This window comes from Cinclus cinclus, unplaced genomic scaffold, assembly GCF_963662255.1.
Source record: "Cinclus cinclus unplaced genomic scaffold, bCinCin1.1 SCAFFOLD_32, whole genome shotgun sequence".
Classification (NCBI taxonomy): Eukaryota; Metazoa; Chordata; class Aves; order Passeriformes; family Cinclidae; genus Cinclus; species Cinclus cinclus.
The window spans coordinates 3,816,892-3,870,803 of record NW_026912098.1 but is presented as its reverse complement, the minus strand read 5'-3'; the positions used below and the strand labels follow the sequence as shown (position 1 = coordinate 3,870,803).

The 53,912-nt window shown below is 50.4% G+C and overlaps 3 protein-coding genes across 3 annotated transcripts; 2 read left to right on the top strand and 1 right to left on the bottom strand.

Annotated features, from left to right (window-relative positions):
- The first annotated feature begins 11,189 nt into the window (after positions 1 to 11,189).
- LOC134057398 (olfactory receptor 14J1-like) lies at positions 11,190 to 12,122 on the top strand. The gene has a single exon (XM_062514386.1). It carries the CDS (start codon positions 11,190 to 11,192, stop codon positions 12,120 to 12,122), a length of 933 nt encoding a protein of 310 aa, XP_062370370.1.
- Positions 12,123 to 27,722: 15,600 nt separating this feature from the next.
- On the top strand, positions 27,723 to 34,774 carry LOC134057411 (olfactory receptor 14A16-like). The gene is made up of 3 exons (XM_062514398.1): positions 27,723 to 28,610; positions 34,418 to 34,457; positions 34,626 to 34,774. The coding sequence occupies exons 1-3, from the start codon at positions 27,723 to 27,725 to the stop codon at positions 34,772 to 34,774; spliced, it is 1,077 nt and encodes a 358-aa protein (XP_062370382.1).
- Positions 34,775 to 40,395: 5,621 nt separating this feature from the next.
- On the bottom strand, positions 40,396 to 41,343 carry LOC134057409 (olfactory receptor 14A16-like). The gene has a single exon (XM_062514397.1). It carries the CDS (start codon positions 41,326 to 41,328, stop codon positions 40,396 to 40,398), a length of 933 nt encoding a protein of 310 aa, XP_062370381.1. The 5' UTR covers positions 41,329 to 41,343.
- Positions 41,344 to 53,912: the final 12,569 nt, after the last annotated feature.

Here is a 53,912-nt window from a genome sequence, read left to right as displayed (position 1 = left end):
GAGGTGGAATCCAGATTTGGCATTGGCAGCTTGGTAAGGAGGGCAGTTCTTTTCCACTGGAAGGAAAGCACTGAGTCCCAGTGTGTGGTGGTAGATGGGAGACAGCCCTCAGGAGGCCAAGGCTAGCCTGAGCTGTCTGTCCTGGCAGATTTTGGCTGGGAACAACCCTTGTATATGAAGAACTTTTCATGGGGATTGCCAATTCCAGCCCCGGGCACCTGGAAAAGGGGATGGTTCTGTTCCACAGGAAGGAAAGCCCAGAGCCCCAGTGTTCCAGGGGCTGATGAGAGGCAGCCCATGACATGCCAGGATCAGCTGGACTGTGCAGGTGGCCCCCAGGAGGCCAAACCATCCCCACCCATTCCATGTCCATTCCTTTACAAATCCATTTCTCACAAATATCAATCACACAATGCTGCAATGACGTCTGCTCTAGAGAGAACAGTAATAAAACACACATTTTTAAATAGGAATGGAGATTTCTAAGAAGCTCTTTGACACATTTCTCCATAACTGGAGTTGAAAACCTTCCTAATCAATTGCACTAGACCAGAAGGAATTCAAGGCAGAACCGTGCTTTGATAGGAAACCTCTCAAGAATTCAGTCATAATCAAACTCCAAAGTCTCTGATACTGTTCATGGGTCCCACTGAGGGACACAACTGAGAAAGTGTCTTCAGGTTCCAGTCAGAGCAGGAAATTGGATGCAGAAATATCAAGTTGTGTGGGAAATGCAGGCATGGAGAGCTCTCAGGGCCTTGTTCATACAGGCTGAGAGATAGAGATGGATCCAAGGTTTGACCTAAGACCTTGGAGTAAGCTTGAAGTACTAGAGTGCTGAAAGTAAAATAGACATGAATCAAGAATATAAGTTTGCAATTTAAGCAGAAATATGTTTTAAGCAAACAGATATGTATTATGTAAGCAAAGCATTATGTTAAGTGAGATCTTAAAAGATTTTCAAGTTTAGCAGTAGAAGCTGTAATAAAGGTAGCTAGAAGTTTAAGGTGTATCAGTATAAGTGTGTGAAGTGTTATATGATTGGTTGAAAAATGATGCGTTGCAGCAGAGCCATGGGAAGCAAAGCAAATAATGACTGGTGTAAAAAGACACTAGCAAAGTTCCTAGAAGTATTGGATTGGCTAAAAGCTTACATAAGTCATTATAACTAAGAATGAAGCAGCTCCTGATATTATGGCATTGGAGCTAAGACTTTTTATGTCTCAGCCTTCTTTGAGACTGCTGCCACGAGGCAATAAACCATGTTTTGCAATGTCTCTCTCTTGCCCCATCATTTATAGTAATCATCTCCTGCTAGGGATTATTTGTCCATCAGATGTGCTGATTGAAATCAATAAGGATTTCAAGACACCAAATCTACCCCATTAAAATCAATAGGGATTTAGGGACACCAAATGTACCCAATTCAAGTCAATGGGATTTAGGGACACCAGGTCTATCCATTAAAGTCAATGGGGATTTTGCCAAAACTTGGTGCTAAAATGGGTAAATTTGGGTAAATTTGGGAGACATCTTGGTCTGAATTCTGTGAATTTCTGCTCCAGGTTGACAGTGCTGATGCTTTGGAAGTTGTGGATGAATTCCTGGAAGCCAGTCCCAAATGCCTGATGCCACACCTGTGGCTCATGCTGGAGCTGTTTCTCCAGGTAAGTGGGAAAATTTCCATTTTCAGCCTAAAGTGTGGGAATTGCTATCAGAAAATTGGGGTTTTTAGTAGCAAATATTTTGGGACATCAAATATGTCCTTTGAGGTAGTTGGGGATCGAACGACATCAGGTCTACCCCACTGAAATAAAAGACTGGCAGGATACCAGGTCTACCACGTTGAACGCAATAGGAATGTAGAGAGACCAGGTCTACCTATGAAAGTCAATAGGGATTTAGGGAAGCCAGGTCTACCCAGACAAAGCAATGAGGATTTGGGGATAGCAGTTTTAGGAGGCCCCAGGGTTTTTCTGTGATCCAGGTGTCCAAGGGGTACCCAGATGTATCCAGGTGATTTTTGGGGGGATCCAGGAGATTTTTGATGCCCCTAGGTGTCCCGATTCACCTTGATGGGCTGGGAAAAGATCAGAGCCACCACTGCATTGTGGCAGTTGATGTGGACAGAGATGACCCTTGGTGTTGGGGGCCTGTCAGAGGGCACCCTAACATTCCGGGGGTCCCCCCAAACTCCAGGTGAAGGCCTCTGGGGTGGGAGGGAGCCCCGAGTTACCTCGGGAGAGGATGCAGTGCAGGTACACTCAGGCGCTTTGGTCTGTGGGGTCGGTGAAGACGGCGTTCTGCACCAGCTCCATCTCTCGCAGGGGCAAAGGGGGCACCCCAAAATCTCAGGGGGGAAGCGAGGTCAGCCAAATTCATGTGCGTAAAACCCCTATAACCCACAAAGGAAGTTCTAGGTATGTATTTTATATAGTGCTGAGGTGCATGTGGGATAGCTGCTCCAAAAATGCGCACACCTTCAGTGACCTGTGCCTCTCTTTTTGTTCTCTACACATTAGGACTGCACAGTACACCTAATACACATTCAATTCATAACTCCACCTGTCCCTGCTTTGTATTAATATTAGCTCCACACCTCTGTGCAACTGCCCACTGCTCCTTGTTGGTCGCTCTGGTGGTCGTCTGGGGGTCCTTAGGATGAAGTAAACCCTTCTTTGTGTGTGTGTGTATTAGTCTTTGGGGTCTTTCCAGACCTTGGTACCAGTCTTTGCTGGCTCAGGGGTCTAAGGCTCTAAGGTCTAAGGTCTCACTTATCTGGAAGGCAACTCGATCTTCCACCTTGTTTGCACATTCTTGCTCCTCTGTCTTAACTTGTAGCCTTGCTCTCTTCTCCTGTTCCTGCAAAGACAGAGAATGTGAAGTGTTCATAGAATCTTGTTAGCCTCTTTCAAGTCAAAGCATCCTCCTGTATTTTTACCATGAAATGTTTATTTTAATTCCCCCTGTTTCAGTGTCACAATGGCTCCTTGGTTCTACGGAGCCCCACAGCTTCATCCTTGACCCTGGTTCCATAGGGGTCAAGAGTTTCACAAGCATCCCCTTGATTCCATGAGGTACCAGAGTGTCACAATGGTTTCTTTGGTTCCATGAGAATCCATAGCGTCTCCATGGTGTCCTTGGATCTGCTGCTGTCCTTGTCACAACTGACCCATGGTTCCATGAGGTTCTGCAGTGTCACCATGGTCGCTGTCAGAGGCTGGATGAGATCCATGTCCCGAGACACCTCGGGATGAGCTGCCCATGTTGTCCCAAAAAGGCGTTTAAAAGTCCGAGCCCTTAAACTGGCAATCGGGGTTTCGCTGCTCCCCCCGGTGGGGCAGGAGACTCAACAGCAGCAACAACTATCTTTACCTCCGCTTTCATTTCATTTAAGGTGTTAATAACTGTGCACCAGGTGGTAGGGAAGTCTTTAATTTCTCTATCATTGCTCATGATTGTCATGTCCTGCATGTGATCACCTAGAGCACGCCAAGCCTCTGCTTGAAACACAAGCGGCGGGCTAGCGAGAAACCCGTGTTCTCGTGCCCACTTCAATAATTTGGTGAGGGTCTTCTCCGCTACTGATTTCTCTCACTTAGCAAGTACACTAAGCAGTAGCTTCACCACAGCAGCACATTCACTTTCCATGCTTGTCTTTAATCAGGACCAGGAAGAGAGCGCTCGATTCTTCCTACCTCCTCTAGGGACGGTCCCTCGCTCCTCTTTCTGCTTTGCCTCACCACACGCCGTGGCACGATTAGCCAGTTCGCATCAACGCCTATGCATTGATAGCAAAAACCGCGTCCCACCACGCTGCGTCCCTGTTCGGTCGCCACTTGTTATGGAGGAATTCAGCGAGGGAAGAATGTAATTAATCAATCGGGACAGCGAGCTCTCCTCTATAGGGTCAGCCCAGGCACGGAGCCACTGCGTATGCCTGCGTACAGTGGTCATTTGCCCTCCGAGCACTGCTTCTTGGAGCTTGCCTGCTCACTTACCTCCCACAATGGGTCGAATCGAAGGTCCCTGTTCAGGGGCCACTTGTTACAAGGAGCAACCAGAGTCAGAACCGCAACACTCATAGAGTTATGGTGAATGCTCCACTTTATTATACAAGCCGTTGTCTTTTATAAAGTTCTGACATAAGTCCATGTGCTCACATGCCTAATACTCATATTTATTGGCTACAAATAACTGTTCATACCCTGCAACTACCCTACTAATTGGTTACAGCATTTTATGCTTATGTTCTACTTTCTTGCTCTTGTGATTAGCACATCCTGGCTTGCTTTCTCACTCTTGCCACCTGTTTATCTCTTAGTCCAAGGTCAGCATGCCTTTGCTAGCACTAAAACAGCCCAATTTACCCAACACTGCAAAGCAAACTCTCTGCGGCCTCACTGGCCCAAAACCTCTCCACACATGTCCACCCTGTTGTCCATCAGTGCCGCCAGGTCCTTTTCTGCCTGGCCCCTGTCCATCCACTCTGTCCCCAGCCTGGAGCACTGCAGGGGTTCTTGTGGTCAAAGCGCAGGACCCAGCACCTGGTCTTGTTAAACCTCACCTTGTTGGATTTGGGCACTGGATCCAGCCTGTCCAAGTCCCCCTGCAGTGCCTTCCTACCCTCCAGCACATCCACATTCACACCCAGCTTGGTGTCACCAAGATTCCATGAGGCCCTGGAGTGTCACATTGGTGTCGATGATTCCACGGAGCTTCCCAGTGTCAAAATGTGCCTTTGGTTCCATAGGACCCCTTGGTGTCACAAAGTCCCTTGGATCCTTGGGCCCTGCTGTGTCAAAATGGTGCTTTGCTCGCATGAGGCCTCACAGTGCAGCAATGCTCTATTTGGTTCCACAGTGTCACAATGGCCTCTAAGTCCCTGAGAGCACCACGGTGTCAAATATGTTTCCTTCATTCCATGAGTCCCTGAGGAGCAGCACTGGCCCCTTGGTTCCAGGGGGCCCTGCAGTGTCACAATGGCCCCATCATTACACGAGGCCCTGCTCTGTCACAATGCTCTGCATGGTTCCACAAGGCCCTGCAGTGTCAAAGTGACCTCTTGGCTCCATGAGGCCTCCGAGTGCCACCATGAATTCCTGGGTGCTGCAGTGTCACAATGGAGCCCTGCTTACACAAGATCCTGCAGTGTCACAAGGGACCCTTGGTTCCATGGGGCTCCACAGTGTCACAGTTGTTCCCTTAGTTCCAAGAGTCCTTGCCATGGAACAATGGCCCCTTGGTTCCATTGGGCCCCAGGCTCTCACAAGGCTCTCCTTGGTTCCACAGTGCCACAATGGCCCCTTGGTTCCACAAGGCCCTGCAGTGTCACAGTGACCTCTGTGGTTCCACGAGGACCCAGACTGTCACCATGGACTCCTTCCTTCCATTTATCCCCACAGTGTCACAATGGCCCCTTGGCTCTATGGTGCCATGTCGTACACAGTGTCACTCCGGTCCTCTCAGTTCCACCAGGCCCCGCAGTGTCACAGTGGCCCTTGCTTCCCCAGGGCCCTGCAGTGTCACAATCATCTCAGAATCACCCAGGCTGGAGAAGACCTTAGAGAGCATCAACTCCAACCTGTGACCCAACACCACCTTGTCACCCAGACCATGGCACTCAGTGCCACATCCAGCTTTCCTTAAACACTTCCAGGGATGGTGACTCACCCACCTCCATGGGCAGCCATTTCCAATGCCCTTCCAATCACCCTTTTTGTGAAGAACATTTCCTAATGTCCAGCCTAAATCTCCCTTTGTGCAGCTTTAAGATTACATCATCTGCTCCTGTCTCTGTTCCCTGGGAAAACAGCCTGACACCCACCTGGCTGTTCCCTCCTGTCATGTTGTAGAGAGTGATGAGGTCTCCCCTGAACCTCCTCTACTCCAGGATAAATGAACCCAGCTCCCTCAACTGCTCCTCACAGGACTTGTGTTCCAGACCCCTCATCACCCTTGTCACCCTTCTCTGGGCACACTCCAGCCCCTCCATGTCCATCCAAAATTGGGGGTCCTAAAAGTGGACACAGCACTTGAGGTTCTCTCCTTGTTTTCCCACTGTCACAATGCTCTCCTGGGTTCCATGGGGCTCTGCTGTGTCACAATGGCCCCTTGTTTCCATGGGGCACCCCAGTGTCACAAGGGTCTCCTTGGTTCCACAGTGGGACAATGCACCCTGGGTTCCATGAAGCCCTGCAGTGTCACAATGGACATTTGCAGGGCTGGAACCCCTCTGCTCTGCAGCCAGGCTGAGAGAGCTGGAGCTGTTCAGCCTGTGCACAAGAAGGCTCAGGGAGACATTAGAGCCCATTCCAGACCTAAAGGGGCTTTGAGAGAGTTGGAGAGGGACTCTGGACAAAGGCCTGGAGTGACAGGCCAAGGGGGAACGGCCATGAGGTGAAGGAGTGCAGGTTTAGATGGGATATTGGGAAGAAATCTTCCCAGTGAGGGTGGTGAGGCCCTGGCACAGGTTACCCAGAGAGGCTGCAGACTCCCCACTTCTGGAGGTGTCCAAGGCCAGGTTGGATGGATCAATCTGGTCCAGTGGAACCCCAGTGTCTCAGGTCAGATTAGAGGTGACCACCACAGATCAAGGCCAGGCAGAGAAGTATGTCCTGGCAGCTTTGGTCTCAGAGAAACCCTTGCAAACAGGGAATTTTGGAGGAGAAATGCCAATTTTTTCCCTGGTTGTACAAGAGGGACAGCTCTTTCCCATAGGAAGGCAAGCACTGAGCCCCAGTGCTTGAAGGCAGGTGAGAGCCAACCCTCAGGAAGTCAAGGCCAGCCAGGCTTGTTGGTTATGGCAACTTTTGTCTAGGAGCAATCCCTGGATATTGCAAATTTTTGAAGGGGAATCCTGTTTCAGTAATGGGTACCTGGAGGATAAGGACAGTTCTTTTCCATTTGAAGGAAAGGTCAGTGCCTCATTAGAGCAAGGGCACATGAAAAGTGACCCTTGACAAGCCAAGGGCAGTTGGACCAGTCAGGCCAATCCAATCAGACCTGTTACCTGTTCCCTTGGATCCATGGGGGCCCTGCAGTGTCACAGTGGTTGTGTCACACTGGTCCCTTGTTTCCATGAGGCCTTGTAGTGTCACAGGGTTCTCACTGATACTGCAGGATCCAAATGGCCCCTTGGTTCCATGAGGACTCACAGTGTCACAATGGTCTCCTTGGTTCCATGAGGTCATGAGGAGCCCCTTGATTCAACGAGGCCTCAAAGTGTCCTCATGGCTCCAGGATTCCATGAGGCCCCTCAATGTTAAATGGACCTTGGGTTCCACAGGCTCCTATACTGTTCCATGAATCCTTAGTTCCATGGGGCCCTGTAGTGTCACAATGGACTCCTTGGTTCCATGGTTCCACGAAGTGACACAATCACTTCTTAGCACGACAAGACCCCATAGTGTCACATTGGTTCCTTGCTTCCATGAGGCCTTGCAGTGTCACAATGGACTCCTTGGTTCCATGAGGCTGCCAAGTTTCACAGTGGCCCCTTGGTTCAGTGAGGCCTGTGATGCCTTAAGATTTTAGCCTTTATATTTTTCAGGTCCTCTACTGAATTTGGGCATTCCTCTGAACTCCACACAAAGTGTTAGTTAAAGGTCTTCACATTTTGGTCAGACTAAACATTTCCTCTGAAAATCAAGAACACACTAGAGCCTCAGACTCTGAAAAGTAAAAACAAAAAGGAATTGTGGGGGGGAACAAACTGGGGGAATAGAGCTTTGTAAAGACTAAAACCCCAATGTCATGAACTCTTGATTAAGGTGTCAGTTTACTTTTGAATATCAAGTGTTAATAAGCTCTTAATTAAAGTGTTAGCTTGCTATTGAATATTAAGTTGTAAAATGCTAAATCTTACCTTTTGTTGTCATTGTTAAGTGTTAATATCCCTTGGTAAGTTCAGACGTGTTCTGCTGATCCTGTATTTGTATCCCTTCCCATCACCTGCTCTGTACCTGTGCCCCATTCCATCCGGTATCAGTTCACTGCTCCCAAGAGACTGCGCGCCCAAGGCTATATGCAAATTAGAGACATCCAGCATCCTGCAGAACAAAAGACCCCCAAAGACAATGAGCTGGTGTAAAACTAAAGACTGAAAATAACATTCCTGAGCCAGCAAAACAGTAAAGAACATCAAATCGTCAAGCAGAGCTGGTTTCCACCTTGTCACATAACTTTAACAGCACCCATCCAGAATAACACCCCTAGACCACCATCCCACAGGTGTCTTCCTAGGGACTCTTGCGAGGACGGAAGCCCCAGCTCTGCCAAGAGACAGAGCTGTGCATTCGCCTCCTCAGCATTGTCCAGCAGGTGCAGCAGAGGTGTGTGTGACCCCTCAGGCTCCCCACCCAGAGCTGACCTTTAAAAAAGACCTTTAAAAAGGAGCTTGTCTCCTGGCCTTTTCTAACAGCTTCATTACTGAAGTTGTAATTGGAGGAATAACCTCTGATATTTCAATGTGTCAAAACTTATATCTGTCTGAAAAACTCATGACCATGTTTCATCTTAGTTGAAGACTCTGGGAGGCTTTGCACTACCCAACAGGCATCACCTATAGTGTCACAATAGACTCCATGGTTCCAGAAGGCCCTTCAATGTCAAAACAGACCATTGATGATTCCATGATATCCCACAGTGTCACAATGGCCACTTGGTTCCGTTGATCCCCACAGTGTCAATAGGGTCCCCTTGGTTCCAAAATGCCCTAAAATGGCACAACGGCCCTTTGGCTTCACAAAACCTCAAATTGTAAAAATGGCCTCCATGGATTCATGAGGCCCTGCTGTGTCACACTGGACCCTCAGCTCCCTGATGCTCCACAGTGTCACAATGCTCTCCTTGGTTCTGCAGTGTAAGAATGTCCCCTTGGTCCCTTGGAGCTCACACTGTCACTCTTGTGCCCTTGGTTCCATGAGGCCCTGCAGTGCCACAATGGTCCTTTAGTTCCACGTGGCCTCCAAGTGTCATCATGGTCTCCATGGTTCCACTGGGCTCTGCAGTGTCACAATGGCCTCCATGGTTCCATGAGGCCCTGAACTGTAACAAAGGTCTCCTTGGTTCCACGGTGTCAGAATGGCCCCTTTGTTCCATGGAGCTCCACACTGTCACTGTGCTCCCCTTGATTCCATCAGGCCCTGCTGTGCTAAAATGGCCCCTTGGTTGAACGGGGCCCTGCAGTGCCACAACAGCCCCTAGGATCCAGCGGGTCCCAAAGAGTCACAATAGTCTCTGTTGTTCCATGATGCTCCACAATGTCACAATGGAACTTTGTTTCCATGAAGCCCAAGCAGGCACAAGTGACCCCTTGGTTCCATGAGGCCTGGCACAACCAGAATGGCCCCTTTGTTTCATGGGGTTTGGCCCTTTGCATTCATGAAACACATCCAGGTTTGTGCAGCGTTGGAGACACCTTTCCCTTGTTTGTCCCCACCTGTCTTCAGTGTCACCAATATTCTGCTCTAACTGGAACCTAGGGACACTTTCTCAGTTGTGGCCCTCAGTGGGACCCATTACAACTTTAGAAAACTTTGAACTTTAAATCTCATTCTCAGTTCTTGAGAAGTTTTTTGAACACTCTTTCAGGGTGTAATGTCTGATGTAAACAACACCAAAGCCCTGAGAGGGTCATTAAAGTCCTTGTGCTGTGTCTGTTCTGCTGAGATGAGCCAGGCTCCTGGCACAGAAGGAGCCCATGGAAACCAAGAAGAGCTTCAAAATGACATTTCGGCTAAGGAGCAGCTCTTCTCCCAGCCCAGCAGGGCTGAGGGCACTGCCTGCAGCCACCCCAGGCACAGCACAGAGGCACAGAGAGCTTCTATCAGTCAGGGCTGGGAAGATGCTCCCAAGTGCCTGGGGCAGAATCACTCCCAGCCCTGGACACAGGAAGCCTCTGGCTGCAGGACAATGCAGCTGCAGCTCCTGCAGGGATCTCCTAAAGCTGGAAGATCCCACTGAAAACAAATCTGTAAGTGCAACTCAGAGTATGTCCGCTGTAGAGGAGAAGAAGCCAAGAGCTTCAGCTCACTTCCAGGATATTTTCAAGAAGATCTCTATAAAGATGGGGAATTTCCTGAGATTGTTTCCAAATTCCTTCTCCCGTGAAATGGAAAAGATAAAATATTATAAAATTATTAATTTTGTATCTGAGAGATCTGAATTGTAGCCCTGGGTGCTCTGTAAGTCAATGGTAGTTTCCTAAAGAGGTTTCAGCCACTCTGCCCTTGGACAGCACCAGCATCCCCTGTGCTGGACCCATCAGGCTCAGTCTGACCTGTCCTTTCTCCAAGCTGCAAACAGAACCTGCCCCCATCCAGTGCCCTGCAAACAGGCAGGGTTCTGTAGGGCCAAGGAGAGTGCACAGAGATTTCGGGTGTGTGAGTGCTGGCAGAGGGAAACAACTCCAGGAGGAAAATCTCCAGGAAGCAGAGAGAAGTTCAGGGAAGGAGAGAAAACAAAAACCAAAAATGTTGAGGCAGGGAAAGTTTAGACATCTCCAGAGGATCCCCCTCAGCAGTGCAGCCCCTCGGTCTGAAGAAGCCCCCTCCCTCCTGTCCCCCAGCCAAGCCTCTGCCCTCAGGGCTGGGGCTCCAAGGCGTGAAGCCCCTCCTGTGCAGGCAGAGCTGCAGCAGAGCCGTGGGGCAGCTCTGCAGCCCCGGGCCCAGTTCCCTCTCCTCTCATCACTTTGCCCCACAGAAGGTGCTCTGTTATCCCTACCAGCAGCAGAAATGCTGAGGGTTTCTGACACCTAAAAGAAGTCAGCAAGAAAAATGAACAATACCTTTTAAAAAAATGTAGAAAATGTTGACAGGTTTTACCATTCCCATTCCTACACAGCAGGAGTGAAGATGATGAGGGGTTCCTGTTCATAGGAAAGGATTTCCACAGAAAATATTGAACAGTAGGTCTGGTCCCTGTCCCTTCCCACCCGTGCAGAGTAGACCTGAATTGACATGAGGACCTGAGATGATGTCCTTCCCATCACTGCAGCTGTGGTCTCCATCAAACACACCTCCCACTCAGCCCTGAGGGAGCATTTCCTGAAAGACAAAGAGTATTCTATGTGAAAGCAGGAATGTCTCTGATTTTGGAAATGGCTTTGATTTTGTGTTATGCAAGTCCCACCTAACTTGTCTCTTACTTCTTGTCCTGTAAAAGATTTTCATGCCAAGAGGGGCCAAATGTCCAACAGCAGCTCCATCAGGCACTTCCTCCTGCTGGCATTGGCAGACACGCGGCAGCTGCAGCTCCTGCACTTCTGCCTCTTCCTGGGCATCTCCCTGGCTGCCCTCCTGGCCAACGGCCTCATCATCAGCGCCGTAGCCTGCGGCCACCACCTGCACACCCCCATGTTCTTCTTCCTGCTCAACCTGGCCCTCACTGACCTGGGCTCCATCTGCACCACTGTCCCCAAAGCCATGCACAATTCCCTCTGGCACACCAACAACATCTCCTACTCTGCATGTGCTGCTCAGCTCTTTTTCGTGGTATTCTTCATCTCAGCAGAGTTTTCCCTCCTGACCATCATGAGCTACGACCGCTACGTGTCCATCTGCAAACCCCTGCACTACGGGACCCTCCTGGGCAGCAGAGCTTGTGCCCACATGGCAGCAGCTGCCTGGGCCAGTGCCTTTCTCCATGCTCTGCTGCACACAGCCAATACATTTTCCCTGCCCCTGTGCCAGGGCAATGCCCTGGGCCAGTTCTTCTGTGAAATCCCCCAGATCCTCAAACTCTCCTGCTCACACTCCTACCTCAGGGAACTTGGGATCATTGTGCTAAGTGCATTTCTGTATTTTAGTTGGTTTTTGTTCATTCTTTTCTCCTATGTGCAGATCTTCAGGGCTGTGCTGAGGATCCCCTCTGAGCAGGGACGGAACAAAGCCTTTTCCACCTGCCTCCCTCACCTGGCCGTGGCCTCTCTTTTCCTCAGCACTGGGTTTTCTGCCTACTTGAAATCCCCTTCCATTTCCTCCCCAACCCTGGACCTGTCCCTGTCAGTTCTGTACTCAGTGGTGCCTCCAGCCCTGAACCCCTTCATCTACAGCTTGAGGAACCAGGAGCTCAAAGCTGCAGTGTGGAGATTGCTGGCACGAGGATTTCATAAACATTGAACGGGGGGCCAATTTTCACAAATCACTTGTAATAAAAGTAATTTTGAATACTTCTTGTTAGTTTGGTTGTGGAATTTTCTTCCTTTGTTTTTTTACATTGTCCACAAAGGAAATCTGTAGATTGTGCAGGTTATAATTTTGTTTCTCTCCACCTTCACAGTGGCCACAGAGTGTGTCAGTGAGTAGCTGTGCTCTAAGTGTCTCTAATGAACTAAAGGATCTCTCTAGCAGCAAAGTTTCCTCCATAGATGCCCATTTTGTTCCCTTCCCTGGAGCTGCAGCAGCAATGTCTGTGTGCAGAGCTGGGGGCAGATCAGTGCTGGCACAGCAGCTGTGCCCAGCAGCAGCAGCAGCAGCACTTGGTGTTGCCAGTGCTGCTCCCGTGCCACTGCCCCGCTGCCCTCCTGCCCCTGGTGTTGCTGCAGGGCCTGAGTGCTCTCGGGGCCGGGCACAGCCCTGGGGGTGGCAGTGCCAGGGCTGCAGCAGGGACAGGCCATGGGCACTGCTGGGGCAGCGCTGACACCTCAGGGCAGGGCCTGGGGGCTGGAGGCTCCTTGCCCAGGCTCTCTCCAGAACACCTGGCCAGGCCAACGCTGAGCACAGAAAAGCCCCGGGAGCAGCCCCAGGCTGGCCGTGGGCAGGCTGGGCCCAAACAGCATGGCTGGTGCTCTGCAAGGTCCCTGCAAGGGGAGAGCCTGGCAAGGAGCAGCAGAGCAGGGGCTGATCCATCCCCAGTGCGCTGGACACCCCAGGGCAGCGTCCCAGAGCGTCCTCGTGCACCTGCCAACAACATCCCCCCTCTGCAGCCCTGGCCTCTCCCCCAGCTCACACAGGTGCCCCATCCTTGCAGGCACACACACGGCAGCACTGCCTCAGGAGCCCCTGTTTGCATTGCACAGAGCAGGCGTCAGCACCGCCATGGTGCTGCTGTGGGCAGAGGGACCTGAGGGTGCACAAATGCCATCAGCCCCTGGGGCCAGCAAGGGCTGCGGGACCAGAGGGAAACCACTCAGGTTTGTCGTGGCCTCTGAAGTCAGACAGAAAGTTTGTTCCCATGAACTGTGACTTTCCTGTCCCACTGCAGACGTTGCTGCTCAGAGCCAGGGCTGCCTGGCAGCCACCCCCAAACTGCCCTGAGCATTTCCTTTGCTTCATCTTTGCTTTCTTTACTCTTTCCTGATCCAGATTTCTTCCTGTTGCGCTTCCCTGTAACCTCCCCTGCAAACCACCCATCCCTTTCCTCTCTGTCCCCACTCCCCATTTCACTTCCTGAGCTGGCACCATGGGAACGTCCCTTGGGGTGCAGGATCATCCTCCAAGTGGTCCAGGAATGGTCTGCAGGGTCTTGCAGTGCCTGGTGCCGCTCCCTTGCCAGAGGCACCACAGACCAGGGGGGCACATCTGGGCTGGTGTGTCTGGCTGTGGGGCTCCCTGTTGTGGGCAATGAGGAGGGGCTGGAGAGGCTCTGCAGGACTGACAGGATGGGCTTTGGGGGCTGTGAGGAGGAGCTGAGGGACCTGGGCTGCTGCACCTTCTGAGGAGGAGGCCCAGGGCTCATCCTGAACTGCTCAAGGGGTGGTTTCAGAGAATCACAGAATGAGGAAGGCTGGAAAAGACCTTGGAGATCATCAAGTCCAACCTGTGCCCTGACACTGCCTTGTCTCCCTGAGCTTCCTTTTGTCCAGGATAAACAATCCCAGTTCTCCCAGCCCCTCCTCACAGGACTTGTATTCTAGACCGCTCACCAGCCTTGTTGCTCTTCTCTGGACACACTCCAGCCCCTCCATGTCCTTCCTAAATTGGGGGGCCCAGAACTGGACACAGCACTCAAGGTGCTGTGCAGAGCACAGGGGAAGAATCACTGCCCTGCTCCTGCTGGCCACACCATTCCTGATCCAGGCCCAGGTGCCAATGGCCTTCTTGCCCACCTGGGCACACTGCTGGCTCATGTCCACCCTGCTGTCCATCACTGCCCCCAGGTCCCTTTCTGCCTGGACCATTTCCAACCACTCTGTCCCCAGCTTGTAGCACTGCAGAGGTTGTTGTGGTCAAAGAGCAGGTCCCCATTCTTGGTCTCGTTAAATGTCACCTTGTTGGATTTGGGCCCTGGATCTAGCCTGTCCAGGTCCCTGTGCAGAGCCCTCCTACTCTCTTGCACATGAACACTGCCAGAAAAACTTGGTGCCACCGCAGTTCTATGAGTCCCTGAAGTCTCACAATTGTCTCCATGATTCCATGAGGCCTCCCAGTGTCACAATGGCCTCTTGGTCTCAAGAGGCACCAATGTCATACATGTTCCTTCATTCTAAGAGTCCCTGTCGAGCAGACCTGGCCCCTTGGTTCCATGGGGCACTACAGTGTCACAATGGCCCCATCATTACACGAGGCCCTGCTCTGTCACAATGCTCTGCATGGTTCCACAAGGCCCTGCAGTGTCACTGTGACCTCTGTGGTTCCATGAGACCCAGACTGTCACCATGGACTCCTTCCTTCCATTTATCCCCACAGTGTCACAATGGCCCCTTGGCTCTATGGTGCCATGTCGTACACAGTGTCACTCCGGTCCTCTCAGTTCCACCAGGCCCCGCAGTGTCACAGTGGCCCCTTGCTTCCCCAGGGCCCTGCAGTGTCACAATCATCCCAGAATCACCAGGGCTGGAAAAGACCTTAGAGAGCATCAAGTCCAACCTGTGACCCAACACCACCTTGTCACCCAGACCATGGCACTCAGTGCCACTTCCAGTCTTTCCTGAAACTCTTCTAGGAATGGTGACGCACCTACCTCTCCACAGCCCATTCCAATGACGTTCCAATCACCAATGTTGTGAAGAATATTTACTAATGTCCAGCTTAAATCTCCCTTAGTGCAGCTTTAAGGCTGCATCCTCTTCTCATGTCTTTGCTCCCTGGGAGAAGAGCCTGACCCCCACCTGGCTGCTCCCTTCTGTCAGGGATTTGTAGAGAGTGATGAGGTCTCCCTTGAGCCTCTTCTTCTCCAGGATAAACATCCTCAGCTCCATCAGCCACTCCTAAGAGGAGCTGTGTTCAAGACCCCGCACCAGCCTTGTCGCCTTCTCTGGACACACTCCAGCTCCTCCATGTCCTCCCTAAATTGGGGGGCCCAGAACTGGACACAGCACTCAGGGTGCTGCCTAAGCAATGCCAAACAAAGGGGAAGGATTACTGCCCTGCTCCTGCTGGCCACACCATTCCTGATCCATAGGAATCACTGGAGCTGGATGACAGAAATGGTAGGAAGGGTGTGGGGACAAAGCGTGACTGATTGTCAGCCATGAAGGTTCTTGATTTTCATATCTCTTCAGACTGCACTAGACGGTTCTGGGGGTCAATATTAATTGGACATTGCTGATGTCAACCTAGAAACAGGAAAAGTAAACCTAACAGGACAAAATACTTCTCTCTGCATTGCTGTCAATATGGTATATTCTCTTGGAATACAGTTCTGAAACACATCTAATTAATAACAGAGGATTTGATAACTTCACTTATTCCCACTTATTCACTTATACTTTTTTTCTTCATCTGTTTTGAACAAATGTTTATGAGCTTTTGTCTCTGAGGTTCTGAACTCCATAAAGAAGAGGCTTCTGGAGTAGTAAAATTCTTCAGCAACCTCTAAATCATTGAGGATCCATCCTCATCAGAGCAGGAATGAGCAGAAATGAGCCCAGCTTTGTGGCTGCCGCAGCTTTGGGATGGGCCCTGGGCCTGGAGCAGGAGCAGCTCTGGAGGGCCCCAAGGCCGGGGCTGTTGTGCTGGCCTGGGCAGATGGGATGGCAGGAGGGGCTGCAGAGCTCTCAGGAGCTCAGGGAGAGGGCAGCAGGGCACACAGGGAGCCTCCTTTGGCCTTGGCCAAGCACCTTCCCCCACGGCCAGGGCTCACTCCTCTCTGGGCTGCACTTGCTCACCCAATGGTGATGGCAGCAGCTCGGGCACTCGCAGTGTGGTCAAACCCACACACGATACAGGGGATGCCAATAGCAGTGCTGTGGGAGCTCCGCTGTCAATGCAGCAGGGTGGCAAGGAAAGGATAGGGGTCCTGGATATCAACCATCCCTCCCTCGGCTTCCTGCACTTCCTGCCTCTCCTCCCATGCTGCGTTCCCGAGGGTGCACTCACTCTCCTTGCTGCTTCCCTGGTGGGTGGTGCCCACGGCATCTCTGCTGGGCTCTCATGGCTGTGTCCAGTGCATGGCTCTGAGCCCCTTCTCTTTCTCCTGGGGAAAATCACGTTCCCATATCTCCAGCCGCTTCTTCTTTTTATAAGAGTCCTCTGTTTACAAAGGTCCCCAGCAGTTTTTTTCCATTCACAAGGTCCAGACCTCCACAGCTCTCAGCTGCTGGCAACTCTTCCCAGTCACCTTCCCCTGCTGGGGTTCCATCTCCACTGCTGTCCCCATGGCCGGGTTATTGCTGATCACTCATAGCAGTGGAGACAGAAGGGATGACACAAAACTTCATGTTCATGTGACAGTAATTACTAACATTTCAGTTATAAAATTACAGTCAGGATTAATTATAACTGTAAGGCCTCAAGGCCAGCTGTTAGCCACTACACACAGCCACTGAGCAAAGCCACTGACCAGCCCCAATCACCACTCCTCACAGCTCACAGACCACCTCCACTGACCACACCAACAACTGACCACACTGCACTGGCCACCCCATTTACCACACCCACTGACCACCCTCTCACTGCCCAAAGCCACTCACGACCCCCCAGCAACCAACTGACCACACCCAATGACTACCCAAATGATCACACCCAAATGACCACACCCAAATGACCACACCAGTGACCACAGCCCACACCACTGACCACCCCCAGAGACCTTCCAACTGCCCACACCCACTGCCCACACACAGTGATCACACCCACTGACCACAGCCCAAAGAACTCCCAGCTGACCATACCCCAGCTAACAACCCCCAACCATAACCACTGATCACACCCACTGACCACACCCATATCCAAAAAACCAATGCCCACACCCCACTGACCACACCCACTGACCACACCCCAATGACCCCTAAACTGACCATACCCCTACTGAACAGCTCCATTGTCCTTAACCAGTGACCACAGCCACTGACCACACCCATATCAAGAAACCAATGTCCACACTCACTGACCACACCCCAATGACCACATCCACTGACCACTCCCCCTTGACCAAACCCCACTGGCCACACCCCTTGACCACACCCAAAAGACCTCCCAACTGATGATACACCCAGGGACCACACCCACAACCCACATCCACTCCCCACACCCACTGACCAAACCCCAATGACCAACCCAATGACCACCTCCTCTGACCACACCACACTGACCATGTCCAATGACCACACCCACTGACCATAACCACTGACCACACCCAGTGAACACACCTATTGCCAAGACACCAATGCCCCCACCCCACTGACCACACTCACTGACCACAGCCCACCAAATTCTGCCACGGACCACCCCCACTACCCACATCTACTGACCACATCCAACTGACCACACCTACCGACCACAACCACAGTCCACACCTACTGACCACAGAAACTGACCACACCCCAATGACCCCCAAACTGACCATGCCCCCACTGACCACCTGCACTGACCAGAATCACTGACACCCACACTGACCACACTCACTGACTCCATCCATACCAAAAAAACAGCGCCCATATCCTAATGACCACCGCAACTGGCTGCACCCACTGACCTCCCCCAATGACCACATCCACTGCCCACACAGACCGCACCAAGAGACCACCCCTCACTGACCACATCCCAATGACCACACCCACTGACCACATCCACTGACCACACCTGCAGCCTTGTGAAGCCATATGTTCAGTGACTGAATTGTCTGTAAAGGCTTCTTCCTTATCAGTCACAACAGACTCCTGAGTTCTGTGAGGAGACACGTTCCCACACTGTCACAATGGCCCCTTGGTTCCATGGGGATCCATAGTGTCTCCATGGTGTCCTTGGATCTGCTGCTGTCCTTGTCACAACTGACCCATGGTTCCATGAGGTTCTGCAGTGTCACCATGGTCACTGTCAGAGGCTGGATGAGATCCATGTCCTGAGAGACCTCGGGATGAGCTGTCAGTCAGTCCCACAATGGGTTGGTGCTGACCCAGGCTCTCATTGCCCGAGCCATCCCAAGTCCCACCTGGGGGGAGGCCCACAAAGGGTCAGGTGCTGAGAACACAGAGCAGGAGCTCAGCCCATGGTGCGTACCCTGCCTTCTCCTGGGGTCTGTGTCTCACCCACACTGCAAACCTAGGAGTTGGTAGCCATGTGTGTGTGTCTTTCTAGAGAGCTTCTGTCTTTCTGTCTCTCTCTCTTTCCTCTAATTCTAATGTTCTTTATATGGAACAGTTTTGGGTACCTCAACAATTAAATGTTTAAAGGTTTCTAAGGTTAAATGGCCAAAGATAAAGAAATTCCTGCCATGATAAGAGTTTTATGTTGAATTGAATTCTATATTAAATCATTTTCCAGAAATCCTTGATTTTTTATACTTTGCCACTAAAAGTTTTGTGCCATTTTGAGCTCTTGAGAATATCTGGCTGAGGTTGCTCTTGTGCACCAAACTCAAGTAAAGGAACCTTTGGTTACCCCCAGCATTTCATTGCTCTGGGGTGTTACAGCCCTGCAGGCTCACCATGGCCTCTTGTTTCCATGAGGCCCCACAGTGTCACCCTGTGCCTTGGTTCCATGAGCATGTGGAGTGTCCCACAGGCTGATGCCATTTGTCCTTGCTGCCCCTGCCATCCCACTGCCCCAGCAACAGCCCCGAGCCACCCGTGAGGGACAGGCCCTGCTGTCCCAGGCCTGGGCTCAGCCTTGGCCTTTCTGCTTCCTCCAGCCAGCCCAGGCCTTGCTCAGCATTGCAGTTCCCTGCTCACAGCCTTTGGCTCCTGCAATCCTGCCCTCAAGGATCTGCTCTCCCCAGGCCCTGGGGAGCCTTGGGCACTCCCTGCCCTCACTCATGGCGGCCACTGATGTTCCAAGGCACTTGCAGTTTTGCTGCTGACTCCTGCAGCAGCTTCTTCAACCTTCTCTCAGTGCCTCTCATAAAACATACTAGAAAAAGACTCCTTAACACTCATTTGGGTTTAGAGAGGGCTGGGGATGTCAGGGGATGACACATAACCCTCTGTGGACATGTGATTCTAAAAGCGTGTTGCACGTATGCATTTGCTCCATTTGATTGACAGCTCATCCCGCGGTGTCTCAGGACATGGATCTCATCCAGCCTCTAACAGCAACCATGGTGACACTGCAGAACCTCATGGAACCATGGGTCAGTTGTGACAAGGACAGCAGCAGATCCATGGACACCATGGAGACACTATGGATCCTCATGGAACCAAAAAGACCATTGTGACACTCTGGTGCCTCATGGAATCAGGGGGACCCTTGTGAAACCTGGGACGCCTATGGAACCAAGGTTCAAGGATGAAGTTGTGGGTCCTGTAGAACCAAGGGGCCGTTGTGACACTGAAACGAGGGAAATTAACATTTAAATTAAAGAGTTAAGGGTAAAAACACGGGAGGATGTTTTAACTAGAAAAGGGGGGGTGACAAGATCCTATGACTGTTTCACATTCTTTGTCTTTGCATGAACAGGAGATGAGAGCAAGGCTACAAGATAAGATAGAGGAGCAAGAATGTGCAAACAGGATGGAAGAGTGAGGACTCCTTAAGACTGAGGGGATTCCTTAGACTCATGAGCCAGAAAACCTGGTGTCAAGGTCTGGAAAGAGACCAAAAACTAATTAGCCCATGCAAAAAAGGGAAGATGAAAAGTTCAGCTGAGAGGAAGACCGTTCAATTCATCCCAAGGACCTCCAGACAACCACCAGAGCGACCAACAAGGAGCAGTGCTCAGTTGCAAAGAGGTGTGGAGCTAATATTAATAGAAAGCAGGGACAGGTGGAGTTAGGAAATGAATGTGTATTAGGTGAATTGTGCAATCCTAGTTTGTAGAGAATGAAAAGAGGGGCACATGTTACCAAAGGTATGCCTGTTTTTGGAGGAGCCATCCCCCATGCACCTCAGCACTGAATAAAATACCATCCTAGAACTTAATTTGTGGGTTATACAGTTTTTCTGCACATCACTTTGGGTGACCCTGCTGTCCCCCTGAGATTTTGGGGTGCCCCCTTTGCCTCCATCCAGAACTGGCGCTGGTGGAGAACACCATCTTCAGTCACCCCAGATACCAAAGCACCTGAGTGTACCTGCACTGCATCCTCTCCCGAGGTCACCTGGGCTCCCTCCCACCCCTGGAGATCTCACCAGGAGGTTGGAGGAATCCCCAGAATGTTGGGGTGCCCCGTGAAAGTCCCCCCACCACCAAGGATCTTCTGAATCCTCATTGACTGGGTGCATGCAACGGGGGCCATCATCTTCTCCAGACCTGTCAGGACGCTTGGGTGCCCCAAACATCACCTGGATAGCCCCCAGAAATCACCTGGGTACACCTGAGTACCACCAAAAACCACCTAGGTGCCCCAAAAATCAGCTGGGTAGACCTAGGTACCCCTTGGACACCTGGATCACCTAAAATCCCTTGGGCCCCCTAAAACCGCTGTCCCAAAAATCCTCATTGCTTTGACTGGGTAGACCTGGTGTCCCTAAAATCCCTATTGACTTTAATGGGTACACCCGATATCCCTAAATTCTGATGGATTTCAATGGGGCCCACTTTATCCCCATTTATCTCTACCAATCCCTACCAGTGGTGCCACTTTTGCCCCAGTACTCCCAGGAACTCCAGTGGTCCCCTGAGACACTCCCAGTGCTCCCAGTTAAGCCACTAATCCTTCCCGATCAAGCTCTATTAATGGATAGACCCGGTGTCCCAAAATTCCCAAATGATTTCAATGAGGAAGACCTGGTGTTCCTCAATACCCCTTGACTTCAAATAACAGACCCTATGTCCCAAAATTTTTCGTGCTAAAAATCCAAATTTTGGGCTCAGAATTTCCAGATTTTGGGCTGAAAATGGAGATTTTTGGGCTTACCTGCAGGAACAGCTCCAGCACAGGCCGCAGTTGTCAGATCAGGGATCCGGGACTGGGTCCCAGGAATTCATCCAGGACTTCCAGAGCATCACCACCACTTTCCTGGAACAGAAATTCCCAGAATTCAGCCCATGATTTCTGTGTAATTTACCCATATTTCTCCATTTGAGCTCCAATTTTCTGCAAAACCATCACTGACTTTAATTGGTAGACCTGGTTTCCCTAAATCCTCATTGACTTCAATGGGGTAGACCTGGTGAGCCTACATCCCTATTGACTTTAAAGAGTACTCCAGATGTTTAGAAAATACCAATCAGGAGATTAATATTACAAAGGACAGGGCAACTGAGAGATATTGTAAAAGTTGGTTTATGGGTTGATTGCATCCATCTCATTGAATGCTGAGATATTAAATGTAACACATCCAAGGCCATAATATCAGAGGATGCCCAATTCTCAGTTACAATGCCTTATGTCAGTTTTTTAGCCAATACAATACCTCTACAAGTTTGCTAGCATCTTTTTACACCAATCATTAATTGCTTTGCTTCCCATGGCTCTACCACAATGTGTCAGTTCTCAACCAATCAAATATAACACATCACAAACTGGTACATCTTTAACTTCTTACTAAATTTATAACAGGTTCTATTGCTCAAGTTTAAATTATTTTACTATCTTACTTCTCATATTGCTCTGCTTACATAATACATATCTCTGTTTGCTTAAAACATATTTGTACTTAAACTACTAACTTATATTCTTGGTTTATGTTTCTTTTACTTTTAATGCTCTAACTCTCCAATTCTTCTCCAAGGTCTTAGGTCAAACCTTGGATCCATCTCTATCTCTCAGCCTGTATGCACAAGGCCCTGGGAGCTCTCCATGCCTGCATGTCCCACACCACCTGTCATCTCTGCCTCCAATTTCCTGCTCTGACTGGAACCTGGGCACACTTTCTCAGTTGTGTCCCTCAATGGGACCCATGAACGATATCAGAAACTTTGGACTTTGATTATGACTGAATTCATGAGAGGTTTCCTATCAAAGCACGGTTCTGCCTTGATTTCCCTCTGCTCTGGTGCAGTTCATCAGGAAAGTTTTCAACTCCATTTATGGAGAAATATGTCAAAGAACTTAGAAATCTCCATTGGTATTATCAAGGCTGCATTTTATTACTGTTGTCTCTAGAGCAGAGGTCATTGTAGCATTTTGTGATTGATACTTGTGAGAAATGGATTTGTAAAGGATTCTCAAAGCCTGACTGAAAGCTCTCACAGTCTTGTTCATGTGCATTCAAACTCTGAGATAAGGTGTGCTGACTTAGAAAGGCCATGGACTAGAGAAGGCATTGTAGAGAGAGAGATTGAACTAGAAACAAATTTCAAATGATGGCCCTGCAAAAAGACCAGATATTTTGGAGGATTTAAACTGTAAAAGATGCATTGTGGCAAGACCACATGGGATAAAATAATATTTGATTTATGTTAGAAATATCAGCGCTATTGTCTGGCAAAAGCTAATAGGTTGAAAAATATTTATTTATTGCATTGCAATCAGGAAATACATTGGCTTCTGATAGACTGGCATGTAGTTTTACCTCTCTTATATTTCACCCTTTACGAGACTGATAATGTAATAATATCTTTCAGAAGAATTCCTCACACTTGCCTTGTCTGTAGAGCTGGGGTGTTCCAAGAGTGCTGAGTCCCTGGACATCAGTCCCTGAGAGGGAGCAGAAAGAAAACTTGTCAAGAACTCAAAGTCTTACTCAAACTCCAAAATTTCTTGAAGTTTTAATGGATTCCACCGAGGGATATGACTGTGAAAGTGTCCCCAGGTTCCAGTTAGAGCAGAACACTGCAGGCAGTGATGACAGGAGCGGACAAACAAGGGAAAGGTGTCTGTGATGCTGAGCAAACCTGGATGTGTCTCAGCAATTCCAAGGGCCAAGGGCTGAGCCCCAGCCCCTGGCAAGGCAGATCCTGTCCCTCCCTCCTTGCTCAGGGCTCTTCCCGGGGCACTGGGCTCTGGGGATGTGCAATGCCAAGGACAGCACCATGGGGCGGCCCCTGCCAGGCTGCTGAGCAGGGACAAGGAGGCAATGAGGCCCCAGCCCTGCCATGGGATGGAAATTCCTTTCTCCTCGTGTCCTGTCTGTGCTCTCCTCTGCTCTCTTCAGTCTCCACTCCTCTGGGCACAAAGCTCCTTTGTCCCTATATAGTGGTCGTTTGCTTGTAGCCTCCAAACACCATCTTGAGAGATTTTTAGTCCCTCTCAACGTTGCTGGCAAATTAAAACATTCTTCTCATAATCTAACCAAATCAACAGAGGGCAAGGCAGCCAAATAGTTGTGTCCTGGATACTTTTGTCTGGGCACAATTCTTGGCTAGGGCCTACATACAAAAATGATGGTCCCCATTAAATTTTAAAAAAATTGTAAGTTTGGTCTGTCTCAATATCAGTGGTTAATTCTCCCTTTGCAGCTTCAGGGAATGAAGCCATGTTACCCCAGTTTGCTCCCCCAAATTCATGTTTATTTATATTTTCAGACCCTGCGGCTGTAGGGTGTCCTTGAATTTCAGGCCAGGAGGAATTTTTTGCCTGATCAAAATGTGAAGATGGTAAACTGACATTTTCTATGGCATTTAGAGATATGCACTGATGCAGTACAGGATTTGAAAAATGTCAAGGCTGAAAGCTTAAGGCATCACAGTTGCCACTGAACCAAGGGGCCACTGTGACACTTTGCAGCCCCATGAAACCAAGGAGTCCATTGTGACACTGCAGAGCCCCATGGAACTAAGCATTCATGGAACAGTGTGGGACCCCATGGAACCAAAGGTCCATTGTGACACTGGGGCCTCATGGAATCCTGGAGGCCATGAGGACACTTTGAGGCCTCGTTGAATCGAGGGGCTCTGAAGGGATTCATGGAACCAAGGAGAACCTTGTGACACTGTGAGTCCCCATGGAACCAAGGGTTCATTTTGGTGGCACAAGGCACCAAGGAGACCCCTGTGACACTGCAAGGCCACATGGGAGCAAAGAACCATTGTGACACTGCGGAGCCCCTTGGAAACAAGAGGGCAGTGTGACACAGCTGGGCCTCATGGAACCAAGGATCCAACATGACACAGCCATTGTGACACTGCAGGGCCCCGTGAATCCAAGGGAACAGGGAACAGGTCTGGTTGGATTGACCTGACTGGTCCAACTGTCCTTGGCTGGTCAAGGGTCTCTTCTCATGTTGCCCTGAAACACTGGGGCTCTGGGATTTCCTTCAAATGGAAAAGGACTGTCCTTCCTATTCAAGAATCCATGGCCAAAATGAGATTCCACTTCCAGAATTCCCAATATCCAGGGATTGCTCCCATATAAAAGCTGCCATTACCAACACGTCTGGCTGCCCTTGTCTTCCTTAGAGCCAGATCTCACCTTCCTTCAAACCCTGGGGCTCAGTGCTTTCCTTCCTAAGGAAAAGAACCATCCCTCCTGTACAAGCACCCAAGGCCAAAATGGGAACTTTTCCTCCCAGATTCCTATCCTCAAGGATTTCTCCCACAAAATGCTGCTAGCACAGATAGGTCTGTCTGGTCTTGGCCTCTGCTGACTGCAGTTTATCAGCCCCTGAAACACTGGGGCTCTGTGGTTTCCTTTCTGTGCAGACCATTGTGATATTGAGGGGTCCCATGGAACCATGGAGACAAATGTGACACTTTCAGGAGTTGTGAAATGACACTTTGTGACACCATCAAAACCCCTTGGAACCAAGTTCATCACTGTGGCACTGCTGGGCTGCATGGTGCCAAGGGGCCGGTGTGAAGCAGCAGGGCTGTGTGGAACCAAGAGGCCATTGTTGCATTACAGGGCCTCGTGCAGCCAAAGGGGCACTGTGATCCTGCAGGGCACCGTGGATCCATGGAGAACATTGTGGCATTGCAAGGCCCCATGGAATCATGGAGATAATTGTGACTCTGTGGGGCCCCATGGAACCAAGGGGTCATGGAACAGCTCTGGTGACTGGGACTCCCACAGATTACCTGGCAGGTCTGGCTGAATTTAGCATGTCAAGGGCTGCCTCTCATCTGCCCTGGAGCACTGAGACTTTGTGATTTCCTTCCTATGGAAAAGAACCATCTGCGTTTCCTGTAACCCATAGCTGAAACTGGAGCTCCCCCTAAAACTTCCATATATAAAAGGGTTACTCTAAGGCAAAAGATACAAGACCAGACCGCTCCAGCTGGGCTTGGCATCTGGTGGTGAATGCTCATTCGCCCCTGAAACACTGGTGCATACTTCCTTCCTTTCTATGGAAAAAAACCTAGCTTCTTGTCCAGAGGCAATGGCTAAAATTGGCCTCCAAAATTCCATGTATCCAAGCATAGCTCCTAGAAAATATTAGGCAGAACAGAGAGATCTGGCTGCCTTGGTCCTCTGTTTTTTTTCAGTAGACTATGAACAGAATGTTTTCAATTGCAAACACCTCTAAGAGGGCCCAGAAATCACCCAAGGTTGGTTTTGGAGGCTTTGGGCACATGACCACAATATAGAGACAAAGGAGCTCTGTGCACGATGGAGTTGAAACTGAGAAGAACAGAGGAGAGCCCAGACAGGACCCAAGGAGAAAAGAATTTCCCTCCCAGAGTAGGGCTGAGTGCAGCACGTCCCCCAGAAGGAATCTGGAGGAGCCCAAGGCTTTGTGTGTGCAGGCAGAGGCAGGCAGGACGCAGAGCTGTCAGCAAAGGAAGGGGCCAGCCAGGTGGGGCAGCCGGGGGATGAGGACAGCCTGCAGGGACAGAGGGGCAGGGCATGGACACCGTAGGACAGCCTGGGCTGCAGAGGGCACAGGGATGGGCAGCAGCTGAAAGGCCCTGCCAGAGCCAAGTGCTGCAGCACTTTGGCCATGGCTGCTGGCCCTGGGCCCTTGGCCAGCAGGGGACAAGTGAGCCTTGCTGTGCTGGGGCCTCATTGCCTCCTTGTCCCTGCTCAGCAGCCTGGCAGGGGCCGCCCCATGGTGCTGCCCTTGGCATTGCACATCCCCAGAGCCCAGTGCCCCGGGAAGAGCCCTGAGCAAGGAGGGAGGGACAGGATCTGCCTTGCCAGGGGCTGGGGCTCAGCCCTTGGCCCTTGGCATTGCTGAGACACATCCAGGTTTGCTCAGCATCACAGACACCTTTCCCTTGTTTGTCCGCTCCTGTCATCACTGCCTGCAGTGTTCTGCTGTACCTGGAAACTGGGGAAACTTTCACAGTCATATTCCTCAGTGGAATCCATTAAAAGTTAAAAAAAACTTCCAACTTTAAATCTCACTTTGAGTGCATGGGATGTATTTTTTTGAAAACATTTTCTCTGGGACTGAGTCTTAATTAAACAATAACAAACCCCTAATAGTGTAATAAACCTCCCTGTGCTGTATCTCATGGCACAGAGGGAGATCCTGGCAAACAAGAAGATCTTCAAAAAGACCTTTCTGCTGATTTGCAGCTCTTCTCTCAGCCCAGCAGGACTGAGGGCACTGCCTGCAGCCACCCCAGGCACAGCACAGAGGCACAGAGAGCTTCAATCAGTCAGGGCTGGGAAGATGCTCACAAGTGCCTGGGGCAGAATCACTCCCAGCCCTGGACGCAGGAAGCCTCTGGCTGCAGGACAATGCAGCTGCAGCTCCTGCAGTGATCTCCTAAAGCTGGAACATCCCAATGCCTACAGACTCTGTGAGTACATTCTCTGATTCTCTCTCCTGTAGAGCAGCCAGGGGTGCCCAGGGCTGTCCTGCAGAGCAGGGTCCTGCAGCCCGGGGTGCTGTGCTGGGCAGGGACTCTGCTGCCTGCCAGGGACAGCTCTCAGCCAGCCCTGGGAGCTGCTGCCAGCACTGGGGGACAAGGTCTGGGTGGAGGGAGACAGCTGGTGAGACTTGGAAGTGTTCTCCTTGAGTGGTGAGGATGGTTCATTGATCAGGACTGATCCCAGCACAACATTTAACTCCAGAACATTTCCAAATAGATTATAAAGGGAGCACAGCAAGTCAGGGTCTGCATAAAAGGGAAAATCCTGATTTTATAATCTACTGCTCAGGGTTGCCTAGATGGAAAAGTGAACATTGATATTCACATGTCTGTTCAGGTTGAGAACCATAAAAACAATTTCTCTCATTTCTGAATAAACCAGGCAAAGAAGGAAATCAGCAGAGGGCCCCTTACAGGCACCATCAGTGTTGTCTTTCCAGCCTCCTCTGGGTTGCTCTGACTTTGCCATCAGAGCCTGCAGAGGCAGAGCTGGCCCTGGCAGTGGCCTGTGCTGGGAGGGGTCTGCAGGGCAGAGCTGAGCCCCCAGGGCTGGGCTGGGCTCTGGCAGCACTGGCAGGGCCCAGCCCTGGGCACAGGGAAGCAGCAGCTGGCAGGGAGAGCTCCAGGCAGCAGAGCCCTGGGCAGGCAGTGGGGGGAAAGTGACACCAAGCTGGGCTGGGATATTTCAAGTCATCTCCAAACCAAACTATTCCATGATTTCTTTTTATTTTACAGGTCCCCATGCCAAGACACAGCAAATGTCCAACAGCAGCTCCATCAGGCACTTCCTCCTGCTGGCATTGGCAGACACGCGGCAGCTGCAGCTCCTGCACTTCTGCCTCTTCCTGGGCATCTCCCTGGCTGCCCTCCTGGCCAACGGCCTCATCATCAGCGCCGTAGCCTGCGGCCACCACCTGCACACCCCCATGTTCTTCTTCCTGCTCAACCTGGCCCTCACTGACCTGGGCTCCATCTGCACCACTGTCCCCAAAGCCATGCACAATTCCCTCTGGCACACCAACAACATCTCCTACTCTGCATGTGCTGCTCAGCTCTTTTTCTTTGTGTTCTTCCTCTCAGCAGAGATTTCCCTCCTGACCATCATGAGCTATGACCGCTACGTGTCCATCTGCAAACCCCTGCACTACGGGACCCTCCTGGGCAGCAGAGCTTGTGCCCACATGGCAGCAGCTGCCTGGGCCAGTGCCTTTCTCTATTCCCTGCTGCACACAGCCAATACATTTTCCCTGCCCCTGTGCCAGGGCAATGCCCTGGGCCAGTTCTTCTGTGAAATCCCACAGATCCTCAAACTCTCCTGCTCACACTCCTACCTCAGGGAACTTGGGCTCATTGCAGTTAGTGCCTGTTTAGGACTTGGTTGTTTTTTGTTCATTGTTTTCTCCTATGTGCAGATCTTCAGGGCTGTGCTGAGGATCCCCTCTGAGCAGGGACGGCACAAAGCCTTTTCCACCTGCCTCCCTCACCTGGCTGTGCTCTGCTTGTTTGTCAGCACTGGTGTATTTGCCTACCTGAAGCCCCCCTCCATCTCCTCCCCATCCCTGGATCTGGCCCTGTCAGTTCTGTACTCAGTGGTGCCTCCAGCCCTGAACCCCCTCATCTACAGCCTGAGGAACCAGGAGCTCAAGGCTGCCGTGTGGACACTGATGACTGGAGGATTTCAGAAATTTTTAAGTGGTTGCCAATTACTGTGTGTCTCTTGTACTAAAAGTCTTCTTTGACAATTCTCTTGATCTGAGGGTTTTTATCCCTTTGTTTTAATTTTTTAATATTGTTCATGAACTATGCCAAATATTTCTGCCATCTCTCCCTTTAATTTCCCCTCCAAATTTACTGTGACCTATGGATTGTGTGACTTCAGAGCTGAGCTCTTGATCATTTTAAATTAAATAAAGCCTATCCCAAAAGCATTTTCATTACAGATGCCCCTTGTGTTCCCTTCCCTGGATCTGCAGCAGCAATGTTTGTGTGCAGAGCTGGGGACAGATCAGTGATGGCACAGCTGGCCACACCATTCCTGATCCAGGCCATGTGCCAGGGGCCCACCTGGGCACACTGCTGGCTCATGTCCACCCTGCTGTCCATCACTGCCCCCAGGTCCCTTTCTGCCTGGCCCCTGTCCAGCCACTCTGTCCCCAGCCTGGAGCACTGCAGGGGTTGTTGTGGTCAAGGTGCAGGACCCAGCTCTTGGTCTTGTTAAACCTCACCCTGTTGGATTTGTGCCCTGGATCCAGCCTGTCCAGGTCCCTCTGCAGAGCTCTCCTACCCTCCAGCACATCCACACTCACACCCAGCTTGGTGCCATCTGCACATTTGCTGATGGTAGACTGGGTTCCCTTCTCAAAATCATCAATAAAGATGTTAAACAGCACTGGGCTCAGACTGATCCTGGGGGGACACCCCTGCAAACATACTGGATGTGGCACCATTCCCCACCACTCTCTGAGCCCAGATGTCAAGCCAGATCTTATCCCAGGCAAGGGGAATAAGGGGAGCTCAGACAGGACATGTGGAAAAGCTTTGTTCCCATGGGCTCAGACAGGTTCTGAGATGCTGCCCTGTCTCTGTCCTTTGGGATTTGCAAATTCAGACCAAATCATGCCTTGAAGCACTTGGTCTGACCCAGTTTGTGACAGCTTGGGCTGCAGACTTGCTGAGGTCCCTTCCAACCTCGGCTCCCTGATATTCCCGGGATAATGCTTCTCTCAATTTTGGAATGGGCCAGAGCAGATGTTTATGGGACAGGAACCCTCTGGGGCTGTAGGGGACCTGATGCTTATGAGGTTCATAAGCACATCTCATTAGTTGGGGCATTTCAGTACTTGAAGAAACATCCAAGTTTTCCCACCAGAAGAGAAAAAAATTTCCTAGAACTTCACTGATGACAGGAGAAGAAATCCTGCTCTTCCCCTCTACTGGTGTAACCACTCTACTCTCCTTAATTTTATGTCCCTCGTCATTTGGGAATTTCCAGCTCTCCTGTTTAAATGGCCTCGTCTAAGGACATCTCCTCACTAGACCAGATGATTCCATGTGCTTCCCATTGCTCCCAGATTTCCCCCTGCAGTTTTTCTCTGGTCATTCCACACCAATCAGCATCTTAGTAATATTTTCATTCGTCATAGAACCACCCTTTCTAATCTTTGTCAAAAACTGTCCCTGCATTGAAATTCCTTGAGCATGGTGGACACATCAGATACTGCTTTGACATTGCACAGAGCTGAGGGATGAATTTTGATGTTTAATAAATTATATCATTGCTATGTTTCTTATATTGGCCCTCAAGGGAAACCTTTCTGTGCCTCTGAGTCTCAGCAGTTCCTGAGCCCCAAAGGACACAAACCTGATGAGCTGTGGTGCCCACTGCACTGGTGGCTCTTGCACCTCCCTCCATAGGCACAGCAGAGCTCCCTTGTCCCACAGAGTCCCTGGCAATGCAGGCATGAAGGAAACAGGACAGGCTGTGGGGATCAGGGGCAGGGCACGGCCAGGGATTTGGGGTGGTTGTGAGCCCAGGGCAGGAGCCGGCCCTTGGCCTTGCTGAAGCTCATCCAATTGTCCTGGGCCCATGGCTCCAGCCTGGCCAGATCCCTGTGCAGAGCTTGCTGCCCTGCAGCACAGCCACACTCCCAGCCAGCTTGGGCTCCCCTGGACACTGACTCAGGGTGCCCTCCATGGCCTGGTCCACATCAGCAAGGAACACATTGAACTGCCCTGGCCCCAGTCCTGAGCCCTGGGGACACCCCTGCATGTGGCTCCATTGCCCAGCACTCCTTGGGCTGCACTTGTGTTTGCCATGGAGCTGGGCCTGCCTTGGCTTCTGTTTGCTGACCCCAAATGAACATCCCTCTGTGTCTGGGGCAGCTCCTTCTCCAAGGAAAGCAGCTGGGACTTGGTGCCAAGGAGCTGAAAGCTGCAGGCACAGCCTGGACTGGAGGAAGCTCAGATTTGCACTGGGCTGCTCTGAGTGCCAGGGCTTGGATGAGGGAAATGGTGGGGTGGGGGTAGGGACAGAGTGTGATTGATTGTCAGCCATAAAGGGTCAGAGAGCATGAGGAGGTGCTGGGGATCAATATCAGCTGGAGATTGGCAATATCCATCTATAACCTGGAAAAGAATAAATGGGAAAACGATATATTCTTGCTCATTGTTTTTAAATGACATGTTACAAATTCAGTGAAAGCTTAGACAAGTTCTGCCTTATGCTCAGGTTTCTGGAAGTAGCTCTGATTCAAGTACCTGAAACCCAAATTGCCTTTGCTCACAAGTTCCTTCTAATGGCAAATTATGTCTAGTATAAAATGAATTATATATTTTGAATGGACTCAAGATTAACAGACAAGAGACTTTAAATCAAATACTTAGTGCAAAGGATAAACAAAAGAAGTACAGGTAGATACAAACGCAGTGCACAATAAAGTTACCTATATTACAGCTAGTGAAGAAATAGCAGAGATCAGGAGCCAATGTAACTTACCACTGAACTGATGAGGGAGTGCACATGGAGCCCTTTCACTCAGCTTCCAGAAAAGGAACCACAAAGATTCATCCAGACTTGGGAGTGAAGCCCTGCCAGTTTCCAGGGACTATGCAGAAGAGTTTTGTATGGTGAAAGTTCTGTGTATATTTTATAGTTTGTACAGTGAAGTGTGTGTCACTCAGAAATTCAAGGCTTATCTCCCTCCCTTCAGTCTGCTCTCAAGGCAGGATGTTCATGGGCAGCTGGGAATTCCACCTCCCTGGCACCAGAGATAACTCAGCACAGGACAGATGTCCAGCCTGGGTTATCTCAGCAATTGCTGAGAGGGGGAAGATGCCCTGAGTGATGGCCCAGCTGATGGACAGAACAGATGAGCTCAGCTGTGCCACAGGGGAAGTCCTGCTGCAGGAACCTCATGGAACCAGGGGGCCGTTGTGACATTGTGATGGCTCCTGGAACCAAGGAGAGAGACCATGGTGACACCAGTGAACCTCCTGGAGCCAAGGAGAGAGACCATGGTGACACCAATGAACCTCATGGAACCAGGGAGACAGACCATGGTGACACCAATGAACCTCCTGGAACCAAGGAGAGAGACCATGGTGACACCAATGAACCTCCTGGAACCATGGAGTGAGACCACTGTGCCACCAATGAACCTCCTGGAACCAGGGAGAGAGACCATGGTGACACCAATGAACCTCATGGAGCCAAGGGACCTTTGTGACACTGCAAGGCCTCAGGGAACCAAGGAGTTCAAAGGTCTCAAACATTCTTTCCAGGTTTCTGCCTTGGGGAAGGGGGAACCTCCTTGGTGGCACCTTGGGCTGGCACACACCTGAGGAGTGACTCTGTTTTTAATGGAGAAAGTTAGGAATTCTAGATTCTTCTAAAAAAATTAAAGGAAAATCCTGTCTCTGTCTCAGTGCAGCCAGTTCTGCAAGCAAAGCTGGTCCCACATGAGGGAGGACAGACAGGATGGAGTTGGGGAATATGGAGCAAGGTTGTCCACACTGGGTCAGACCTCAAGTCACAACTCCTCAGAGCAGGCCAGAGCTCCTGAGGAGAGACCCTGGATCAATATCAGTCACAGAGTGCTGCAGTCAACTCTGCTCTAAACAGAGCAGTATTAAAAACCATTCATTCAAAATAGGAATGGATATTTCTTAGAAGCTCTTTGAAATATTTCTCCCTAAGTGGAATTGAAAACCTTCCTGATGAACTGAACCAGACCAGAGGGAAATCAAGGCAGAGCCGTGGTTTGTCAGGACTTACTTGATCCCAATGAGCCCCGTGGTGCTTTTGGTGCTGAGCCCTTGAACCTCAAGACCTGAGAGGAGATTGCAGTTATCTTTCCAAGAGTGAGAGTCAGAAGAAAAACCCAAAGTGTCTCAAAGCATTAATGGGTTCCACTGAGGTCCATCCCTAACAGGATTCTCTTTGACTCCTTCGAGGAGAGAATTGGGGGCCATGAATGTCCAAAAACATCTGAGAGACTGAGAGATGAAAGGACAAAGGAAAGCACCTCAAAAATTGAAGTACCTTAAAGATCCCATGAGCCCCACTGAGTGTTGTTACTGACAAAGGCTCTCAAGAGATTAATTAAAGCAGAGAATTGGAGGCCATGACTGCACAAAGCTCTCAGAGACTCCAAGGCAAAAGCAAAACCCAAAGTCCATGGAAAAACCTGCAGTCCCTGGGAGCATGAAGGAGCCCCCAGGGCCATTCCTGACCAAGGCTCCCCAGGGACTGGTCCCAGCAGATCCCTGACTCCACTGGCATGTGGGGGGATGCTGAGGGCAGGACAAGGGCTGACAGTGCCCAGCCTTGCTGGGGCTGTGCCAGGAGGCCCCAGTGGCTCAGGACAAGGTGTCTGCTCACAGCCCTTGGTGGCACAGACCCTGCTGTGCCCCAGGCCACCAAGACTTGGCTTCTCTTTGTCCCCTCCTGTCATCACTGCCTCCAATTTCCTGCTCTGACTGCAACCTGGGCACACTTTCTCAGTTGTGTCCCTCAGTGGGAACCATTAAAAGTAAAAGAAACTTTGGACTTTGATTGTGACTTGGAGCTCTTGAGAGGTTTCCTAACAAACCACAGCTCTGCCTTAATTTCCCTCTGGTCTGGTGCAGTTGATGAGGAAAGTTTCAACTTCAGTTAAGGACAAATATTACAAGAAGAACTTCTAGGAAATGTAACCACATTCCTATTTTAAATGGTGTCCTTCTTATTACTGTTCTCTATAGAGCAGAGGTGATTGCAGCATTCAGTGACCGATACTGATCCAGGGTCACTCCTCAGGAGATCTGGCAAAGGGGTTTTCCTTTTTTCTTGAAGCAATCTTCTAATTTCCCCCACTGCAAACAGACACACTCCTCAGGTGTGTGCCAGCCCAAGGTGCCACCAAAACCACTGCAGAGCTGCCCTGGACCAGCTGTGAGGGTGGATCATCATCCCAACCTGCACTGGGCACTGCCAGGGGCTGTGGCCATGGACACTGCACTGACCCCACTGCTGGGTTTGGGTGCCATGGAAACAATGAGACGTTTAATTTACCTTGGAAACCCTGGGGAGGACTGGGACACACTGGGGAACACTGGGAATGCTGAGGGGGAATCTGGGTGGACTGGGATGGACTGTGGGCGTACACAGAGACACACTGGGACATACTGGGACTGATACTGGGCAATACTGGAGCAAATTTTGAATACTTTGAGCAATTCTGGGGTATACTGGGACAAGCTGGGGACACTCTGAATAGTGTGGGGATGACGTGGGTGTACTATGGATGACACTGGGGAGAACTGGAAGAGAATACAAATGAACTCAGGTGTATTGGGAGGGCCTGGAGAGGTGCTGGGGTTGTATTGAACTGTACTGGGGATGAACTGGGCTGTACTGGGAGGGACTGGAGGGGTGCAATGGGCTGCTCCCACCCCCGCCCATCGTTGCCCTCAGCCAATCAGCGCCGGGGATCGGGGAATGGGGGCGGTGCCTGGTGACGGCGCCATCTTTTCCTTTTTGCCTATAACTCCCATCATGCAGCGCGGCCCATTAGAGCCCCATTGGAGCTGGGACTACAACGTCCATCATGCCCCGCGCTCCACAGAACTCCGCTATCTGCCCCCTCCCCCCATGTACCATAAGCGTCCCCCACACTCTCCAGGATCCCGAAGTGCCCCCTCACCATCCTCTCAGAAGCCCCCAAAAGCGGCTCCGGATTCCCTGATTGCTCCCAGCGCCACAGATTCCTGTTACAACCACTTCTGGGAATTAATCTCCTGTCACCTCCCGCGGCCCCATAGCCCCATATAACGCAGTTTCTCGTTTAAAATACCCGCCGTGTTCCGCGCCATAAAGGGCCCCGTTAGACCTCCCCAAGCTCCCCCCAAATGCTCCCGAACCTTACACGTTCCCCCCTGAACACCTCAAGTCACAGCTCGGACTCAAAATTGTCCCCCAGGTGCCTTGCCGGACCCAAATGCCCAGTCCGAGACACTTCCGGGACTACAGCTCCCGTCATGCACCGCGCCCGACAGAGAGACATTGCGGCTGCGCCTTCAACCCCCGTGATGCTCCGCGGCTCCATTGAACAGTATTCTACCCGCGCCTACAACTCCCATCATCCCCCCCGCCCCAGAGAGCCCCGTTCGTGCCCCCCAAGTGCCCGCCCGGACCCCGAAGGGCTCCACATTCCCCTCCCTGACCTCCAAGTTTTCCCCCCGGACCCCCAAGAGCTCCCCCGGACGCCGAGGTGTCCGTCAGAATCCCTCAGTGCCCTGCCCAGTGCCCACCCGGCTCCCTGAAGTGTTCTCCAGACCCTCAAGTTCTCTCGAAATTCCCTCCACAGACCCAAATCTGCCCCAAATGTGCCCCAAAAAAGTTTCCATAGATCCCAAATTGGCATAAAAAGGATTATAAAAGGACTGATAAAAAGACTAGCATAAAGAAGGAGAAATCAACAGCCAATAATTTAAAGGATTTGTGTTGCTTCGATCCAATGACTTGTAAGTTCTCTGGTTTCTAAAAAATTGATAGATTTTAATATAAAAACTAAAATTAGATAATCAAAAATAATGTTTCTTTTTAGAAGTACAAAAATAAATGTCTTTAGTAAATTGAATTATTTTTCATTTATTAAATGAAAAACTGCTAATATTTCCTTTTATAAGGAAAATATATTTATAATTTTATTGCTTACTTTAATTGTAATTATAAGAATAAATTTATAGGGATTTTTTTTAATGTTTCTGGATATCAGTCCCAGGTGGGCAATATCAGACACGGTGAGGGTGGGGGTGAGGAGCAGGTTGTCCAAACAGGGTCAGCCCTGAAAGGGATCATTCTTCTCTGTGCCCAGAACTCCTAGGGAGACATTCAGCATCAACATCACCTGGGGAATGATCTATCATTTTTCTATCTCCTCTGCAATGAGCTGAAAAATAAAAATAATATGCCCTTGATTAAAACTAAAAAGCATGAGGTGCACTTTGAAATCCCCCTCCTTAACAGAGCTCCAAAGTGACTGCAAGCAGCTGCACAAGCCCTGGAGACTTGAAGACAATGGAAGGAAGACAAAGAGCTCCCAAGGCCTTTGTGTATTTTAATGATGCCCAGATTTGGGGATTTGGGGCTGATGGCAGGAGCCTGAGGCACTGAGAGAAGGTTGAAGAAGCTGCTGCAGGAGTCAGCAGCAAAACTGCAAGTGCCTTGGAGCATCAGTGGCCGCCATGAGTGAGGGCAGGGAGTGCCCAAGGCTCCCCAGGGCCTGGGGAGAGCAGATCCTTGAGGGCAGGATGGCAGGAGCCAAAGGCTGTGAGCAGGGAACTGCAATGCTGAGCAAGGCCTGGGCTGGATGGAGGAAGCAGAAAGGCCAAGGCTGAGCCCAGGCCTGGGACAGCAGGGCCTGTCCCTCACGGGTGGCTCGGGGCTGTTGCTGGGGCAGTGGGATGGCAGGGGCAGCAAGGACAAATGGCATCAGCCTGCAAGCCCTGCCAGCCTCCTCAGGGAGGGCCGAGGCAGAAGCAAAGTGCGGCCCCTGCCAGGAAAGTTCCTTCTGTGGGGCCTGCAGAGGCCCTGCCCGAGCCCAGGGGACAAAGGCCTGGGTGCCTCTGGCCCTGCCAGCCCTGCCCAGCCCTCGGCCATCTCTCCTGCACCCTGTGCCCCCTGTGCGTTCTGCTCCTCTGCCCTGGCCGGCTGCGCTCGCCCATCTCGCTGTCCCCCCCAGCATTTCTCAGCCCAGCATTTCTGTGCCCTCCCTGGGCTCCCTGCACCCGGCGCTGCCGGCTCCTGGCACACAGAGCCGTGCCGTGGCCCGGCCTCACGCTGGGACACCTCGGCCACCGACATTCTGCCCTGGGAGGGACTTTTGTGTTCCCTCAGCTCCCGGGTGAACCTTCCCGGCTGCACTTTGGGGAGGATTTCTTCTCTTCCCTCTGCCAGGGAAAGCTCTGTCTGCTGCTGTTCACAAAGGGAGAAGGGCTGGTGGGAGGTTATGAGATGTGGTGGTCAGAGTCTGTTTGGGGTACAGGGACCATGAAATTATTGCGTTTTTAAATATTCTGTGAAAGAAAGAGGGGCAGCAACAAAACTTTTACACTTGAATTATGGAGAGAAGTCTTCATACTCTTCAGGATGCAGATTTGGAGAATAACAAATTCAGGTACTGATTTTTTAAAGGGAACATTTCTTAAGAACAAAGTGGTCCATGAAGCATGGCCACAGTTCAAGAAAGAAATATTGAAGGAGCAGGAGCACACTGTCCCTGTGTTCCAGAATGTGAGCTAGTGAGGAAAATGTCTGGCCTGGTTGGGCACGGAGCTTTTTCCAGGAACTCGGGGGAAGAAGAAGGTGCGTCACTTTTGGACAGAGGGAAAGGAAGCTCAGGTAGTGTTTAAAGATGTCTTTAGGTCATGCAGAAAGAAAAGCAGAGAGGTGAAAATTCCATTAGAGCTTAACCTGGCAACGCCAGTGAAAAATAATGAAAAATATTTTTATAACTGCATTAACAGCAAAAGCAGGGACAAGGAGAACCTTATCTCTTTATTGGCTGCAGTGGTGAATATACTAACTGAAGATGAGGAAAGGTTTGAAGTACTTAACACATTTTTTGCCTCAGTTTTCAACAATAAGACAGGTTGTTCTCAGGACCAGTGCTCTCCTGAGCTGGTGGATGGGGACAGGGAGCAGAACAGAACCCTGTAATCCAGGAGGAAGCAGCTGGGGACCTGCTGAGCCACTCAGATGCTCACAGGTGTCTCTGGGAGCAGATGGGATCCATGCTAGGGGGATGAGGCAGCTGGTGGATGAGGTCCCCAAGCTGCTGTCCATCATTTCTCATCAGTCCTGGCTCAGCAGGGAGGTCCCAGAGGACTGGAGGTGCCAATGTGACCCCATCCCCAGGAAGGGCTGGAAGGAGGATCTGGGGAACTCCAGGCCTGTCAGCCTGAGCTGGGTGCCTGGTGAGGTGATGGAACAGATCACCTTGAGTGCCACCACAGGGCACCTCCAGGATGGCTGAGGGATCAGAGGCAGCCAGCGTGGATATCAATATGTGCATTGATGATCTGGATGAGGGCATTGAGTGCACCATCAGCAAATGTGCAGATGGCACCAAGCTGGGTGTGAGTGTGGATGTGCTGGAGGGTGGGAGAGCTCTGCAGAGGGACCTGGACAGGCTGGATCCAGGGCCCAAATCCACCAAGGTGTGGTTTAACAAGAGCAAGTGCAGAGCCCTGCACCTTGACCACAAGAACCCCTGCAGTGCTCCAGGCTGGGGACAGAGTGGCTGGAGAGGGGCCAGGCAGAAAGGGACCTGGGGGCACTTGTCTGTGGAAAAGTGAAGTTCTCCAAGGGGATCTTGCCTGAGCTGCGTGCAGAGGAATCCACATCAGGCCAGGCTGGGGGTGCTCAGTGGCCAGTCAGTTGCGTTGACTGGAAGCTTCTCATGGAGCATTTCCAGGGATGGAATGTTGGGTCTGCCACAGCTGTGGTGTCCCAGAGGGGGGAATGTTGGCACTGCCCTGCTCCTAGCCAGCAGGAGTAGGACAGTGATTCTTCACCTGTACTCAGCACTGGTTGGGCAGCACCTGGAGTGCTGTGTCCAGTTCTGAGCCCCCCACTATAGGAAGGACATGGAGGGGCTGGAGCAGTAACAGAGGGGGGCAACAAGGCTGGTGAGGGCTCTGGAACACAAGTCCTGGGAGGAGCAGCTGAAGGAGCTGCTATCCTTTATCCTGGACAACAGGAGGCTCAGTGGAGACAAGGTGGAGTCAGGGAATAGACGGGACTTGATGATCTCCAAGGTCTTTTCCAGCCCTGCTCAATCTGTGATTGTCTGAAACCACCCCTGCAGCAATTGCAGGATGAGCCCTGGACCTCCTCCTCAGAAGGTGCAGCAGCCCAGGTCCCTCAGCTTCTCCTCACAGCCCCCAAAGCCCATCCTGTCAGTCCTGCAGAGCCTCTCCAGCCCCTCCTCATTGCCCACAACAGGGAGCCCCACAGCCAGACACACCAGCCCAGATGTGCCCCCCTGGCCTGGGGTGCCTCTGGAAAGAGCAGCACCAGGCACTGCAGGACCCTGCAGACAATTCCTGAAGCACTTGGAGGTTGATTCTGCTCCTTAAGGGATGTTCCTATTGAGCTAGCTCAGGAACTGAAATGGGGAGTGGGGCCAGAGAGGAAAGGGCAAACAGGGATGGACTGATTGCATGGGAGGGCACAGGGAGGGCAAGAGGAAGAAATCTGGATAAGGAAAGACTAAAGAAAGGAAATGTGAAGCAAAGGAAATGCTCAGGGCAGTCTGGGGGTGGCTGCCAGGCAGCCCTGGCTCTGAGCAGCAACGTCTGCAGTGGGACAGGAAAGTCACAGCTCATGGGAACAAACTTTCTGTCTGACTTCAGAGGCCACGACAAACCTGAGTGGTTTCCCTCTGGTCCCGCAGCCCTTGCTGGCCCCAGGGGCTGATGGCATTTGTGCTCCCTCAGGTCCCTCTGCCCACAGCAGCACCATGGCGGTGCTGACGCCTGCTCTGTGCAATGCAAACAGGGGCTCCTGAGGCAGTGCTGCCGTGTGTGTGCCTGCAAGGATGGGGCACCTGTGTGAGCTGGGGGAGAGGCCAGGGCTGCAGAGGGGGGATGTTGTTGGCAGGTGCACGAGGACGCTCTGGGACGCTGCCCTGGGGTGTCCAGCGCACTGGGGATGGATCAGCCCCTGCTCTGCTGCTCCTTGCCAGGCTCTCCCCTTGCAGGGACCTTGCAGAGCACCAGCCATGCTGTTTGGGCCCAGCCTGCCCACGGCCAGCCTGGGGCTGCTCCCGGGGCTTTTCTGTGCTCAGCGTTGGCCTGGCCAGGTGTTCTGGAGAGAGCCTGGGCAAGGAGCCTCCAGCCCCCAGGCCCTGCCCTGAGGTGTCAGCGCTGCCCCAGCAGTGCCCATGGCCTGTCCCTGCTGCAGCCCTGGCACTGCCACCCCCAGGGCTGTGCCCGGCCCCGAGAGCACTCAGGCCCTGCAGCAACACCAGGGGCAGGAGGGCAGCGGGGCAGTGGCACGGGAGCAGCACTGGCAACACCAAGTGCTGCTGCTGCTGCTGCTGGGCACAGCTGCTGTGCCAGCACTGATCTGCCCCAGCTCTGCACACAGACATTGCTGCTGCAGCTCCAGAGAAGGGAACAAAAGGGGGATCTCTGTTGAAAACTCTGCTGGGAGAGAGATCCATTAGTTCGTTTAAAACCACCAAAAGTGCATGCCCTCATTGATGTGGTCTGTGGGCCACAATGAAGGTGGAGAGAATCAAAATGAGAAATTGCAGAGAGAATGGCTTTTCTTTGTGGACTATATTGCAACTATAAAATAAACACAAAGATTGCCCAATATGAAACCCGCAAGAAGTATGAAATATGATTTTTATTGCAAGTGATTAGCAGAAAGTGCCAAGAAGCTTACTGTTTCATACGCCATCTAGTCATCAGTGTCCACACTGCAGCCTTGAGCTCCTGGTTCCTCAGGCTGTAGATGAGGGGGTTCGTGGCTGGAGGCACCACTGAGTACAGAACAGAAACCACCATGTCTAGGGTTGGGGAGGAGATGGAGGGGGGCTTCATGTGGGTAAATGTGGCAGTAATAACAAAAAGGGAGATCACAGCCAGGTGAGGGAGGCAGGTGGAAAAGGCCTTGTGCCTTCCCTGCTCAGAGGGGATCCTCAGCACAACCCTGAAGATCTGCACATAGGAGAAAACAATGAACACAAAACAGCAAAACACCAAATATAGACTAACAGCAATGAGCCCAAGTTCCCTGAGGTAGGAGTGTGAGCAGGAGAGTTTGAGGATCTGTGGGATTTCACAGAAGAACTGGCCCAGGGCATTGCCCTGGCACAGGGGCAGGGAAAATGTATTGGCTGTGTGCAGCAGAGCATTGAGAAAGGCACTGGCCCAGGCAGCTGCTGCCATGTGGGCACAAGCTCTGCTGCCCAGGAGGGTCCCGTAGTGCAGGGGTTTGCAGATGGACACGTAGCGGTCGTAGCACATGATGGTCAGGAGGGAAAATTCTGTTCCAAGAAAGAAGAAAACCAGAAACAGCTGAGCAGCACATGCAGAGTAGGAGATGTTGTTGGTGTGCCAGAGGGAATTGTGCATGGCTTTGGGGACAGTGGTGCAGATGGAGCCCAGGTCAGTGAGGGCCAGGTTGAGCAGGAAGAAGAACATGGGGGTGTGCAGGTGGTGGCCGCAGGCTACGGCGCTGATGATGAGGCCGTTGGCCAGGAGGGCAGCCAGGGAGATGCCCAGGAAGAGGCAGAAGTGCAGGAGCTGCAGCTGCCGCGTGTCTGCCAATGCCAGCAGGAGGAAGTGCCTGATGGAGCTGCTGTTGGACATTTGCTGTGTCTTGGCATGGGGATCTGTAAGAACAGTAATCATGGAATAGTTTGATTTGGAGATGACTTGAAATATCCCAGCCCAGCTTGGTGTCACTTTCCCCCCACTGCCTGCCCAGGGCTCTGCTGCCTGGACCTCTCCCTGCCAGCTGCTGCTTCCCTGTGCCCAGGGCTGGGCCCTGCCAGTGCTGCCAGAGCCCAGCCCAGCCCTGGGGGCTCAGCTCTGCCCTGCAGACCCCTCCCAGCACAGGCCACTGCCAGGGCCAGCTCTGCCTCTGCAGGCTCTGATGGCAAAGTCAGAGCAGCCCTGAGGAAGCCAGAAAAGCAACAGTGATGGTGCCTGTAAGGGGCCCTCTGCTGATTTCTTTCTTTGCCTGGTTTATTCAGATCTGAGAGAAATTGTTTTTATGGTTCTCAACCTGAATAGAGATATGAATATCAATGTGCAATTTTCCATCTAGGCAACCGTGAGCAGTAGATTATAAAATCAGGATTTTCCCTTTTATGCAGACCCTGACTTGCTGTGCTCCCTTTATAATCTATTTGGAAATGTTGTGTATATAAATGTCACGCTGGGATCAGTCCTGATCAATACACCATCCTCACCACACAAGGAGAACACTTCCAAGTCTCACCAGCTGTCTCCCTCCACCCAGACCTTGTCCCCCAGTGCTGGCAGCAGCTCCCAGGGCTGGCTGAGAGCTGTCCCTGGCAGGCAGCAGAGTCCCTGCCCAGCACAGCACCCTGGGCTGCAGGACCCTGCTCTGCAGGACAGCCCTGGGCACCCCTGGCTGCTCTACGGGAGAGAGAATCAGAGAATGTACTCACAGAGTCTGCAGGCATTGGGATGTTCCAGCTTTAGGAGATCACTGCAGGAGCTGCAGCTGCATTGTCCTGCAGCCAGAGGCTTCCTGTGTCCAGGGCTGGGAGTGATTCTGCCCCAGGCACTTGTGAGCATCTTCCCAAGCCCTGACTGATTGAAGCTCTCTGTGCCTCTGTGCTGTGCCCAGGGTGGCTGCAGTCAGTGCCCCAGCCCTGCTGTGCTGAGAGAAGAGCTGCTCATCAAGAGAAATGGGTTTTTAAAGCTCTTCCTGGTTGCCAGGACTGTCCTCTATGCCAGGATCCCAGTCCAGCTCAGCAGCACAGACAGAGCCCAAGGACTTTAATGAACCTCTCTGGGATTTGGTGCTGTTTACATCAGACTCAATCCCTCAGAGTGTGTGTTCAAAAAACTTGTCAACAACTGAAAGTCAGATTGAAACTTCAAAATATCTTAAACTTTTAATAGGTCCCACTGAGGGAAAGGACTGAGAAAGTGTGCCCAGGTTCCATTCAGAGCAGAATAATGAAGGCACTGATGACAGGTGGGGACAAACAAGGGAAAGGTGTCTGTGATGCTGAGCAAACCTGGATGTGTCTCAGCAATGCCAAGGTCCGAGCCCCAGCCCCTGGCAAGGCAGATCCTGTCCCTCCCTCCTTGCTCAGGGCTCTTCCCGGGGCACTGGGCTCTGGGGATGTGCAATGCCAAGGGCAGCACCATGGGGCGGCCCCTGCCAGGCTGCTGAGCAGGGACAAGGAGGCAATGAGGCCCCAGCACAGCAAGGCTCACTTGTCCCCTGCTGGCCAAGGGCCCAGGGCCAGCAGCCATGGCCAAAGTGCTGCAGCACTTGGCTCTGGCAGGGCCTTTCAGCTGCTGCCCATCCCTGTGCCCTCTGCAGCCCAGGCTGTCCTACGGTGTCCATGCCCTGCCCCTCTGTCCCTGCAGGCTGTCCTCATCCCCCGGCTGCCCCACCTGGCTGGCCCCTTCCTTTGCTGACAGCTCTGCGTCCTGCCTGCCTCTGCCTGCCCACACAAAGCCTTGGGCTACTCCAGACTCCTTCTGGAGGATGTGTCGCACCAATGACCTGCACTGGGAGAGAAATTTCTTGAAGCTTTTGTCCAGTCTGAACCATCCCAGCTGCTCTTGGCATTAATTCTTTCTTTCTCAGCCTGTTTTCAACTCTTTCAAAAGGGTCCTCCATCTATGAAACCTCCCTTGAATCACTCCCTGGGCTCTCTTCTTCTGTCCCCAGTCTCCACTCCACTGAACACAGAGCTGTTTTGTCCTTATACAGAGGTCATGTTCTTGCTACCTCCAAACCCAAACTTCTGAGATTCACAGAATTCACAGAATTTAGTGATTTCACAGATTGACTAGTTTGGAAGAGACCTTCAAGAGCATCAAGTCCAACCCAAGCCCTAACACCTCAACTTGACCCTGGCCCAAATTGCCACATCCAGTCTTGGTTTTAACACATCCATGGATGGTGACTCCACCACCTCACTGGGTAGATCATTCCAGTACTTTTATCACTCTTTCCATGAAAAACTTTTTTCTTAATATCCAACCCAATTGTTCCCTTTAAACAATTTGACACTGTGTCCTCTCATTCTGTTTAGTGCTGCCTACTGATCTCTGGACCCTCTCCAAGGTGTTGGCAAATGAAAACATTCTGCTCAAAGTCTGAGGTAATCACCAGAAAACAAGCCAGCCAGACCTGTCTGTCCTGGCTACTTTTGTCTGGACCCAGTTCTTGGACAGATGCAATTTTGGAGGTGGAATCCCAGATTTGGGCATTGGCAGCTTGGTAAGGAGGGCAGTTCTTTCCCACTGGAAGGAAAGCACTGAGTCCCAGTGTGTGGTGGTAGATGAGAGGCAGCCCTCAGGAGGCCAAGGCTAGCCTGAGCTGTCTGTCCTGGCAGATTTTGGCTGGGAGCAACCCTTGTATATGGAGAACTTTTTACAATGAGGTCCAATTCCAGCCTTGCGCACCTGCAAAGGTAGATGGCTCTTTTGCTTAGAAAGGAAAGCCCAGAGCCCCAGTGTTCCAGGGACTGATGAGAGGCAGCTCTCAACATGCCAGGATCAGCCAGACCTGCCAGGTGGCCCCCAGGAGGCCAAGGCCAGCCAGAGATCTTCCATGTCCCCTTGGTTCCATGTGTCACAATTGTCTCCATGATTCCATGGGGCCTTGCCATGCCACAATGTTCTCCATGGATCCACGGTGCCCTGCAGGATCACAGTGCCCCTTTGGCTGCACGAGGCCCTGTAATGCAACAATGGCCTCTTGGTTCCACACAGCCCTGCTGCTTCACACTGGCCCCTTGGCACCATGCAGCCCAGCAGTGCCACAGTGATGAACTTGGTGCAATGAGGTCCCAAAGGTGTCACCACCATCTCCATAGGAAGGAAACAGCTGACCCCCCATGTTGCAGAGGCAGATGTGGGGCAGTCACCAGAGGCCAAGGACAGCCAGACCTTTTGCTATTTGCAGATTCTGTCTGGGAGTAATCCCCAGATATACAGAATTTTATAGGTGGAATACCAATTTCAGACATGGAAATCTGGAGGACAAGGACAGTTCTTTTCTGTAGGAAGGAAAGCACAGAACACCAGTGTTTCAGGAGCAGATGAAAGGCGGCCAGCAGAGACCAAGGGCAGCCAGAGTTCTCTGTTCTGGCAGCTTTCACTTGGGAGCAATCCTTGAATGTACGGAGTTTTGGAGCTGGAATCCCAATTTTGGCCATGGGCGTGTGGTCGAGATGGATGTTTTCTTCCATAGGAAAGAAAAGTGGGAAGCCCAAGTGCTTTGGAAGAAGATGAGAGGTGGCCACTCTTAGGCCAAGCCAGCCAGACCTGTCTCTCCTGGCACCTTTCATCTGGGGGAAATCCTTGGCCACACGGATTTTTGGAGATTGAATCTCAATTTTGGTTGTGCCTGAATGGAAGAAGTGTTCCTTTCATTAGGAAAGAAAAAATGGAGCCCCAGTGTTTCAAAAGGCAGATGAGAGCCAGCCCTCAGGAAGCCAAGGCCAGCCAGACTTGTCAGTCATGGCAGCTTTTGTCTGGGAGCTGTTCTTGGAGATAGGGAATTCTGGAGGTGGATTCCCAAATTTTGGCCATGTGCATCTGGAGGTGAAAGTTGCTTTTTTCCTGTGGGAAAGGAAGACACATGTAGCTACAAGGTCTTTTAGAGCTAAAGAGTCCAATAGAGAATTAACACCTGTATCATTGATGCTTTTAACCCAATAACTAAATTCCCATGTCCCTTAGGGTGACACTGCCTGACCAACCAGAAACTGCTACCTGAAACCCATGAAGAAGGAGGAAGAAGAAGGAAGATGAAAACTGAAAGAGACAACACCAAAGATCCTCCATTTTGTCTCATACCTATTGCTGTATTTTAAAACCCTCCAATTTAAAACCCATCACCATGGGAAAGCACACACTTCTATTTCACTACACACTCGTCATTTGAACTTCATCACTCCTATCTAGAAGCCGTCTCCAAGGAAGGCCTCAGGTCAAAAGCAGTGCTCTCCAGTGGGTCAGTGCCTGCCAGCACAGAAACCTCAAAAACCCCAGGTTTCTGGGATCCAACAGTGCCTCTCTTTTTATTCTCTACAAACCAGGACTACACCATTCACCTAACACATGTTCATTTCCTAACCCTGCTTGTCCCAGCTCTGTATTAAAATTAGCTCCACACCTCTGTGGGACTGAGCACTGCTCCTTGTTGGTCACTCTGGTGGTTTTCTGGGGGTCCTTGGGATGAAGTAAACAGTCTTCCTCTCCGTTGAACTTTTCGCCTTGTCTGCTTGTGCATGCTCTTTTTAGTCCTTTGGTCATCTTCTGGACTTTGATACCAGTTTTCCTGCTTCAGGGCTCTGAAAAACCCCTTTATGCTGTGGTCCTTGCATCCTGTTTGTGCATTCTAGCTCTTTATCTCATCTTGTAACTTTGCTCTCCTCCTCTTCTTGTAAGCACAGTAAATATTTAGGAATTCCATATGGTTTTATCAGCCCCCTTTTACTCAAAGCATTTCTTGATGCTCGATTCTTAAATCTAAATTTCTCTGTCTCAGTCCCCTCTTTTCTAGAAAATTAGTAAATTCCTTTAGTTAATCATATCGATACCTTTTCCATTTTCCAGTTTACCTCCACAGCTCGCTCTTCTCGGCGTGTATCCCTCATTGCATCTCCATGTATTGCCCCTAAGGAAGTCAGTGCTGCTCTCCACTTTAACATCCTCCAATTCCAAACAAATATTGCAATAGACAGCACCAGACTCACATCTGCTAATGTCAGTATGACAATGAGAGGGTGGTGAAGTGTGTTCAAAATCCCAGCTGTAGTTGGTGACCATCCAAAGAGTGCATTCCACTGTGATGATTTGTGTCCTGGTTCACTCTTTGTAACACTTTGCTTATCTCTTTTATATCATTCTAGACTGTAACTAGAATCCTTTGCCCATTTCCTGAATCTCTTCCAGGATTTTTGTCGAGTTCTGGCATTTCATGACTAATGAAATGAACCTTACTAATGCAATGTTCATTCCAATGGGTCTAGGTGATAATTTATGATATATTGTCTAGTTAGATCTCATCAGCTGGTGGGATGTGACTGGTGCCAAGTATCAAAAGGCATACCTGACATTCCTGATAAAATTTCAAATATAAATATTAGAATGGTTCTTAGTAGGTAAGATTCCATTGTTATCATCAATTTCTACAGAAGCACAAGCGGTTTTTAAACATGCACAGCCTAGACCAATATATACAAGTACAGTCTTTTGACTAGATTTCTGCAAGTTAAATTACTGAATGTTCTCAACTGCAATGTACTCATTTTGCTTGAGTAAGTTTAAGTTTCAGTTCATTGTCACCTGGTATGACTTTCCAAGGGGCTTCTGTAGCCTTTTTCACTAGGGAATGGTGAATCCAGGCACTCTGTTCCTTGATCTTTACTGCAGGGAAGGCAGTAAGGAGCACCTGGAATGGACCCTCCCACTGTGGCTCCAGAGTTTTCTCTGTAAGAGAATTAACATACACATCATCTCCAGGCTGTGTGTCCTGCACTGCTCTGTCTGTCCCTCTGCTCTGAGTTCCAGCCACATGTTTCTCAATTTCTCTGAGTTTCTCACTTAAGGCTACCATACAGGCAATCAGCTTTTCTTCCCCCACTTCAGTGGACAATCCCTTTTGCACTCCATATGGTCTCCCATAAAGCATTTCAAAGGAACTTAGTTTTTCTTTGGCTCCTGGCTTGGTTGAGATCCCCATCAATGCCAGTGGGAGAGATTGAGGCCAGGGTAAATTAGCTTCTTGTCCCAGCCTCACAATTTGCTGCTTAATTTAATGATTCATTTTCTCTACTTGGCCACTTGACTGGGGACCATATGGGGTATGGATCTCCCAGTCTATGCCCAGGTGACGACTGATTAGGTGCACTATTTTTGAAATCAAATGTGGCCCTCTATCTGAAGATACCGTGGCTGGAACTCCAAAGTGTGCTATTATCTCTTGTAACAATACCCTGGTTACCTCCCAGGCTAAGGCAGTTCTGGTGGGTAAAGCCTCTGGGCACCCTGAAAAGGAATCCGTGAACACCAGCAAATATCCCTACCCCCCTTTTCTGTGGAGTTCTGGAAAGTCAATTTGCCACTGTTGTCCAGGCCCATGGCTGTGGACACCCTGAGAGGCATTCCCACTTAGGGAGACATCAAAAGCTTTTCTAACAGCAAATTCCAATGTACCCCTGTTCTGTTCCCTTGTTCTCCCCGTGTCCCTTCCCTGTCCCTCAGTCTTTCAGTCACTCCCACCCTGTTTCCCCGTTGGCTCCCATGCCCTAACCCCACCTTTGTGCCCCCCTCCCCATGTCCCCTGCTAATTGGTCTCTGATGCTCCCCCCACCCCAAATACCCATGGACTTGAACCTGGACCCTCACCACAAGCTTTGCCTCTGCCTTTTCCTCTGACCCTGGACTATCCACGTGTGTGGCTGAAATAAACATCTCTGTGGAACCCATACAAAGGCCCTTCCTGCTTTTTTACCTGCAGACATCTTAACAGCTCTCCAGGACACTCCAACACATGGCCTTTTCCAATTTGGCCAAGTTTTGGTTTGGGGGTATTCCTGGGTTTGGTCTGGAGGCAAATGCCACACTGCCAGGTTACCTGAATGACCGTAGAGTACAAATTTCTGGGAGTACTTTTTTCAATTAGATAGTTATACAGGGCATCTACTCCCCAGTGAGTTTTCTGGTGTTCCTCCCTTAATAATGACCAGAACAGATGAGAAGGGATGACCATCGTCCCTTCTGCAGAAACAGTGCATCCCTCTTGGTTACATGTTCCTCCTTGATCCCTAATTAGTTTTCTATGCTTTCTGATAGATACTGGCTTACCTTCAAGGGAGACCTGTCCATCTGGAATTAAAGCTCCCTCAATGCTCATCTCACTTTTGCTGCTTCTTTGGCCTCTCTGTCCAGCAGCTCGTTTCCTTCCTCCAATTCTGAGCTCACCTTCTGGTGTGCCTTAATGTGCATCATTGCTACCTGCTCAGGTAGCTGAACTGCTTCCAGTAGCAGAAAGAATTTCCTGCATATGTTAGATATTTTTCCCTCGTGAATTCAACAGTCCCTTTCTTTCCAGATGGTTCCATGTGCATGTACAACTACAAATGCATACTGTTTGTCTGTATAAATGTTTATTTTACTTCCATTCATTATCTCTTGGGCTTGGGTTAGAGTGATTATCTCACCTTTGTGCAGAGGTACCTATTTGTAAAGGTCCTGATTCTATTACCTCTTTGCAGGTGGTAACTGCATACCCAGCATGTCACTGTCCACTGATGACGCAGCTGCTCCCATCAGTGAACCAGGTTTCTGCATCATCCCAAGGGGTGTCCTTCAGATCTGGGCAGCTGGAGGAGGAGGCTTCGATAGTCTCCAGGCAGTCGTGGTGTACTGGCTCCCCTTGATTTCCACTAAGGAAAGAAGCTGGGTTGGTAATGTTAGTCACAATTATCTCTGCATCATCTTGTTCTACCATGGTGACTTGGTGTTTCAGGAACCTTTGTGGGGAGAGCCAGTGCCTGCCCTTTACTTCCAGCACTGCACACACTGTGTGAGACACCAATGCAGTCATTTTCTGGCACAAGGTGACTTTGCATGCCTCTTGAATATTCAGCACCACTGCTGCAATTGCTCTGAGCCATCCTGGCCATCCCTTGGCTGCTGTGTGTAGTTCCTTGGAGAAGTGAGCAGCTGCTCTCCAGTACAGACCCAGGTCCTGGACCAGTATCCCCAGGGCAATTCCCTGCTTCTCATGGAGAAACAAAAACAATGGTTCACTCACATCTGGGAATCCGAGAGCTGGAGCTGACATGAGAGCATTCTTCAGCTGGTGAAAGGCCAGGGTGGCCTCTTTTGTGCACTGGAGTTCTCTGTCCCCATTTGTAATGAGCGCATACAGAGCTTTCACAAGTACGCCGTAGTCATAAATCCATAATCAGCACCACCCTGTCATTCCGAACAATGTCCACACTTCCTTTACTGTCTGAGGTTTCAGGGTTTGGCAGATTGCTCCCTTGTGATCTTGCCCTAGAGTCCATTGTCCCACACTAATTTCATAACCCAGGTAAATTACCTTTTGCTTCCCTACCTGGGCCTTTTTCTTTGATACCCTGTATCCCTCAACTCCTAGAAAGTTTAGGACGCTCACCATCCAAGGAATACAAGCCTCTTTCATCCTTGTGGCTATGAGGAGTTCGTCCATTTACTGCAGTGGTTTTCCTTTTACTGGGGGAGCCTCCCAGGATTCCAGATCTTTGGCAATTTTTTTCTCCAAACAATGGAGGAGAATTTTTAAATCCCTGAGTCAACACCATCCATGTTATCTGGGATTTGCACTCGCTTTTAGGGTTTTCCCATTCTAATACAAAGATTTCTGTCTGTGCTCATGGAGAGGGAGGCAAAGGAAGGCATCTTTAAAGTCTAAAATGGTAAAACAAAATCAGCTCTGGTGTTAAGCACATTAGGAAAGCCTGTGGGTTTGCTACCACAGGATAGAGATCTGCAGATATTTTGTTCACAGCTCTTAGATGCTGTACTGTCTGATATGGCCCATCAGGTTTTCGGACTGGTAAGATGGGAGTGTTGAACTCAGAGAGACGTTCTTTTGTAACAACCTTAATTGCAAAAAGTTTTCAACTATCGGGGTAATTCCTTTCCTGTCCTCTCTTTTCAAGGGGTACTCCTTAATTCTTGCTGGTTGTTTTCCTTCCTTAAGTTAAATTCCTATAGGAGTTGCATTTTTCACCCTCCCTGTTACCTTAGAAGCCCACACATCAGGGAACACTTGATTTATCATTTCTTCACTAATTTCTCCCTCCATTTGAATGGCTACTAAGATTAAACTTATTGCCTCTATGTACTGTTCATCATTTACCTCCAAAACAATCTCCTAATTTTTAAATTTAATGGTCACGTGTAATTGTTCTAACAAGTCTCTCCCCAGAAGATGTCCCAGGGAATTGGGCAGATATAGAAATTTATGAATGCCCCATTGCTTTCCTAGCCTATACTTTAATGATTTGCCAAAATATGCTTTTTCAGGTTGGCCAGTTGGTCCTATTACTGTAACATAATCCTTTCCCCACAGGTTCCAGAGTTTTATTCAGACCCTAATACGCTGCCTCCGTGTCAACCAGAAATTCCACCTCTTTCCCCTTTCCCCCCAGCTTCAATTTTATAACCAGTGGATCTCCTGGGTTTAGATCTACCACTCCTCCTCAGTCTTCTTTCACATGTGCAATCACTTTTCCCTTTTCCTGGTTCTCCCTTTTCCTGAAAGCCACCCCAACTTCATTCTGGACATTGATTTTTCCAGTGACCATATTTCTTGCAGATCACACACTGGTCCCAGCCCAGCCAGGACAGGCCTTGTCTAGGTGGTCCCTGTCTGCCTCTTCCTCTCTCCCTCTCACTTAGAGCAGCTACAAACTTGCTCATTGCTTCTTTATATCCTTCTGCCCACTTTCTAAAGACTCTCCACACCTCATGCACAGAGTCTCTAAGTTCCTCCCATCTCCTCCCCCAAAGCTTTTCAAGTTTATGTCTTATGTCACCCGTAGACTGCGCCAGGAATAAATTGACCAGCTGCTGTATCCCTGTGTCAGACCCAGGGTCCAGTGATGTGTGGTGGCACATTCCATCCCTTAATCGATCGAGGAATTTGGATGGTGACTCAGAGGCCCTCTCCTTAATTTCATAGAACTCTGACCAATTTATAGGTTTGGGAATGCCATTTCCATACCCTTTGGGATCCATTCCTGATAGCTTTCCAACTTTCTCAATTCTGCTGATTGGTTTGGGTCCCACTGTGGATTTTGGAGGGAGAAATAATCTTTCATATCTAATTGTTGTGTTTTATAATAATCTTCTGCCAAATCCCCTGCCATTTTTATAAATTATTGACTTTCAGTCTTGGTCAGTGCATCCAATAATAAGTGCATATCACTCCAGTATGCATTGTGTTCTTTTATTATATATCACAGACATTTAGACGTCTTAGCTGGATGGCTGCAGTAAGTTTTAGCAACCTTTTCTCATGCCTTCAGGTCGATGGTGGAGAAGGGAACTTTAAGCAATACCGTTCCTCCCTCTGGTCCCACTGCCTCTCACAGAGGTACCTGTCATATGTGTGTCTGTTGTCTACTCTGGTGAGCGATTCGAGGGGATGAATGGGCTGGGGCTGATGGTACTTCTGAATCTGCATCCTCATCCTCATCCCTTTCCTGTCTTATGAGGGGAGTCATGAGAAAATCATCAGCCAGATCTTGTTCCTGGGCCACAGTCTGGAAAACCTCATCCAATTTTGTACATCTTTGCCCTGGACTGCAGGCTGAACAACACTGCTTTCCTCTCTTAGTCTTATTCTCCTTCTCTAGGACCAATACCAGAGGCTCAGATGGAGCCCTGAGCCCACACATCCCTCTGCCATTTGGGGTGACTTTGAAGGGACAAAAAATATCAGCACATGACACCTCTGTCCACTTCCCTTCCCTCCTAAGAAATAGCATGAGCTGTAATAGTGTGTTATAGTCCAAAGTTCCACTGGGTGGCCACTTCTCTCCATCATCTAATTTTTATCAAGGACACCAGTCCTTGCAGAATCTAATAAGGTCTCTCTTGTTTTCTGAGCCCCAATGTCCAGCAATGTCTTTCTAGTGTGCAATAATACACCCTGTGCAATAAGTCCACCCAGTGGACTGGCTTTAAGAATGTCTTTATTTTGTCCAGTTCCCATTATCTCCTCCTTCTTGTCCTGTCCAGTTTCCACCTAAATCTCTCTTCAGAATTTCTCACAGATGTTTCTCAATCTTCGTCCCATACCCATGCCCAAGTTGCAGGTATTAAATGTGATCTTCCAAAAATCAACATGAGAATCTTAGGTTCAAAACTAGCTCAGTTACGATGCCTTGATTTACACTGAGGGCATAGAGCTTGCTGTTTATCAGAGGAACAATACCAACATTTTTCCCAAGTCCTACACTGTAACAGTAACCACGCACTGTGCCAACCTCTAGAAGCCCAAAAGCTGCTTAACACCTGCCAGAACAATCTATTGCACTTCTTCTCTCTTCAATGTCCAGTTCCTAATGCAGACTGTTCCCAATACAAAGGTACCACTCTTCCTGCTCAAGTTCTACATATTCCTTACAGATAAACTTGATTGTTTCCCCTTTCTATCCAATAATTCACGGGATTTATGAACTCCCACGGATCCAGCCCAAACCACTGAGGGAGAGGGATTCCTTCTGTTTGTCTAGGTCTAGCCATGGTTAAAACAGACACCAGCCACTCCACATCCAAGCACAACGCTCCTCCATCCACACTTGCACTCACCCCACACTGACCCCGGTCTCTTCCCTTTCCTTTGGCCGCCTCAGTCACCTGAGGTTGAAAACGCGGATAGAGCTGCATGCTCGCTCTGTACCAGAGGTACATCTCACCCACTCATTCACTCACTGACACACTCAACAACTCAACGTGTCCAGACTGAGCAGTCACACAAAATAGCAGCAAAAATCAAGGGTTCACTCGACTCACCCCAGAGTCACTAGTGGGCTGCTCTATCAGCTCAGTGAGACCCCTCTGTTGGCCGCGCTATCAGCTGGGGATAAACTCCTCTCCCTCTGTCTCTGGTCCCATTGTTTGGCTGCTAGAAACCCACCGTGACAGTGTTGTACTTCAGATGTCTCTGTACAACTTACCAGCAGCCCTGTTATTGATATTTAATACATGTCATTTTATCTGCAATGCCAGCAGATCATTGTCTGTCCCCACAGTGAGCGAGACAAGGTTCAGGTTCCCTCCAGGGAAGATCCTGGGATGCACCAGAGAATCTGTTCCTTCACTGGTCCTGGAGCCAGACACAGATCTCCTGGCTGGCTCGCCAATATGAAGCATGGAGAAACTCTCTATAACCCACAAAAAATAAGTTATAAGAGCAGGCATGTATTTATTCAGTGCTGAGGTGCATGGTGGATAGCTCCTCCAAAAACACTCACACCTTCAGTGACCTGTACCTCTCTTTTTATTCTCCTGAAACTGTGATTGCACAATACACCTAATACATATTCGTTTCCTAACCCCACTTGTCCCTGCTTAGTATTAAAATTAGCTCCATGTCTCTTTGTGACTGCACACTGCTCGTTGCTGGTTGTTCTGGTGGTTGTCTGAGGGTCTTTGGGATGAAGTAA

Excerpts from the sequence above, each read along its gene's own strand:
- LOC134057409 (XM_062514397.1), bottom strand. The coding sequence starts at position 41,328 with ATGTCCAACAGCAGCTCCATCAGGCACTTCCTCCTGCTGGCATTGGCA.
- LOC134057398 (XM_062514386.1), top strand. The coding sequence starts at position 11,190 with ATGTCCAACAGCAGCTCCATCAGGCACTTCCTCCTGCTGGCATTGGCA.
- LOC134057411 (XM_062514398.1), top strand. The coding sequence starts at position 27,723 with ATGTCCAACAGCAGCTCCATCAGGCACTTCCTCCTGCTGGCATTGGCA. Across the intron at positions 28,611-34,417 it reads TGAGGAACCAGGAGCTCAAG|CCAATCAGCGCCGGGGATCG; the intron begins GCTGCCGTGTGG and ends CGTTGCCCTCAG. Across the intron at positions 34,458-34,625 it reads GGGAATGGGGGCGGTGCCTG|GATCCCGAAGTGCCCCCTCA; the intron begins GTGACGGCGCCA and ends CACACTCTCCAG.